This window comes from Triticum urartu, chromosome 7 (genome assembly GCF_003073215.2).
Source record: "Triticum urartu cultivar G1812 chromosome 7, Tu2.1, whole genome shotgun sequence".
NCBI lineage: Eukaryota > Viridiplantae > Streptophyta > Magnoliopsida > Poales > Poaceae > Triticum > Triticum urartu.
In genome coordinates, this window is record NC_053028.1 from 18,158,390 (window position 1) to 18,229,910 (window position 71,521).

Consider the following 71,521-nt stretch of genomic DNA (forward strand, 5'->3'; position numbering starts at 1 on the left):
CTCGGCAAACAAGTGAATTCCAGTAGTGTCTACCGCATACACGTGACAATTTGTCCAAGAAATGTTAGAAAAAAAATGTTGGGAGGATAAGGATGAAAAAAATTCAGCATGTTAGTTGGATAAGCTGTGCGTGCTTTGTGTTAACAGGAGAGGGTTTGAAATACAATCCATGAGAGGAGCTGCGAAAAGAAAACTGTCCGTACACCCCGAGATGAACTACTCGCCCCAAACCGTGCCGGCTTCCACAGCAGCATCTCTACCCCAAGCAGCCGGACCACCTGGGATGGAGGCCATACAACCTTGTGAAGCACCCTGCAGTTCCGCTCTCGAGCCTAGGAGTCTCGCAACACCGCCTTCACCAATGGCCACCAGTCCTCAGTCGCCGTTGGTCATGGGCGTGAAACGATGGAGGCAAAAAAAAAAGGATGAAGGCGATAAGGCAATAAAGCGTCAAACCAGACCTGCTTAGTCAATGAATGTCCTCTCTTGTGTTTCTTGCGCGTCTTTTCTGCTGGATTGTCTATGTGGCTTTTAATGTATCATCGCCAGCTACCATCTCAAATAAGTTTGGGAATTCGTTGGCTGGACTGGATTGTCTATGTTGGCTTTTCTGCTGGATTGTCTATGTTGGCTTTTAATGTCCGCTGCGGTTGAACCACCAACCCCGAATACAGAGAACGGTGCTAGAGTAACTAAAGCTGGTTGTAATAGGGAGTATCATATGTTGGGACAAACCCGGTCCGGCGACGAACGCCGCGTACCCTCCGGCGACACGAACGCCGGACGAACCTCTCTCTCTTTCACCCGCTCGAACAGAGGTAGAAAAAGGAGCACAACACACTGGATTTTTTAGGCGACGAACGCCAATGCCGCACAAACGGCGCCACGCCGAGGAACGGCGCCTCGGCCGCACGCACGACCTGTTCTTTCTTTTACTCAGCTCAAACTGTGGTTCACACCACGTATAAGGAGGGGCTTTTTATGCCCAGGTGCACTCACACGATCTAGTTGCCAAACCGGCCACTTATCATGCACGGATGATCCCTATCTCTCCTAGAATATCTCTAGGATCTGCACTACCGGCTAACAACCCATTCGTGCATGCGTATCTCCGAACGTGCTACATGCACTAGCTGGCTCCGGCCGCTCGCAACGACCCCTGCGCAACACGCCGGACGCACCAACGTGACACACACATAGATGACCATGGTGAACCGTCGATAGCGCCCAGCCTCCTGTCGCTGATGTGTGGTGCTCGCTGAAGAAGGACAAAGCGGGGGAGGCATATCCGATGGCTAGCAATCATTGCATCGCTAGGAATCCTACGGTCCTAGGTGGACCGGCTGAATCGTTCTGCCGGTGCACCGGCGCAGAGTAGCGCCTGAATGGAAACTACAAAGGAATCCTTTAGTAATCCTGCAACTGCCGTCACCACCGCTACTAGTCGCTGGACTCGTAGAAAGGCCATAGCCCAGAAGAGTGCTCTAAGTTGATGAAGAAGCCCGTGGTCGGCAAAGCCTTTGTCGTTGTGGTGGGTCGTCTGGGTATCATGCCCACCCTCACGAGTCACGGAACCACTGCCAGCCATCGACGACGTCAAGGCCGAACGCTAGATCCGTCGCCATCCATCATCAAGCCTAGATCTGGAACTGCCATTCTCGCCCACCGGTGACGCCACCTGGGACGACGACCACTAGACTAAAATCTGAAATTGCTGACCGGAAAGCGTTGACAGGAGACTGAGCCTATTGGCTCCTCGACGCTGCCATGAATGTCGTCGAGATGAGACAGGAGCCGAGGCATGGGTGTGTTGTTGTCGTCACCATCAGAAGCGACGTCGCCCCACACCCGAAGCCTACCCTATCTAAGTCCAGAGCAAAACTACCAAGGTCCCCACCCCCTCCAGTCGTTGGAGCAGACGAAAGAGGTAGGGACCGACAATGTTGCCCAGAGGAAGAAGGCAGGCAGTTGTGTTTGCCTCTCCTGTTGCCTCGCTGAAGTGGTTGATTAGGGGCGAGGTGGTATGTAAACCACTAATCACGACAAGTTGTGTTGGTACATTATTCGAAAAGAAAATTGTGTGGGAACATCACGATCGCGAAAACATGGGCCCATCTGACCAATCTCCAATCGATAACCCTATATATCGTGTCATGGTGCAAAAAGAAAACAACATTATATCTCGTGATGCCGGAGGTATCATCACTAAGCTTCCTCCTTCGTGGAGGAACTTTACTACCTTACTGAAACATAAGAGACAGGAGTTTTCCGTCCCGGATCTCATTGGCACTCTATAACACCCCGATAATCATGGTACAGTAAACTCCTGTTAATGAATGTCAAGTCATCACAATTATTTTGCTAATCATCACCTTGTTCCAAATCAACTTCAAATTCATATTCAATTTGCATGTCAAATTATTTTTCTTCAAAAATAAAACAAAAATGTTGGTTGGGTTGCAAATATTCACCAAGGAGTTATCATGTAGAAACCAACATCATTTGACTCGTAGATAAATTCCTAGGATTTAATAAATGGTCCAACAACATTAAAATAAGCCTTTTTATTTTAAACAATTGGTCTAAATTTTCCAAATTCTGTAAAACTTTTTGTGCAGCCTTAGGATAACACCGTGTATTTATGTGCCAAGCTTCAGCTACCTCTAAGATCATTTGCTGCTAAAAGTAAATGCCAAATAATTAAATAACATCCATAAAAAAGGAAAGAGCTAGGCAGACTGGGCTCTAGTCCACAGTGGACAGCCCAGCCCACCTCACCTCTTCTCCCTTCTCGCTACAGGAGCAGAGGGCAACCGTGGCGTCCATCCGCCGGCGATGGCCGTGCGTGGCGGCCATCCACGCCCACCTGGCCGCCTACAAAACCTCCCTCACGACCCCCTGTCCGAACCTTAGCGCCTCCCCACTTCCCCTCCCCTCGCGCCGCTTTGCTCTCCCCCACACCCACCCGACGCCATCGCCACTGTGCCGTCGTCGCCGTCGCGGCCACCGACCTCCCCGGCGCCCAGGAGTACATCCAGGAGTTGCGTTGTCCTCGTTTGCGTCGATTCCGCGCACCCGTTCGACAGGAGCCGCACCGTATCACCACCCGCTCGTCTTCTTCAACCTCGGAACGCCGGAGGCCTTCGTCAAATCCATCGTCGTCAAGCCCTTCCCGGCCTCTCCGAGCGCACCATCTACCCCGTGGTGAGCATCTCCCTCGATCCCCCTTTTTCCCCTTCGAATCGGCATTGTAGACCCGCGCCCACCTGAGGCCGCCATGGCCGGACCTTGCCGTAGCCGCACCCGGGCTCCTGGGTGCGCCTGCCCCAGCCACCCCGCACGCCCACGGCCCCCTGCAGCCACCCACACGCCGCGCCTACTGGATGCGCGCGCCCGTAGCCGCCCGATGCCCTCTCACCTGCAGCTGCTCTTGCCGTTGCGCTGCTACTGCTGCTTCGCGCCGCTGCTGTCGACTGCCTGCTGTTGCGTTACGCAGCTGCCGCTTGCCCTGCGCCCTACCGCGCCTGTGCCGGCCGCGGCCTCGCCGCGCCGCCTGCGCTGCTGCCCGTCGTCGTCCTGAACCCCCGGCCGCTCCCGTGCGAGCTACTGGCCATGCTGGCCGTACTCGCCGTGCGTTTGTGCGTGTGTGCACAGCCACGGTGAGGCCGGCTGGGCTCTGTCCACTAAGGCCGGCCCGTTCTAATTAGCTAGTACTAATTATGTTAGTTAGGTGTTAATTAGCCTAATAGCCCAATGACAGTGGGCCCCTGTCTAAATAACCTTTTCATTTAACAACGGTCAATGACATATGGGACCCACGGCACTGTTTGCATTTGACCGAGTCAACACTTTGACTGTTGACTGCTGAGTCAGCACCACTCTGGCCCTACATGTAATAGACTTGGCTAGAGTAGTACTAGGTGACATACGTGTTCTGTTTTTTTTCGAATTTAATTTAATTCCAGAAATTTCAGAATATTGTTTAAACTTTGAAAATTTATAGAAAATTAAACTGTAGCTCGGATGAAAAAGTTCTATACATGAAAGTTGCTCAGAAAAATCCAACAAATCCAAATACGCGGTCCGTTCATCTGTCACATGCCCCTAGCATGCTGAACTTGGAACTTTCCCCCTCTTTTCCTTTGTCCAGAATCCACCTAACGTCGGGAATTCATCCTCGGATGTTTATCCCCTCCGTCTGCAACGTGTAGTACTACGTTAGGTCGACCCTAGTTCTGCTTATCGTCATGTCTTGCTTAGCGTTGCATATGTTTGCTTATATTTACTGTTTCTTCCCCCTCTTCTCTCCAGTAGACCCCGAGGCCGATGATGCCCCGGTGATCGACTACGTCGACGACAACCCCTCCTTGCCAGAGCAACCAGGCAAGCCCCCCCCTTTGATCATCCCGATATCGCCCATTCCATTCTCTCATGCTTGCATTAGATTTTGCTATTGTTATTGTTTGCTCCTATTCTGATGCATAGTCTGCTTTTGTATCTGCTGTTGTACCTTACCTGTTTATCCTAAACTGCTTAGTATAGGTTGGTTAGTGATCCATCAGTGACCCCCATCTTGTCCTTGTTGCCCCTGCTTCATCATTGAAGACCCGATCAACGGGATCGAAGACCAGGCCCCGGCACCGCACATCACTTTCCCCTTAGTTGCTCGACACTACTGGGTTACTATCGAGTGCCGAGGGTGAGACCTCTACAACACTTCTGATGTTAACCCTGTAGTGTAGCTATTCGGTCGTGGTCATCGAGGGTGATTCCGCCTTAACCACTTCCGATACGACTCTGTCGTGCAACCCCTCAAGTGTGAACCTCGGGGGAGGTTCCTCTTACATTCACCTTGATGATTACATCGAGTCGAATTCACCGGGGGTGATTCCTCTGGTTTTCCCCTTGATGTTTGGACACACAGTTACTATGGTTACTATGACTTTACACTGAACCATGTTACTAAAGACGGGTCGACCCTGAGGGGTACCCGCGCGAGCTTAATTGTGAGTGATGTGAAGACGGGTTGACCTGGAGGGTGCCCGCGAGATAATTACGAGGCGTGGCCGGGCATTCCTAGCCCTTGCCGCAAGTCCTCGAGACGGGGCAACGGGGTCACATCTTTCGTGAGTCTCTACTTGTTACCGCGCATTCCTAATCCACTACGATTTGGATATTTGATCCGAGGGGCCTCTGGCCTGATAGCACTAACCATCACGTGGGCATAGTATGGGCGTTCTGCGTCGTATACATCAGCCGAAGCTTAATAGACGTCAGCGACTGAGCGGCGCGCGCCGGGTTGGACTGCGTAAGCACCTGCCTTTTTGAAGGAGGTAGCTAGGTCTGCTCACCGGCTGCCCTCGCAACGTGCAGGAGTTCCCGGGGCGATGGCCCATGTCGGTGTCAAAACCGGCGGATCTCGGGTAGGGGGTCCCGAACTGTGCGTCTAGGCCGGATGGTAACAGGAGGCGAGGGACACGAAGTTTTACCCGGGTTCGGGCCCTCTCGATGGAGGTAAAACAATACGTCCTGCTTGATTAATATTGATGATATGGGTAGTACAAGAGTAGGTCTACCACGGGATCAAAGAGGCTAAACCCTAGAAGCTAGCCTATGGTATGATTGTTGATGTGTACGTTGTCCTACGGACTAAAACCCTCCGGTTTATATAGACACCGGATAGGGTTAGATTTACATAGAGTCGGTTACAATGGTAGGAGATCTACATATCCGTATTGTCAAGCTTGCCTTTCACGCCAAGGAAAGTCCCTCCCGGACACGGGACGAAGTCTTCAATCTTGTATCTTCATAGTCCAGGAGTCCGGCTGAAGGTATAGTCCGGCTATCCGAACACCCCCTAATCTAGGACTCCCTCAGTAGCCCCTGAACCAGGCTTCAATGACGACGAGTCCGTCGCGTAGATTGTCTTCGGCATTGCAAGGCGGGTTCCTCCTCCAAGTACTTCGTAGAAGATCTTGAACACAAAGGTAGTGTCCGGCTCTGCAAAATAAGTTTCCACATATTGCCATAGAGAGAATAATATTTACACCAATCTAATCTGCTGACGTATTCCGTAGCGTGACACACCACGGCCAAGCCTTTATCCGAGTCGTTTCATTATCCCACCTCAGCGCGTTATGCGAGGCGGCTTCCTTGGCACGTCTTGTTAAAGTAGAGATCGTGTCCCCTTATCCCGGGATTCTCATCAATACGGGCATGGGTAACCCAACCGCTTCTAGGACTCCTAGATTATAGGCAAGTCCAAGCGGACACGGAGAGGACGCTTGATATTCACCCTCTTTATAAAGGGGACAAGGCTTTTATTTTTCCCTCCCGTGCTCAATCGAATCCTTCCTCCACCTCAAGCTCAAACGCCCGAAGTTCAGGCCAGGTGCTCCGAACCTCCAGTCATGTCCGAATCTAGCCTTCAAGGCCGATGGATGCCTTCCTCCATCACGGAAGAAGACATCAAGAAGTTGAGGGAGGCCAGATATCTGACCGCCGAGATTTCGCATCGGCTGCCTCCCCGAGGGCAGGCCGTGCCCACCCCCGAACCCAACGAGAACGTCGTGTTCGTTTCCCACTTCCTCCGAGGTCTAGGCCTTACCCTGGATCCTTTTGTCAGGGGTTTGATGTTTTACTACGGGCTAGATTTTCATGATCTAGCTCCGGACTCCTTTCTTCATATAACGACATTTATTGTCGTGTGCGAGGCCTTCCTCCGGGTTACCCCTCACTTTGGCCTATGGCTTAAGACCTTTGAAGTGAAGCCGAAGATGGTCGAGGGGCAACATGCATCGTGTGGAGGTGCCTCAATACGCAAGATGACGGGAGCTCCGTGGCCCAAAGGTTCCATCCCAGAGGTGTCTGAATTGTGGCAACAGGAGTGGTTCTACATCATGGCTCCTAGAAGTGCCAAGTGGGCGGCCCCCCTGCTTTCCGCTCGGGCCCTCAACCACAGCTGATGTCATGGATCAGCAGAGGTCTGAGCTGGGGTCCAGTCAAGGACGTGCCTATACTGCAAGGCCGCATTCGAGGTCTCTTCAATGGAGATTTTAGTTTGGTTGCGGTAACATAGGTTATGTTGGTTCGTCAAGTCCATCCTTGCAAACACCGGCCTCTTCGCCTGTGGGAGTTCAATCCCGAGGGACCACGTGCTGTTCAGAATTTTCTCGGCCTGACGCACGAGGAGATGTACAAGTCATTCTTCGGACCTCAGGTGGAGTGTCTGGAAATCACCGAGGACGTGGGTTTGAGTAGTAACCGCATCGCCGAATAGGTAAGGCATCTTCCGGCCGAACATACTCTCTCTACTTCGTTACAAAGTTATTTCTGAGAGTTCGCTTTTTGACCAGGACTGGCTAACAAAGGCGAAGTTGATTCGGTGTTCGGCCCCCCTCCCTGAGGGTTTGGAAAATCCGCTATTGGAAAAGATGCTCCAGACCGCACCTTGCCCGGAGCCCTTGAAGGAAGACACTGTGGAGGATAATGCGGGCGGACGCGGGCCCCCAACGCTGCCCATTCTAGCTGAGGGAGCGAGCGTCTCCATGAGGGAAGGCGACCAGAAGAGGAAAATGACTGCGCCCGGGGATTCGGAAGCCGAAGCTTCCAAACGGGAGAAGAAGTCTCCCACAGAGGGTCCTACCTTGGAGGGCGTTGTTGCCGCACAAAGTCCGCGGGGGGATCAATTCTCCTTCGAGTCGTAAGTGACCCGAAATACTTTTAATAGTACAGATATGCCATCTTTTTCTTCTGAGAAAATAACCACCGCATATAAATTTGCAGTTCGGGCCTTAGCCCCTCTCAAATGAGCTCATCTTCGGGGGATCTTCTTCTAGAGATGATGGAGAGCGAAACGCCTCCTCTGGATTCCTCCACTCCAGAAGCGGGCGACCCTGAAGTATCGTCGCGGAGGGCCTCTCCGAGTCCGGTGAGGCCAGAAGATAATTCCATTGACCCCTGAAGCTCCCAGTGTCCAGCTCCTGAAGAGAGCAGAAAAAAGAGTCCGGCACCGTCTAGTGTGCGATCGGATGTTCTGAGGGAGTTGGTGGGGCGAGCGGCCATCTCAGATGAACACCGTGTGATAATGAATACGGTGATGGAGAGAATATCGTCCGCCGAAAGCGGATTGCATGAAGCTTTTATGAGTCTACTGACAGGCTTTGAGGTACGTAAAAGAATGTATGATAATCCTGCACATGCTAGGTGTGCCCTGTGTAGATAGTAGCCCCTGAGACTCTGGTTGTCGTCGAAAACGACGACGAATAGAGGATCATATTCCCAGGAAATAACCATACTGCCTCTATGTGCAGGTGATGGAAGCTCCGGTGGCTAGCCGGACTAGCGAGTTTGCCCATTTAGAGCGGCAGTTGGGTGCGGCAGACGCCGACATCGAGCTTGTTAACAAAATGCTTGACGAGGCACAGGGTAAGTGTGAATATCTGGTAAATGCCATATAGGAAGAGCAGCATGATGCCAGTATCTTTAATATGTTGTGACTGCAGATGGAGCTGCCACTGTTGAAGCCTTGTGGGCAGAACTTGCCCGAGCCAAGGAACAAGCGAGGTTGGGTAATGCGGCTGCTGTGAAGGCGGCCGAAGAGTTGCAAGCCGAGAAGGCCGCGCATGGCGAGACCCGAGACAAGATGGCCAAGATGGCTATAGAATTAAAAGACGCCGCCGACCGTTGCCGGGTTCTTGAAAAAGAAAACTAAGCGAAGGCATCGGACCTTGAAAAGGCTGCTGCAACGAAAAAGGATCTCCGCTCTGCTATGAGGGCAAAGAAGGAGGAGCCACGGGAAGCCGGGGATATTGTAGCTAGGAAATCCTTTATGTTACGGAGGAAATTCGGAGATCCACGGTATGCCCCTCTGGATCGGCTGTGGAGTTCGGAGGATTTGTATATGGATTTGGCGGCGAGCGCTGCTGATGCGGCCAAGTACTTCCAGGGTCAGACAGACCGTGGAGTAGACCAACTGTTTTGGAGACAATTCCATTCTCCCGAGCGTCCACTTTCATTGACTGACCAATTAGCCGAATGGGCCGAACTAAACAGGTTGTCCGGACTCTCTATGAGGTCTGTTGTGGATCAGCTATGGCCGGGAAGGTCAAAACCGAACAGCTATTTCAGCTTGGTGCAGCAGGTCCTTGATGTGGTGCCGCGCATTAATGCGATGAGGAGGTCGGCGTGCATAGAGGGCGCACGGATGGTCTTTGCCCGTGTTAAGGCATATTGGGCGGAGATGGATGCTACCAATGTTGCAATGCAGGATTCGGCTATAGGTCGAAAGGCTGCCGAGCACTACTTTGAAGAAGTTCTTGAGGGTGCCCGTTTGATAGAGACCCAGTGCTCAAATTTTTTTATGTTTGAGTGATATGTAATCTCATTGTACGAGAAATGCTTTTATAAATTTTTATAAGGCTATTTTTATATTTTTGCCTGAAAGTAATATGATGCCTCCTGGGCGGCCGTTTATGTATACATGTGTATAACCTGAAAGATTGCAGCCGTCGGCTTCAACCCTCGCGCATATAATGCGGAGGTGCTCGCAAAAACACGCATTCACACTTAACCCAACGTCTTGGTCCTATTAAGGAGGTGATAGCGGAGCGAGCGAGGCAACCGGACTATAATGCTTTAGCACTTTCACTTAGCCATAGGAGTTTGACAGTGGGGCTACTAGATAGCCCCTGGTGGCTCCGCACTCTCCCGATCTCGGGGTGCGTACATGCCTAGCTGGGAAACGGCCCTTCGTTAAGACGGAGGAATTCTAACATTCCCATAGGTCATTGAGTGGTTGACCAGTCTCACGCTATATCATGACAGTCAGTTTTCGGCTTTCTCTACTCAGGTGCTCGTCCGGATGAACCAGGGCACAATCGCAGTAGTTCTCCTGGTGCTACCTTAGCCGGCAAGGCGGAACGTAAGGCACCAAAAGACAGGAGCCGGGCAAACCCAACATTTGACCAAAGACAATGATTCGGAGCTGATGCATATAGGGCCAAACTCGCGACGCCGAATACTCCCTAAGGTATTCGGTCTTTGTGGTATAAACCGGGCCTAAATAGTGGCCTTTGTAAGAAGCCCCGTGTGTCCAGGTACGTGCATTGTTCTGGCGTGGCCACATGCCAAGACGTCAGCATCCTTCTCAACGGTGGATATGTATCAACAAGAGACAGTAAAAAAGGTTTACGCAGGGTCTTAATCTAAAAAGAATCCTTGGAGCGGGTCCCTGCTGCACGTCCGCACCTGTGTCTCCATTGTGCCGTATCCTGGACGGGTGTAGCACGATGATCGTCTGTTAAAGAGAGGAAGTTAAGTGAAAAAGTTGTCGTGCAAAAGTATAGTTTTTAAAGAAACCATGTATAATTCAAGATGATAAGAAATTGCCACTTGTCTGCGCGCGTTGAGCCCCGTGTATTGACAAATAGGGGTGTGACCACTTATTTCCGTATAAATAGTGGCGCCGGACTTGATTAGTTGTATCTGAGGTCTTGACGACCTATTGGATGCTTTCGTTTGTCCGGGCGCCTTTAGTGTGCGGCAGCCAAGGCAGCCTCACTCTCTTCGGCGCGCAGAGATCGCTTGATATTCCCATGCACTGTAATGATGCCACGTGGACCGGGCATCTTGAGTGTGAGGGAGGCGTAGTGTGGTATTGCATTAAAGCAAGCAAAAGCTTCGCGTCCGAGCAGTGCTTGATAGCCACTTTGAAACGGAGCGACGTGGAAAGTTAAATGCTCGCGACGGAAGTTATCGGGGGAGCCGAATGTAACTTGTAGTAGTAGGGAGCCCGTACAACGAGCCCCTGGGCCTGGCGTTACTCCTTTAAAGGTAGTATTGCTATGGCGAATTTGTGTTGGTTCTAGCCCCATCCCGCGGATTGTATCCTGATATATTAGGTTTAGGCTACTGCCGCCGTCCATCAAGACCCTTGTGAAGTGATATCCGCCGATTATTGGGTCTAATACCAGGGCAGTCCATCCTGCGTGTCGGATACCTGCTGAGTAATTGCGATGGTCGAAAGTGATCGGTTGAGATGACCAGTGGCAGGACTTCATGGTGATAGGCACTTGGGTATACTTTCCTGGGAGTGCCGCATTGTTTTTTTTCCTTTATTACGTGTAACACGTTTACTGTTTTGACTTCTGGTGGAAATTGCTTTTGTTCCCCCGTGTCTTGCTTGGGGGGCTCGTCCTCGTCTTCACTTGGTGTATCCTCCCCCTTGTGTACGGCGTTGAACTTGCCGGACTGCTTGAAGACCCAACATTCTCTGTGCGTATGATTAGCAGGTTTATCAGGGGTACTATGAATCTGACATACTTGGTCCAGAATTTTATTGAGGCTGGACAGTTCGTCCCTGGTGCCTTTAGGGGGCGGCTTTTGGACTGGCCGAGAGCTTTTGAATCCAGCATTTACTGTCGTGCCCTTCGTGCTGTCTTCTTTATTCCGGCGTTTGTTATTGCTGTTGCGCCGTGATTTCCCGTTTCCATCTCTAACTTCAGATGTACTGCGGTCGCTGGTGCTGCATCTGGCTAGCCAGCTGTCCTCCCCCACGCAAAAGCAGGTCATGAGGTTTGTTAATGCGGCCATCGTTCTCGGCTTATTTTGGCCGAGGTGTATGGCGAGCCATTCATCACGGACGCGATGCTTGAAAGCTGCTAAGGCTTCGGCGTCCGGACAGTCGACAATCTGGTTCTTTTTAGTAAGAAACCTATTCCAAAGCTTTCGGGCTGACTCTCCGGGCTGTTGAGTTATATGACTCAAATCGTCCGCATCCGGAGGTTGGACATATGTCCCTTGAAAATTTGCCCGAAAGGCGTCTTCGAGCTCTTCCCAACTTCCAATGGAGCTTTCGGGGAGGCCTTTGAGCCAGTGACGAGCTGGCCCTTTGAGCTTGAGGTGTAGGTACTTGATGGCGTGGAGATCATCTCCTCGAGCCATATGGATATGAAGGATGTAGTCCTCAATCCAGACCCTAGGGTCTGTTGTTCCGTCGTATGCCTCTATGTTTACGGGCTTGAATCCCTCTGGAAATTCGTGGTCCAGCACCTCATCGGTGAAACATAGGGGGTGTGCGGCACCCCTGTAGCTGGGTGTACCGCGTTGTTCGGATGCTTGTTGTGTTGCATTGTATGCTGGGGCGCGCTTGCGTGGTCCATAGATGGATCTTGTTGCACCGTTCTTTGGGTGCGAGCCCTCGCATTGGTTGTGTGTTGTATGGTGAGCGGCGTTGTATGCCACTCTGTGTTGGTAGAGGGGTCGTCTATCCGACCAGGTGGCTGCTTTGATATTTGGTTGTGGGGGGTCTGAGGCCTCCTCATTGAATTCGGGTAGTAGTTTCCGCTTTGGGTAGCTCTTGTAGGGGCGATTGTCGCCGTACCTTGCTGCTGTGTTGAGTATTTTACTCCATCTGATTTGGAGTGTGTCTTGCGTGGCCTTGAGCCTTTACTTCTGTTTTTTTAGACTCCTCGCGGTGGCAACAAGCCTTTTACGGGCAGTCTGTTGCTCCGGGTACCTGTCCGGCGTTATGTCGTCCGGATCATTATCCTTGATAGGATTTGTTTGTTCGGTTTGATTATCCGGATTGCCGCTGTCCGGCAACGGTTCGCCCTGCTTCAGCGCTGGGTCTTTGTGATTGTTATTTCTGTCGAGGCGGAATTTGGGGCGGCGCTTGCGTCGCCGCTTTGACTGCTTTTCGAGGGAACAAGCCTTCGGTGCGTCCTTCCGCTCCTCGTCGTCATCTTTTGGTGCGTCCACCATGTATACGTCATATGACGAGGTGGCGTTCCAGGGCCCAATAGGCGCTGGTTCTTCATCATCTCCTTCATCGGCGTCCATACCGTCGATGTCTTCGGAGTCGAGGTCGAGCATGTCGGTTAAATTGTCGACCGTGGCTACAAAGTGGGTGGTGGGTGGGCTTTGAATTTCTTCATCGTCCGTACCCCAACCTTGCTGACCGTAGTTCGGCCAGGGCTCTCCTGACAAAGAGAGAGACTTTAGTGTCTTCAGAATATCGCCGAAAGGCGAGTGCTGGAAGATGTTCGTGGCAGTAAACTCCGTGATCGGCGCCCAATCGGATTCGATCGGCAGGGGCGCGGAGGGTTCGGGGTCCGGAGAGGACTCTGGCTCCTTGGAGTCACGAGTCTCGCGGAGTGCGGGGTTGGTGTTCGGCACAATCGCCGTTGGGATCGCAGCCCCCGAGGCGGCGTCCAACCACCCATCCTCGATCGGCGCGGTTGGCTCCAAATTAAGAGTCGAAACCGATGCGGGTGCGGCCTCCAGGGCACTGTTCGGCGGCAGAGCTAGATCGTGCTCGTCGGGACAATGCGGCACGCTCGGCAGTGGCTCGAATCCGTCGAAGATCAAGTCCCCGCGGATGTCAGCCGTGTGGTTTAAATTTCCAAATCTGACCTGACGGCTAGGGGCATAGCTTTCGATCTGCTCCAGATGGCCAAGTGAATTGGCCCGCAGTGCGAAGCCGCCGAAGACGAAGATCTGTCCGGGGAGGAAGGTTTCACCCTGGACTGCATCGTTATTGGTGATCGTAGGAGCCATCGAGCCTGACGGCGACGACACAGAGGAACTCTCAATGAAAGCACCAATGTCGGTGTCAAAACCGGCGGATCTCGGGTAGGAGGTCCTGAACTGTGCGTCTAGGCCGGATGGTAACAGAAGGCGAGGGACACGAAGTTTTACCCAAGTGAGTGGGTAAGCTGAGGTGCCGTGTTGGCATGCTTCTGGGTACCGACTGAAACATGAGGCATCAGCACAATCTCTAACCAGATCGGCAACAAATAGGTCAGGAGCGGGCCGGCGGAGAAGCGAGACGATGGGTTGGGTCAGGAGGAGGTGCGAGGGAAAGAGACCTTGCAGGTGGCGCCTTGAGGTCGGGTGATGGCGACGCTTCCTGGCTACAGCCGCCTCGTCGCCCCCAAATCGATTGACAACCGGGATATGACGGATGTACCAGCGAAGGATCTTCATGTTGACCAAGTATTTCTTCCTTTTCTGCCGTACGGAATGGTAGCGTAAATCAACTTTTTTGTATCTTCATCCATAGATCCTTTACTCATATTTTCAAAATTGAAATACTTAATCCAATGCAAAATTATGCTTCGCGACTCTGTACTCATAATCCTATTTTTATTTTGGATGCAATTTAAATTAGTCTTTGGTGTCACCTTCTTTAAGCCTTTCCTTCCGCTTCCATCGAGAAATATATATATAGATAAGCTTGGAGAAGAGATTAAGGTGTTTCCACTCTTAGGTTGTTCAATATGCGAAGACCGTGTCAATCACTACACCAGTGATACGAAAAGCAAGACACCACGCACCCCACTACCAAAAACTTCTCTTTCAATTCTAAACAAAGAGAAAGCTCAGGCGGTTGCTCAACGAGGAGGTTCATGCTCGTTAACTTACACTTACTTTTAGCACTTCTCTACCAGTTCTCTCTCATCATGGGCCAAGCAGTTCTCTCTTATAGATAAGAATATCCTGCTCTTAACACCGGTTTTCACTTCGTGTAGCAGCTTCTTCTTCTTTTGTCGCGGGCAATAGGTTTATGACTGAGCACTAAAGCCTGGAATAGCAGGAATGAAGGTTGGGAAATATGCCATGCAGAATTCCAATCATTTGGATGGAATACCCACGTGGAGCTGACCTTCACTTTTCAGAGACAGGGGCAAGCCGATAATTTTGCATACTGGCAAGTTTACTTGACTCACCCATTCTTGAGACTGGCCTGGCCACTACTTTGTTTGATTTCCTTGTCGCTGTAGTAAGCAAGCGGCACCTATTAATCTACTTCCCTCTAGCATCACTCATCCTTACGACACTAGTCCATCCATCCCTCGACCGAAGAGAGTCTTCCTCCTCACGGAACTAGGGTTTGGTTTCATAGACAAGACTTTCGAGCGCAATCCATTCTTTCCGGGCAAGCCAGTTCAGTTCCTTTCTGGTAGCAAGAGATCCCATATCAAATTAAGTAAAGGGATTACCTAGCTAGCTCATATCGAAGAGTTGGAGACTTCCTGCCATTATAGAAAAAGCCGTTGATGGATCAATTTCTGTAGGTGGGTCTCAACTCGGATCGAGACATTCGGATTTGCCGATGAAGAGTACTGCAAACACAACCTAGGTGGTTTGACTAACGTTTTGGCACATTAGACTAACCTAAGACAACTCCTGGCTACATTCAGTCCTATCGAGATACAAGCTGTTACCAACCTGATACAACGCAAGTCACAAGCTTGACACAGCGAGAATGGCTGCAACTGACAACTCCTGCATCTGAGATTGACAACTCTAGTAACAAAGAATGACAACTCCTGCAACAGATATTGACAGAGCATGACACTCTCAACTGAGCTCAATCCAGCAACTCGAGAGATACTTTCTTTGAAATCGGGATTTTGGGGGTCTCAATGGAAGGCAAGGTAGCGCTACTGAATCCCCGTCGTACTGAAGCTGCTCCTCTCGCTCTCGATAAAGACAAGGAGGTCATGAAGGAGCTGGAGGGGAAACGTGGGGAGGATGGGCTGGAACCTGAAAACGCTTGCTTGCGCCCCACCCCGGCCCTATCTTGCTCCGGCTTTACGGGGGTGATCGACGACGGCCTGCCAGAAACAGGGGTTGTCCTCTCCCTTACTTAAGTCCTAGTCCATCTTTTCGTGCCCGAAAGGGGAAGTCAAGCAATAATGAGGGAACTTGACCCACACCTGACGAAAGAGTTTGGTAGCTCGAAGGAAGCAGAAGCAAAACCTGCTTTCTTTCTGTCCCAACCTCCAAGGGTTCCTCCCTGTATGACATAGTCCATTGGATTGGGGCAATGGTACGCACCTATGTTTGGTGTCCCCTCTCTCACTTCCTCGTCAGATCCTGGTCCCAAAGGGCAATACATTGAGTCGGAAAGACGGGGGGCTTTCGTAAATTCCATTCTGTAGCCGAACTAGCCCCTGGATCAGCTCTCATAGTGGGAGAATCAGAGTCAAGTTAGGCGCAAAAGAGGGGGAAATCTTGTATAAATAAGAAAGAAGTCTTTCTCAGGAGATGACTCTGCTGATACCGAGTTTCAGTGCTAAAAAACAAGATAGAGTAAGATACAGAAGTGTAAAAGAAAGTGGATTCATCAGATGATACACGAGTCCCTAATTCCGAATCAAGAGATTTGTTGTGGAATTTGTCAATTGAGTAAAGTAATAATATTAAAAACTAGATCATCTAACCCCATTGAATGAAAAAATGAAATTCAATTTTCAGGGAAATTTTTGAATAAGAGATAAATAAACAATTGAATTTGAAAAAAAAACTTCTTTTGCATCTGCTGAGCAGAACCAATTACCAGATCCTACTTCTAAGCTCTATGCTCTACTTCGGCCTTGCTCTCACGGAGGAAATAGTAATAAAAAGAAAAAGGCTTATGCTCCTTTATCTTAAAAGAACGGACTAACAGGGTCAGCTACTTAGCCAACTTTCATAATTAAATACCGTCACTGTATGGATAACTCTTATTGTGAAAAGAGCTATTTACTCTATAATGGATAGGTAGAGCCAAAGAATGTGGAAGAACCATAGCATTTCGCGACTCATTGGTAAATCAACTTTGATTCTCTATAAACCAAGAATGTGAGACCATTAACACGGTTAAAGCGCGGACCGATCACTAAGTGGTTAGTACCTCCAGCATGAGCGAACCTTTTCAGAACTGGTTAGGAATGGGCGCCACTATCCCAGCCCGGATCCAGCCAGGCTTGTATTGTAGTCGTAGTCTTGTAGTCGGCCCTCCATGCCTCTTTAGTCTTTCTAATCTTGAGGCCTCAGAAAAGCAAGTCCTCTAGTTATGGATGCAGTACTCACCTCACTAAACTTAGGAAGAACTAATTCAAGTAGAATTACAAATAGCGAGAGGAAATCGCTCTACTTTTTCCAGCGATGAGTGATTGAGTAAGGTCTAATTCAATCTGTCCCAAGTACTCATCACTTCTTGGGTCGTAATTACTATCTTGCTAGGTTCAGTTGTCATAGCTGTTCGGAATCCACAAACCATCCCGACCGACGGAGGCAGAGTTGATAATTGTATGGTTTCCCACTAAGCGCGAGCATAAAACTTGATCACCCTACTTCAATAAGGGCTTATGCACTCCACTCGTAAACGAGCGTTAGAGCTTTTTGAGCGAGCGAGCGAAGCCTTCCTGGAGCTTCCCCCTTCCCTCACCCGAGAATTGCATTTCCGCTTCAGCTTCCCCGGTTTTGTTGGTTTGGAGGATTAATTGATTGGATACCCAATCCGCATAATCTTTCAAAGTCACTGCTTCTGGGGATCTGCTAAAGAAACATTATAGAATAGCACCCTTTGATGAGAGATATGAGCAAGAGGCTTCAAGAAAACTTGTGTTTTCAGAATTATATGAAGCCAGTAAAGAAACAAAAAATCCATGGGTATTTGAACCCGGAGAGGGATATCTCTAGATCGGATCAAAGGAAGCGAGGCGGCGCACGGAGGGCGTCGAGCGAAGCGACAGGGTCGGCGTTCGGTGTTTTTTCCCTCTGTGATATTTAAATGGGCTTCGTGCGAGAGTTATGGCCCAATTAACCACGACCCCCCAATTTTGTCGCGGGAGCAGCTGCTCACTCCAGTCGTGAGAAGTACCGCAGCTAGTTTGATTGGACGGCCAAAAACGCTGAAAAATATAGATCGAACGGCTGTGGATGCTAATGCCCTGAGATGGCTGGATTAGTGCTCAGTTTTAATATTTCTAAATATGTAGGGGCATAGATCACGAGAAAGACGGCTTTGGATTGATCCATGTAATTATTTTTGTCAGACTTTATTGAATAGTATATATAATAAAAATGGTTGTGTGTATCGCTCGAGTCTCGTTCCATGCTAGTCGGGAAACATTTTATAGTTTGCATTCGTGCTAAGATGGATGGCGTGGACAACAGTCTTTCTGTCTTTAGAGTTTGGTCCTGTTAGTTGCGTTATATATAAACTGGTGCGAAAGTTTATTTCGAGAGTTTGGTCCTGTCATATTGGATATTGCAGTTACAGATTGGAGATTCTAGTTGTCCTTCTTTTCACACTATAAAACAAGTTAGCATGTAGGGCAACTACTCATTTTAGCATTCGAGGATCAGCAAACATGTGCTCTAATGGTTACTGGACATGGCCTGTACAAAGATTGTTGCTCTTTTATGTTCATGCTCTTGTAAACACTAATTATATCTACGATTGGCATACTGAGCACAAAGCTTGAGGGATACATAAATGAGCCTCGCGATTGCCCGGTCTGTATCTCAGTCAGTCTGCTGACTACTCAGTTTAGCCGCCAGGCTCGCAGTCTGTGGAACTTCTGACAGTGTGCAAACATGGTCACTAACAATGAATGGAAAACACTGCTCCTCCCAACAAACAACTTAGGACGTTGGGTACAGTCACGAGGCCTTTTTGCTGGCAATTTGCAAAGCAAAACCGATGAACATCGCAGAGTTAATAACATATATAGCAGGTGTATTATTTCATCCACTCAAATTTCTTACAGAAATGGGACCACAATAGGTACAATCAGCATTTTTCATTTATAAACAAGCTCATACATAATGGCAGGAAGAATTTGAGAGCAACTAATCATCTCTGGAAAAACAGAGTACCAGAAACAGAGTAAGTATGTATTCGGAATTGCCAATCCATGGCGTTCCCCAAGAACCGTATTTTTCATCTGGTTCAACAAGTGAAACTCCTTCAGAGATCTTTAAACAGGATTGCAGCTTGCTACTCGCCTCCCTTACATTGAAGCCCCAAGATCAATGCCTCTTCCATTCACAGCCGAGAAATGACAAGATCCCTCTCAGGTCTCAGCTTCACATTACACCGTATCAGAGGCCACCAGCCAGCAGAGAACTTGGAAGCTGAACGTGATAGCCAATTGCAGCATAACAGTACGTATATGCAGCTTAATTAGTGGCAGCATCTCATGTCGTGTAGTCCATTGCATTTTCCACGTCTTCTCCCTACCAGCTGAAATGCATTTACAGAGCATGCATTAGTTTTATTTCCTCGGAAAATGTATTATGCGTTCGCAACTTGAAAACAACATGAGAAATTGCAAGTATATGAAGAGCGCGTAACATGATAACTACAAATAAATAACTGACCAGTTATCAGCACTATCACTTCACGGTTCACGTTTCAGAGGCACTTTGGCTGTCGAGGCACCGTGAACTAGCTCTCTCGCCTCGCTTGGAAATGGAATACAACGCTTCAGATTCACCCGAGATCTTTCCTTGCGGGCAGAAAAGATGCAAGGATGTCGTTCGCTCCAGGTTGAGGAGGTCCCTGCAACAAAGTGGATTATATGAAATAAACGATTTAACAGAAAATCAAAGCAGAAGACCATGAAATTTTTACAGTATAAGTTAGTCCTTACATGTCCAGATAAGTGGAAATGGATGGCCTTGTCATCACCAGCAACAAGTGCAAACGAGCAACACCTCCTGTCTAGAGAGACAAACATCGTCAAAAACCCAAACTGAATCAACTAATCAAACTATGCAACCATGGTGTTCCAGTTAAGGCTCCTGGCGAGAAGTTCATAAATTTTTTAAAAATCATAAATTAAAACAAAGTTCACACAAAAAATGAAAAACCATGAACTTGAAAATAAATGTTAATTTGAAAAATCATAAATTTGGGAAGATAATCATAAATTTTTAAATATTCACAAATTTAATGAAATATCACGATTTCTTAAAAATTGAAAAATAAAAAGTTTGTGAATATAGAGAAAGTTCATGTTTTTTAGCAAAAAATCATAAATTTGAAAACAGTTCATGAATACAGAAAATGTTTTTGAATTATAAAAAAATAAAAACATAAAAAAGCGAAACTAAAAAGAGAAAAACATAAACCGAGTAAAAAATAAAACCAAAAAAACCATGTGGGAAACTGGAGAGGACCTTCTAGAAGGTCCCAAAACTGGTGCTGGGCGACATGCTTTTGGGCTGGCCCATTTAACTACCGAAGGAAACATGTAGGCGCCAACTACAAAATACATTGTGTGATTCTAAAAATACAAATACACTGTAGACTCAGAAACCAAATACACTGGCGCAACGGCCCCCTAATCATAACCGGGGCTTCCGCCTCCTCGCCGACAAACAGACACAATCGACGACGAGGACAAAGTCGGAGCAAAAGGAATGGTAGACGGAGGAAGCCGATCCATGTCGCCACCCGCGGCATCAGCCGGTCAAGTCACAAGGTCTGCAGTCTGCACCCTCTACCACTTTCCGCTGATGATTTTCATGAGATGGCCAAGCAATTTTCGACTCGACGCTGATGATTTCCCATACAAGTCTGAACCCGTATGGCACTTGGGATAGCATACATTTACAGTGCCATGGTTATTGGTCATGTCCTGTACAAAGGGGGATTTGGAAATTCTAAACCATCGAGTGTTTGCACAAGACACCCAGGAAAATACTAGAGCACATTAGCTGTTGCTCTTTTATGTTCATATATTGTTGAACTCCGTCATTATGCGTACGATTGGCATACTGAGGACAAAGCTTGAGGAGCACATAAATAGGCCCGGTGAGAATCGCCGGTCTATATCTCATCCGTTAGTTTGCTGACTGCTCAGTTCAGCCTGCAGGCTCCCTGCGGTCTAAGAAACTGACGACAATTTGCAAACATGGTCACTGACTACTTACTTACTTACTTACGAAGCCTTTTATCCCAAGCAAGTTGGGGTAGGCTAGATATAAAACCCTTTCACGAGGACTTCCCAGGAGGTCATCCATCCTAGTACTACTTACTCTCGCCCAAATGGGTTTCATACCCAAAAGACTGGCTAGTTTTTACGTTGGCTCGCCAAGCCTATCACAACCCTCCTCCTTTCCCCGGGCTTGGGACCGGCTATGCCTAGAAGACATAGGCGGAGTTGCAAACATGGTCACTGACTATAGATGGAAAATACTACTGCTCATTCCAGAATAAAACTGTGCAAGCCCGATACCACCGCGGACTTTTTGCTGCTAAACTGTAATTTGCAAAGCGAATCCGATGAAATTCGCAGATTTAATGGCATATATAGCAGGCGATTGTTTTGTCAACTCAAATTTGCAGAAAATGGATAACAACAGATTCAATAATCATTCTCTGTTTACAAACATGCACAGACATTTTCTTCATCCAAACAAGCACCAACATAGTGGCAGCAACAAATGGAGACTGATAAATCATCTTCAAGAAAACAGAGTACTATAAACAGAGCAAGTCTGTTTTCTGAATTGCATGTCTTCTCGTCAGGTTAATTAGAGGAGCACTTCTCTTCCATTCCCAGTGGCGAAAGGTTTCGCCTTGCACCATATCAGAGGCCACCATCCAGCGGACAATTTGGAGAGCTGAATGTGATGGCCAATTGCAACCTAACAATATTTGCAGCTTAATTGGTAGTGCTATCTTGTGTTGTACAGTCCATGGCATTTTCCACGTCTTCTCCCCAGCTGAAAGACATATATAAATATATAGCTTGCGTGAGTTCATTTTATCAGCAAATCTATTATGTGTTCAAGCCAAGCAAAAAAAACACATGACAAATCACGCCGTAACATGATATACTCACTACAAATAAAGAAAAGTAGTTGTTGCTTGCTTAACTCACCAGCTAGGACTGTCGAGCATGTGAACTCCCTCCTGGATCAGAAAGAAATCCCATGCCTCCCAACTTCAGTTCATCCAATATGCATCTAAAAGATAATTATGCTCAGTTGAAATTCAGTAGCACGAACATAACCTCTTGCAGGAGTTGAGGCAAACGATTGTTGTGCATGCATGAAAGTTAGTCCGAAGACATGTTCAGAAATCAGATAGAATCAAAAAAAATCGAAGAAGCCAAGGAGGCGGTATCTTGATTGTTTATGAATTATCAGGAAGAAGTGGAAAGGAGCATCAGCTCCTGTTAGAGACAGAGAAACAAACATTGTCAGAAACACAAACGGAATAGAGTGTAAATAACTGAGGGAGATCTAACTGAAGAGGTACATACACGACCTGAGCGAGATCATCTTCAGTGCAGATCATCTTCGCTGTTTTTTTTTTGAAAAGGGGGTTTTCCCCAGCCTCTGCATCAGAAAGATGCATACGGCTCATATTATTAAAAAAAGAATTCAGTAACAAAGTCTCCAAGTATCGAGGTGCGAAAATAAACAAAAAGCTCGAAAGAGCTGAAACCCTAAGCCACAACCGGCTGGCAAACACAATAGGAGCACTACATGCCTAACCTATTACATGACCGCCATCCAAACCGGTTGAAAATATCCCGCGCTACCATCTCCCATCGGGTAGACGCAGTAACCAAACGCTCCCTGGCCTCCGTCGGAGTGAGTAGCGACCACATACGGATGAATGCCGTGGCCCTGAAGATAACCTGCAAAAAGTGAATGTTGTTGATCTGTTAAATACTAAATCATTTCTGCAGTTCCATACTGCCCAAAGTAAAGCACAAACGCCAACACGAATGTGTCTTGCAGTATCGGAATCAACCCCATCAAGCCATGTTCCAAATAACATGTTGATAGAGGTGGGCTGATTAATATTAAACGCAATATGAATTGACCGCCACAGAATCTTAGCCAACGGACAATCGAGAAAGAGGTGTTTGATATTTTCGTTATGATCGCAAAAGCTACACCTAGATGAGCCCATCCAGGTTGTGTTTTGCCAGGTTATCCTTAGTCAAAATGACTTGTTTATGCACAAACCACATAAACACTTTGATGCGTAAGGGGACCTTTACTCTCCAAACGTGAATCGAGGAAGGGACAATGCTAGAGTTAATGACATCCAGATACATAGACTTAACCGAGAACACACCGTTCTTAGTAAGTTTCCAATACAGCTCATCTGGTTGCTGGATCAGCCGAACCTCCATTAAACGTCTAACAAGGTGGAGCCAAGCCTCCCAACGATTTCCAACAAGCGCCTCCGAAAACTAATATTGAGGGGAGTGGATTGTATAACAGATGCAACGTAGGCTTCTCTACGTCGCACAATGTTGTACAAAGTAGGATATTGAAGTGCAAGGGGAGTCTCCCCAAGCCATGTGTCCTCCCAAAACCTCGTAGTGGCTCCATTCCCGACAATAAATCTTGACTTGTTGAAAAAAAGTTGTTTGACTCTCATCAAACCCTTCCAAAAAGGTGAGTCGGAAGGCCTCACATTTACCTGGGCCAAGGTTTTAGCATAAAGATACTTATTACGCAAAATCTATGCCCAAGTAGCTTCCGTCTCAGACGATAGTTTAAATAGCCACTTGCTAAGGAGACAAATGTTTTTGACTTCCAAATTTTCTATGCCTAGACCCCATTGGTCCTTCGGCCTACAGATTATATCCCACTTAGCAAGCCTATACTTTCGTCTGAGGTCATCATTCTGCCAAAAGAATCGAGATCGGTAGAAATCTAACCTTTTCCTGACTCCCACCGGAACCTGGAAAAAGGATAAGAGAAACATAGGCATACTGGTAAGGACCGAATTAATCAGAATCAATCGTCCTCCATATGACATGAGCTTCCCTTTCCAACAGCTCAGTTTCTTTTCAAAGCGATCCTCGATGCATTTCCACCCACTGTTAGTCAGCTTACGATGATGAATGGGTATACCTAAGTACGTAAACGGTAAGGAACCCAATTCACATCCGAACAATTGTTTATACGTGTCCTGGTCCTCCTTTGCTCTTCCAAAGCAAAACAATTCACTCTTGTGGAAGTTAATTTTGAGGCCAGATAATTGTTCAAATAAGCATAACAACAGCTTCATGTTTCTTGCTTTCGCCAAGTCATGCTCCATAAAGATGATAGTATCATCAGCATACTGAAGAATGGAAATCCCTCCGTCAACTAGATGTGGGACCAGGCCACCTACCTGCCCACCTACCTGCCCTGCATCCTTTGCCTGACCTATTAAGATAGTGAGCATATCAGCCACTATGTTGAACAGGATCGGTGACATCGGGTCTCCTTGCCTTAGCCCCTTGTGTGTTTGGAAATAGTGACCTATGTCGTCATTCACTTTAATCCCTACACTCCCTTTTTGCGTAAAGGAATCAATCTGGTTTCTCCAGGCCGGATCAAAACCTTTCATACGCAAAGCTTGTTGAAGGAAAGGCCATTTAACTTTATCATATGCTTTTTCAAAATCCACTTTAAAAACTACGCCATCAAGTTTTTTTGAGTGGATTTCATGGAGCGTTTCATGCAAGACAACAACCCCTTCAAGGATGTTTCGATCAGGCATGAAAGCAGTCTGGGACGGATGAACCACAGAGTGCGCAATCTGCGTAAGTCTGTTTGTCCCGACCTTGGTGAAGATTTTGAAACTCACATTAAGCAGACATATAGGTCTGAACTGCTCAATGCGAACCGCGTTTGTCTTCTTAGGAAGAAGAGTTATCATTCCAAAATTCAGCTTAAACAACTGTAGTTGTCCCTCAAAGAACTCCTGGAACATGGGCATCAAATCACCCTTAATAAAAGGCCAACACTTTTTGTAGAACTCCGCCGGAAACCCATCCGGTCCTGGAGCCTTATTATTCTCCATCTGTGCAATGGCTTCAAACACCTCTCTCTCAGAGAAAGGAGCAGCCAGGAGCTCATTCTCGGCAGTCTCCAGTTGAGGAACATCCTCAACCCTAGACTCATCTAAGGACACAAAATTCTCTTCCGGGGGACCAAACAACTGCTTATAATAATTGGTAATGTAGACTTTCAGATTGTCTTGACTAACTATCGCCCCTTCGTCTTGTTCTAGCTGGAAAATTCTCTTTTTACGATGCTTCCCATTAGCAATCATATGAAAGAATTGAGTATTGTCCTCTCCTTGTACTATCTTGCGAACCTTAGCTCGCAACGCCCACTTCAATTCCTCCTCGCGAAGAAGCTATTTAAGTCGCATCTCCGCCTCTATCTTTGTTTCCAACTCACTGGAATCCAAGATAGAAGTTTCAGCTTTAACTTCAAGGTTTTGAATAAGTAGAAGAAGTCTCTCCTCCGCCTTATAAATACCATGCGTGTGCTTAGCCCATCCTCGAAGGAACCTTCGGAGATGACGAATCTTACATTGCCATCGCTCGATAGGCGTCCTTCCTCCCGAGTCTGTAGCCCACTCCCGAGCTATCAACTCAAGGAATCCTTCTCTTTCAAACCAGGCAAGTTCAAACGAGAAAATGTTCTTGTTGCCCACAAAAGTTTGAACTCCTGAATCAACTAGTAACGGTGTATGATCAGAGACACCCCTTGTCAATGCCTGCACGGTTACCAGAGGAAACTTCTGTTCCCATTCGACACTTGCTAGGACACGGTCAAGTTTCTCAAACGTCGGTACCGGTAACGAATTAGCCCAAGTGAATTTCCTACCCGAAAGCTCTATCTCTCTGAGATCCAAACTTTCGATAATAGTGTTGAACATAAACGACCATCGGCCGTCAAAATTGTCATTATTCTTCTCCTCCTTCCTACGGATGATGTTGAAATCCCCCCCCCCCTAACAGGGGGAGCTGTTCGTTACCACAAATACGAACCAGATCCGCCAAAAAATCTGGCTTGAGCTCTGGTTGCGTAGCTCCATACACCGCCACCAAAGCCCAATCAAACCCATCTGCCTTAGTTCGAACTCGAAACTTGACGGCAAAATCCCCCAAAACTACACTCCGAACTTCCAACGTCTCGCACTTAACCCCAAGTAAAACCCCACCAGATCTTCCTCGAGGAGGGAGGCAATGCCAATCAAAATCTACCCCCCCCCCCCCCCCCCCCCCCCCCCCCCGCGGACAAAGTGGCAAGAAATTGAGAAGTGAAGTTGCTTCTTCCAGTCTCAGACAATGCAATAAAATGTAACTGATGTTCAAGAGAAACCTCTCTTATAAATACGAAGGTCGCTGAATAAGTTTGTGTTCCAGCACACTTATCATGAGGTAAACATAGAAGGTTCTTATAAACCGAAAAGAGCAATTTCAATGAAATTGATTAATAAGTCACCTTATGGCTCAAGGATCTGAGCACGTTCAAATCTGAAAGATAGAAAGAGAAAGGGGAAATAAAAGCGGAATGTAGCCAAACTGATAAAATAAAATCGACATGATCCGAATTCAGTATGCAATTTCGAAACTAAAGAGTGTGGTTTCCTACTGTACCTTGGTTTAATAGAACCAAAGTAATCAGTTTGAGGCCAAAGGCCTAACATTACAGTGCATAGGTTAATTATAAATCCTTTGTATTCCTCTATTGTTATCTTAGCTCTGGACACACAATTTTTTTTGTGTGGCTAAGTGGATGTTGGAGTTCGTTACTTGGACGCTGCAAAACTTGTCTTGTTTTGACTCAAGAGTTAGCATCCTCTCCTCTCCTATCCTTTGAAGAGAAGAGAAGAACCCGAGAAGTATAAGTGGATGTATGATGTAGCAAAGAAAAAAAATCGGCTTCTGACTAGAGGATGTGACCACCACGTTTATAAATCAGAAAGAGAGGAATCAAGAAAGGGGGAAAATGATGTATTAGCATGCTGACACAAGCACATTGACAAGAGAAAGAACACATCATCTGTATCAACAACATACAGATGTACGTACAGAGTAAGCGTCATACTGGGAGTGATTTGCAGAGAAAGCATCCTGTGTCTGTTGTATCAACAACAGAAGATGATGGATTTGGTGGGGATATGGGATGAAGAGAAGAGGGTACCTTTGCTTGCTTGATGGCTGGCTGGGTTGTTCGCAAGAGGATCGTATCCAGAAGTCTGCAAATAAAGGGAAATGGATAGGATTACTACTTGATAAATTTTCAATATCTATGCTCACTGCTTGCTTGATTTGGTGGGGATTGGGGATGAAGAAGGTACCTTTGCTTGCTTGGTTTGCTTGATGGGTTGCTGGGTCGTCCTTGGTGTTGAGGAAGACAAGAGAAGAGGTCGCGAGGGTCGACCGACCATCAAGCAAGGGTGCTTTTCCAACTCCTCCTCCTCATTCGTCCTGCAACCCAATAGAGAAGAGAAGCATAACATCAGGGAAGGGACTGGCAGAGAATGGGATGGAAGAAGAGGAACTCGAGAGGGGGGGGGGGGGGGGGGGGGGGGGGGGGGGGGGGGGTTGGGCGCACCTTGATGCTGCTGCTATGCTGCTTGTCCTCGAGAGAAGGGGACTGGAGGAAGAAACGAGGTTGAGGAGCACAAGATCCATGGCGTCCCGGGCGGGCAGAGGAAGCTCCGCTCCATGTCGCCTACCTACACAGACGAGACGAGGTGAGGGTCAGGTAGGGGCTGTATGCACCTTGCGCTCCCAGGTTAACAACTAAGCAGAGTACTACTCCAGGTTTTAGAAACTAATGGTACATCCTAATTTCAAAGGAGATGTATGCACCTCGCACTCCCAGAGAAGAGAAGAGGTCCTCCTCGGACGAACCCATCAGCAGACCGGCAGGAGAAACTTTCTCGTCCTCCTCTGTCACGTCATACGATGAACCAATCAGCGGAGCAGAGCCGCGCCATTGGGCGAGCAGGCAACCTTCCACTCCCGGCGCAGCACCTTCAGGTTGAAGAAGCCCTTCATGGCGCCGATGGCATGCTCGAACTGCAGCAGCATATTGCACTACAGAGGGAAGAAGAACAAGTCAGCATCATACTACTAGCACATGACACGACAAAGAAAGCATCGCTGTATCTGATATAACAGATGTTCTGTCCTAAATTGGGATGCACATGACAAGAAATAATTTCTGCATATCCTACATGCTCCTGAGATCTGAGTGTTTTGGTCAGTATAACCCAATGATTGGACTTTGAAAATCAACCAAACTTCAGTTTCGGCACATTGCGTTTGCCATCAATGCAATATTTTTTGTTTTGTTTCAGGTGATGCCGTCAATACCTAGGCATCTTCCATGAGTTCCTCAATCAATCTCAAAAGTGCAGCGACCCCAACCTTGAGTAGGCATTTTATATGGAAAAATGAGAGTACACATCGAAATCTGATGAGAGGTACATGCATGTCCGTGCAGATTTCTGCTGCACCAACAACCTAACAGTATTATTATATTAACAAAACGAAAATCATCCGGCTAGAATCCAATATAAAGCACCAAATCTTGATCAACAATTAATGGATGTACCTTGATGGTGATCCTAAATTGGAACGCTGCAGCTCTGGCTCTGAGGATTTGGTGGGGATTGGGGATGGAGATTGAAGATGGTACCTTTGCTTGCTTGCTTGCTTGATGGGTCGTCCTTGGCGTTGATGAATGAAGACAAGGGAAGAGATGGAGGTCCATCGTGGGGGCTGGACATCAAGGGGGTCCTCGTCCTCCTCCTCCGTCGGGTCCGTCCTGCAACCAAGCCAAGCCAACCCATCCCATCCATCAGAGAAATGCATCATGGAAGGGAAGAGGAGGGGAGGGAAGAAGAGGAAATCGATAGAGGGGGCGGACCTTGGATGCTGCTGCTGCTGCTTGTCCTTGTGGTGGAGGAAGAAGGAGCACAAAGAAAGATCCATGGCGTCGCGGGCGGGCAGAGGAAGCTCTGCTCCATGGGGCCTGCCTACCTACACAGAGGAGACGAGACGGGGCGAGGGTCAGAGAGGGGGAGAAGAAGGAGGAGGAGGAGGAGGAGGAGGGACCATACCATAGCAAGCACCGCCGTCGAGGCCCTGTGGCTGCGGTCGGCCGGTCGCCATTGCCGGCGGCTAGGGTTTCCGGCGCGAGGACGGAAGGCGAATCTGATCGCGGGATGAGCAGCTGGAGCGGATCCGCGTCCACCGTCCAGGGCGAGAGGGGGAGGGGCCGCCGGCGGCGGCGGGGTTGGGAGCGACGGCGGAGTTGGGCGGCGGCATCGAGAGGGAGAGGAGTTGGAGTTGGGTGGGGAGAAGACACAAGCTGCGGGCCTCCTCTCTCTCTCTTTCTCGTCCCGTCCGCGCCGGAATTTATTGTTTTTCTCCTCCTCCGCCGAAAAATGACAGCCGTGCATTGAGCCGATCGGCAACGCCAAACTCTCGGCTTCCTCCGGCTCCGATGCACATCCTGTTTTCGCCATCATGCATGGAGCACCCGGTGGCACGGCGAACTGATGGGCGTTGCATGTGTGACATTGGATTGCCGCATCTTCCGCAACCCAGGTAAACCAAGATGGGGGTTTGGGTTTTCGTGACCTACACTCTTTCAACTTGGCGCTCCTTGCAAAACAGTGTTGGAGATTGTTTATAAATCCGGAGTCTTTTTGTGCTCGAATTTTGAAGGCGAAATATTACCCCAATACAGATTTGCTGCATGCTGGGCCAAAAACTGGGTCTTCATTCACATGGCAGAGCCTGGTAGCAGGTCTAACTACTTTTAAAAGAGGGTATATTTGGCGAATCGGATCGGGTGAGAATGTAAGTATATGGAATGATCCATGGATTCCCTCCAGCCCGGACAGGAGAGTTATAACTCCTCGGGGACAGATCCTAATCTCACGAGTGGTAGAGCTAATTGATCCAGTTACATTGCAGTGGGATGAACAATTGATACAGGATATTTTTTATCCTGTGGACGCTACTAGAATTCTGCAAATACCACTCAATTTCCAAGCTTTTGAGGACTTCATTGCATGGCATCTAACAAAGCATGGGAGATTTACAGTTAAGAGTGCATACCATGAACAATGGTCGCATAAGTATAGAGGTCAATATCTCCCAAGCTCATCGTCTAGTAGTACCATGCAAGCTGCGATCTGGAAGAAGCTATGGGAGCTTCAAGTGCCACGGAAAATTCAAATCTTCTGTTGGCGGGCATTGAGAGGAATTGTTCCAGTTAAATCCATTCTCGCTAATAGACATATACCCGTTGATGGTGCATGCCTAGTGTGTCATCAGGGGGCGGAAGATCTGCGTCACATGCTGTTCCAATGCGATTTAGCAAAAAGCCTATGGGCCGGGCTGGGTCTATCAGAGCATATTGACTTCGCTTTACAAGTAGATAGGTCGGGGTCGGCGATCCTGGAGTTTCTGCTGTTGGAGTCAGACCAACCTCTGATAATGATGTCAAATGTGAAGAAAACGGAGGTGATAGCGACCGGATGCTGGTACCTCTGGTGGCTGCGTCGTCGACACACTCATCATGACTCTGTTCCTCCTATCTTCAGGTGGCACATGTCTATTCTCGCAATAGTGAAAAACTATACAAACTCTGTGATGCAGAAAGGGACTTTAATGGAGCATAGGTGGAAGAGACCAGAGCCAAGGTTCATAAAACTTAATGTTGATGCTTCATTCCATGCGGATGAGGGAGCAGGCTCTGTTGCAGGTGTGCTACGAGATGATAGAGGGAATTTCATTGCAGGGTTTTGTAAATATATATCACTGGCAGCAGATGTTGTGACTATTGAAGCAATGGCATTACGGGATGGATTAATTCTGGCGAACTTCTTGGGTTTCAACAGAGTAGAAGCGGAGTCAGACTCGTTGAACGTCATCAAATGTTGTCGAGGACAAGATCAATGGTGGGATGCAGCTGCAGCGATCTTCGCCGAGTGCATAGACTTATCAACATCAATAGGAAAGGTCATCTTCTCTCATTGTTTTCGTGAAGCAAATTCAGTTGCGCATGAGCTAGCAAAGTTTAGTTTTTATAATAAATGTGATGACAATTGGACTAACGAACCTCCTGAGTTATTAGTTAGCCAATTGGTGAACGATGTAACTATTGTTTAAGTTCAATAAAGCTAGCCATGATAGCCTTTCCCCAAAAAAAAAGACGTCTTTAGTTGCGTGGTTAACAGGCCAAGATCTCTCTCTCCCTCTCATTGGCCACGCTCCACCTCTCGATCACGACAACGACGACGACCTGGCGTGCATGAGGTACTAGATAGCTCGCGACGACGACGACAAGGGCTGAAACATATATATGCGGACCAACCCGTTGTTTGGTTGGATGGTCAAGAGGGATGGGGGGATGCATCCCCGGCCCGGCAGGGTTCAAACCCTAGTGCTCTTATTTATATAGTGAATTTGATTATTTAAGGATTTCCGTTAAGTTCGGTGGGAGGAGACGTTGCGGTCGTCGGCGACGAAGGCGAATGTGTCGACTTGATCAATCTGAAGATGATGTGTCGGCTCGGTTTCTCGGAGGGGCTCATAGGGGTGGGGTGTGAGTGTATGAGCGTTTTGCGTCCGCTCTGTGTTGTGTTAAAAAGAAAAAAGGGAAGGAAGAAAAAAAAAGGCAAGGATTGAAATATGATCGTCATTACGGTGGTCGGCCCTACTTATATATATACACTGAGTAAATAAAGAAAAGAAAAGAAAAGAAGCCATTGAAATCCTTTTTTGGGTTTGGCGTTCAAAACGTACGTACGCGTCATGTGTCCAGGAACGAATGAATTCGGTGGCTGCGTTCAGTTCAATTAATTCTTAGCCGGAAAAGAAAAGAGAGAGAGAAGTTGGGGCGCATGACGATCGACGGTCCGATCGATCGTGCACGTGCACAGCAACACAAAGAAAAGAAGAGGTGTACTCCATCCAAAAGAAAAGGGAAGATGGGAGCAAGTTCGCTCGCGTCGCGTCTTCGTCAGTTTGGAGTTCCAGTCCGGCTCGCCATATCTCGGAGCCGGGAGATGGCCTGCGCCTCGAGGTTGTACAAGCGATGGACGGAGCTCCACGCCACAGAGAAGCCGCCCAGCTGCACCGACAGCGGGACGTCGCCGCCGTACGGCAGCGGGATCTTACTTACCGACAAGTCCATGCTGCTGAAGTCCAGGTCCGCCAGAGCGACGTCGGCCACGCCGACGATGAGCTCCGCGCCTTGGTTGTTGCAAAGGATCTCGGGGAGGCCAGTGCGGGGATTAGCCACGATGCGCCCAGCATGGGGAAAATAGTGGTTGAGCAAGGACGGCAACCCGGACTCGAAGGCCGCAACGACGGCATGGAAGCCGCCGGCTGGAGGTCTCGGGTATATGCACACCAGTGACACCGGGAACGCGCCATGGAGAAGGTCGATGTTGGACACGCCAAGGACGTGCTCCTTGATGGAAGGGTCAGAGGCCGAAACGAGGCGCCGGCTCATGACTCGGACATTGAGATCATTGCCCTTGTTGACGAAGCTGGCCATTACCACTCCAATATGCGTGTGCTTAGGCTGGTTACAATGGGCAGGAACATAAGCTAGTAGCCTACACACTTTTCTAGACTATGTTACTATCTTCATAGTGAGTAGGAACATGTATGTAGTGTCATGCAACGATGTATTTATTAGGTCATAGACTCATTGTTTCTGGAGTGTGTGATGTTCCGGTAACTTAGCTAGTTACCACAAGCAGCTCTCTCTTCATTAAATATGTGCCACATAAGCAAAGTTGTATTGGAGTGTGTGATGTTACTCCTAAGTTCTTGCCCATTGTAACCAGCCTTACTGCTACTAGCTCGATTTACGGGCCTAATGACTCAGGGTTGTACCTAATTAAGGCTTGGCAAACTACATATTAGCAAGAGGGATGGAGTACCAAGTTGTTGGTACAGTCCATTAGTAATTCTTCAGATTTCAACAACCTTAACTATGAGTGTTAAAAAACACATTCTTAACTATGAAAGTCAGCTCTCTCGGATCACTAATTGGATGTTTTTTAATTTTGCGAAGGAGATTCAGATCTATTGAAAAAGTTCATCAGAAGTACAAAACACCCCGCTCTCACCGCTCCCCTTCATAAATCAGAATCTTAACTATGAAAGTCAGCTCTCTCGGATCACAAATCGGGATCAAGAAAGTTGTTGGTACAGTGATGTATAATTCTTCAGATTTCAACAACCTTAACTATGAGTGTTAAAAAAAATCTTAACTATAAAATTCAGCTCTCTCGAATCACTAATTCCATTTTTTTGCGAAGGAGATTCAGATCTATTAAAAAAGTTCATCAGAAGTACAAAACACCTGAAACATAATAAAAATTGCATCACGATCTCCGGACCATGAAGCGACTAGTAACCCACACGCCACACTCACCGCTCCCCTTCATAAATCAGAATCTTAACTATGAAAGTCAGCTCTCACGGATCACAAGTTGGGATGAAGAAAAGTATCAACTTGACTAAATTAAAACTTCTCTTAAGTCTTAGTGTAATATTTATTAAGAAAAAATAATCTCTAACTAGTTCTGGAATTGCTCGCCGCATCTTCACTCGGTATATAAAATATTCCCTTCATAAATCAGAATCTTAACTATGGAAGTCAGCTCTCTCGGGTCACAAATCGGGATCAAGAAAAGTTGGTATCAACTTGACTAAATCATAACTTCTCTCAAGTCTTTTTATAATATTTACTAAGACAAAACAATCTCTTAACTAGATATGGGATTGCTCGCCGCAACTCCACCGGGCATATAAAATGTTCCTTTCATAAATCAGAATCTTAACTATGAAAGTCAGCTCTCTCGGATCACAAATGTGGATCAAGAAAAAGGATCGACTTGACTAAATTAAAACTTTTGTCAAGTCTTTGTGTGATACTCCCTCCATTCCTTTATATAACGTGTATTTGTTTTTCGATAAAATTTATAATGTAAGGTGCATTTCTTCTAATATCTCTTAATTTTGTTTTTAGCCCTCCAAGTAAAAAGAAATTATCTCTCTCCGGATTGCATGTATTTCTCCATGTGCAAAATAAGAAAAGTATCTCTCTCTCTCTCTCTCTCTCTCTCTCTCTCTCGATTGCGTGTATCCTTTTTTTCTGGACAAATCGATTTACTTGCCGCTAACCAATGAATTTGTCAAGGGTAATTTCGTTCTAAATTGTCTATATTTCCGTGCCTAGGTTGTCATGCCAAAAATTATATACCTTACATCAAGGAATAGAGGAAGTATTTATTAAGACAAAACAATCTCTAAATAGATCTGGGATTGCTTACCGCAGGCATACAAAATATTGCCTTCATAAATCATAATCTTAACAATGAAAATCGGCTCTCTCGGATCACAAATCTTGATCAAGAAAATTAGGTATTGACTTCACTAAATTAAAACTCCTCTTAAGTTTTCGTATAATATTTACTGAGACAAAACAATCTCTTAACTAGATCTGGGATTGCTCGCCGCATCTCCACCGGGCATATAAATTATCCCCTTCATAAATCAGAATCTTAACTATGAAAGTCAGCTCTCTCCGATCACAAATCGGGATCAAGAAAAGGATCGAATGGGCTAAATTAAAACTTCTCGCAAGTCATTGTATGATACTCCCTCTGTTCCTTTATATGACGTGTATTTGTTTTTCTATAAAATTTTGTAATGTAAGATGCATTTCTTCTAATTTCTCTTAATTTTGTTTTTAGCCCTCCAAGTAAAAAAGAAAGTATCTCTCTCTTGATTGCATGTATTTCTCCATGTGCAAAAGAAGAAAAGTATCTCTCTCACGATTGCATGTATCCTTTTTTTGCCTGGACTAATCGATTTACTTGCCACTAACCAATAAATTTGCAAGGGTAATTTCATTCTAAATTGTCTATAATTCCGTGCCTAGCTCGTCATGCCAAAAAATATATATCTTACATAAAGGAATAGAGGGAGTATTTATTAAGACAAAACATTCTCTAACTTGATCTGGGATTGCTCACTGTAGGCATATAAAGTATTCCCTTCACAAATGATAATCTTAACTATGAAATTCAGCTCTCTCGGATCACAAATCGGGACCGAGAAAAGTATCGACTTGACTAAATTAAAACTTCTCTCAAGTCTTTGTATAATACTCCCGCCGTCTCAAAATAAGTGACTCAACTTTGTACTAATTTTGTACTAAAGCTAGTACAAAGTTGAGTCACTTATTTTGGGACAGATGGAGTATTTATTAAGAAAATATAATCTCTAACTAGATCTGGAATTGCTTGCCGCATGTTCACTCTGCATATAAAATATTCCCTTTATAAATCGAAATCTTAAGTATGGAAGTCAGCTCTCTCGATCACAATTCGGGATTAAGAAAAGTAGGTATCTACTTGACTAAATTAAAACTTCTCTCAAGTATTTGTATAATATTTACTAAGACAAAATAATATCTTAACTGATCTGGGATTGCTCGCCGCATCTCCACCGGGCATATAAAATATTCCCTTCATAAATAGGAATCTTAACTATGAAAGTCAGCTCTCTCGTATCACAAATCAGGATCAAGAAAAGGATCGACTTGACTAAATTAAAAGTTCTCTCAAGTCTTTGTATAATACAACCTTCGTTTCATTATATAACGTGTATTTATTTTTCAATAAATTTCATAATGTACGGTGTATTTCTTCTAATTTCTCTTAATTCTATTTTTAGCCCTCTAAGTTAAAAAGAAAGTACATCTCTCTGATTGCATGTATTTCTCCATGTGCGAAAGAAGAAAAGTATCTCTCTCTCGATGGCATGTATTGTTTTTTTCTGGACTAATCGATTTACTACCAATGAATTTGACAATGGTAATTTCGTTCTAAATTGTCTATAATTCCGTGACTAGATCACCATGACAAAAATTATATACCTTACATAAAGGAACAAAGGGAGTATTTATTAAGAAAAAACAATCTATAACAAGATCTGGGATTGCTCACCGTAGGCATATAAAATATTTCCTTCATAAATTGAAATCTTAACTATGAAAGTCAGCTCTCTCGGATCACAAATCGGGATCGAAGAAGTATCGACTTGACTAAATTAAATCTTCTCTCAAGTCTTGTATAATATTTATGAAGACAAAACAATCTCTAACTAGATCTGGGATTACTCGTTGCATCTCCATCGGACATATAAAATATTCCCTCCATTTTCATTTACTTCACATAGTAGATTTTCTTGACGAAAAGCCTCAAAGTGTATATTAAATATCATAGGTACTTACAAACATACCTATATAACTCTTTGAATTATTGAGCTTTAGCCCATTATTATATTTAATAATTCCTAGGGAAATTCATAGAGGCCCATATGACACATTCATGCATGACAAAGGGTGTGGAAAGTTTAGTCCCACCTTGCTAGTGGATGGTGTGGGAGACCAACATATAAGGTTGTTCCATACACCACAAGCAGGAACAGAGGGAGTATTAATTAAGACAAAACAATCTCTAACTAGATCTGGGATTGCTCACCGTAGGCATATTAAGTATTCCCTTCATAAATCGTAATCTTAACTATGAAAGTCAGCTCTCTCGGAACACAAATCTGGATCGAGAAAAGTATCGACTTGACTAAATTAAATCTTCTCTCAAGTCTACGTATAATATTTATGAAGACAAAACAATCTCTAACTAGATCTAGGATTGCCCGCTGCATCTCCACCAGGCATATTAAATATTCCCTAAATTTTCATTTACATCACATAGTAGATTTTCTTGAGGAAAAGCCTAAGCCCATATATTAAGTATCATAGGCCCTTACAAACATACCTATATAACTGTTGGACTTACTGAGCTTTAGCCCATTATTATATTTACTTCAGATGTTCAATGTATATCAAAGAAATGTTTAAGATATGTTAAAAAATATAATCAATTTGTACTTCAAAATGTTCAATGAGTAACCAAAAATATTAAACATGTGCTTGAAAAATATTCAACATGTATTTGAGTAATATTGGACGTGTTTCTGAGAAATGTTTAACACGTGTTCAAAAGAAGTTCAACATGTATCTACAAAATGTCAAGATGGGTTTTGAAAAATGGTAAAAATTAATAAGGCCAAAATTAGTAGGAAAAAATACAATCAAAAAAATAGAGAAGGTTAAAGTAGAAAACAACAGTAAAGGAAAGAAACAAAGAAAAGTAAACAGAACAGGAAAGGAGAAAACAAAAGGAGAAAAACAGAAAAGGAAAAAATAGAAAAATAGAAATAACAATAAAACAAATAAAAATAAAAATAAAAAATAAATGAAAAAATGAAAATAAAAACTGAAAGTGAAAAAGAAAAAAAAAGAAAACTGAAAACATAAAAAAATGGACCAGTCAAGGCCAGTAGACATCAAGAAGAAGAAAAATCAACCTACGAGACACGAGCGACTAAGGCGAGCTTGCATACAACCACAACCCTGAGAGTGAAACCCGTTGGATGGCCCAGCCCACTTGCGGCACTGCTAAAGGCGAGAGCTAGCGTATATCTGCCTTGTAGGCGAGATATAGCTCTGGTGCTCTCCTACAGAGACCCGACTTCGTATCTCGACCTGACTCACCCCTTCAGCCCGGTGGCTGACACATTGATTATGGCGACCAATATGGCGGCCTGAAACAAGGTCGAGCATGATTGGTTTTATGCCAAAAGTTGGCAATGCCAATATTTGGCAAATGCCAAATGTTGGCTAGTGATTGGTTGGCTACCAACTTTTCTCTCAACCTCACAAAAAGTTGCCAACATTTGGCAAATTTTGATTTTGCCAAATGTTGGCTTGCCAAATATTGGCAATGCCAATTGTTGGCATCAAGCCAATTATGCTCATAGTCCCCATCCGTGAGGTGAAAATGGTGGCAATCTCGGGGTTGAGGAGTCAGCTGAGAGGCAAAAACTAATCCAGTTTTTAGAATGTGAAATTCCTCTTCTCCCCTTTCCAATTTCTCTAGCTACATAGCCACTTTGTAGTAGCGCTACTGTCAGCTGACATGTACCCACCCCTCCCATGCAACAGTAAATATCTCAATGTATCCGCTACCTTTCCTCCTCCGAAACAGGTTAACTGCACTTATCCGTAGGTCCCTTATAATTTTTCAAGATGATGTGTTTACAAATGCCTCCCATTCATATTTCTCAATTGACTTCATCGATCCAAGATATTGTTTTTTCACTGCTCTCTCATTTTGGATCCTTGACTCCATATTTGTTCGTTCGGCTGCTAGTACTATCCTGATAACGTGAAGGCTACACAAAGACTACAAAGAGTAGTATGTATTTTATAGACTGGTGAAGGTTGATGAGTACATTAGCTATATATTAAATTCACTCATTTTCGGAATTTACATCATACCTGAGCCTTAATTGCCCTTTCTCGAAAGAGTGCTGGCTACACATGTGCTCTGCCACCAATTCTAAGTCTCACCCTGGCCTCTACACTTCTAGCCACTCATGTTTGCTTTGGCAGAGAGAGGAAGCACATCCATACGGTCCATGACACAGTATGGTTGATGAAAATGGCTCTGGATATATTTTTTTCCCTTCCAAAGAGTATCGAAAAAGGATTATAGATTGGATAGCATCATTCTAGTTTAGGTAGCGGCACAAAAATTCTTTGACAATAGATTTGATGTTTTTGGGGGTATATAGACGGAGGGCCAAATATGCGTTCGAAGGGTACCAGTAGGCCCCACATGCCCTAGTAGCATTCCCTAGACCTTGGCGCTGGGCATTGGTGACTTGTTAGCCCGGATGGCCCGTCTTGGCCGGTGACTTGTTCTCCTTATTCTAAAAATCTCAGTCAGGATATTTTATGATTTTTATCGCCTCGTAAAATACCTTTTTCTATAAAGCAGAAAACAACATTTCCAGTCTAGAAATAATATGTTGGTCCAAAAAACTGAAAAACGTTGTATAGAAGTGTGTATAAGTGCAACAAATATGCCATGAACATGACAAAAAAATTATAGTTACCTTTGAGACGTATCAATGACTTACAATTCAAATTGTTTTTGTGAACAAGACTTAAAATTTAGCCATCAATTATTATTGCACCTTCAATTGGAGAGGAAAATATTGAGCCACTTTTTGTGAAGTGGTATTTCTCTTCTTCCCTTTTTAATTTAGCCACCCTGTAGTAGTTTGTCCCTGATTTGTACAAGAATATTCATGCCTTCTGTCATTTCCTTAGCGTTATCGCTACATGCCCTCCTCAGAAATACGTGGCATAAACCTCTTTCTACATCTTACTTCCTCCATCTGCGATTAAAGGGCCCATGAGCCACGTTACACCATTTGAATTTACATGGCCACAACAATAACATCGAAAGTATTTCACCTCGATTCTGCTCCAGTTTGCCGTGTTAATTACAACTGGGAGCATGCATCCAGTAAAGTCACTCCCGTCAATACGCACGACCAGGCATGCAAGCTATTATAGCTAAGAGCATGCATGCAGCAAATTAAATTGCTGCAATCAATTAAGCTGGATGGACGGGGTATATGATTTTTTGAGAAGATGTGTTTCTGTATGCCTCCCATCCATATTGTTTGAGAGGCTACAAGAAGTAGCGACTCCGCATTTTATAAGTGTAGCTCATGCTTATAGCGACAAATGTTGTTGAGCACATTAGCTATGCATCAATTAGTTTTATTTTTTGAAAAGGAGGAAAACCCTCGGCCTCTCCATCCAGCTTAAATCTTGGATATCTCCAAAATCCTGCCTCTAGCCCCATCGCATTGGCCTTCAAGATTGCAAGTGAGGTGGCTCCCCTGATTCTTGCAGGAGAGTAGTGTAGTGCTATCTTTCTTCTGGAAAGAATTTTCCATTTTTGATCCTTGTTAGGTTGTAAAACATCTCCCTTTTATAATGAATGGCAGAGCATCGACTTGTTTGGCAAAGTTATGTCCTGCGAAAAAGCTAGAGTCTTGTTCCATGCTAGCCGGGGAATATTTGTAGTTTGCATTCCTGGTAAAATTGAGGGTGTGGGAAACACGAATATCCATTTCTGCACTCGAACCTATCTAATTTCGGTAAACAGTAAAATTTAAAAAATACTAGAAAAATTCAAAAAACTCTTAATTTCTTTTGCATGTAAGATATTCTAGTGTGTGAGGTCGATGCCAATTTTCTGCGCACTCGGACATCTGAGTACCTCTAAAAAAAATTGGTCTGAACATCTGTAAACTGTTTCACAGACCCCATTTTGTCTTTTTTCTAAAAGCTACTCAGAGGTCCGAGTGTGCTGATAATTGGAACGGACAACATGCACTCAAAACATCTTAAACAAAATTTAGATCTTTTTGAATTTATGGCAGTGCAAAAATATATATATTAAACATAATTTGTTAAAAAGCACTGAAGAAAATAAAAAAAACTCTAGAACATAAAATGGCCCATGGAAGCCCATCCATGGCGGCGCGGTTGCTGTGTTCGGCGGAGCAGTGTGCAACGGACCAAGTCAAGCGCGCACACATGGCGTCCGGGGATGATGTTGGTGAGGCTCCTAGTCTTTGTCTTAGTTAGTCTGCTGATTTCTCAGTTTAGCATGCAGGTTTGTGGAACTATCGACAGTTGAAATGGGGAAACATGGTCACAAATTACAGATGGAACATGCTGCTCGCAAAATAAACCTATGGGTTTCCTTATGGCGTCGTGTGGCCTTTTGCTGGCAAACTGTAATTGGCAACGCGAAACTGATGAGGCACATTTTTTCACCAACTCAAATTTTGCGGAAATGGGATGACAGCAGATGCAATCAGCATTCTTCGCTTACAAACAAGAACAGGCGTAGTGGCAGCAAGAATTTGAGAGCAATTAATCATCTTCAAGAAAACTGAGTGCTAGAAAGAGATTAAGTTTGTATTCTCATAAGGCTGATTTTGTACTACGTACGGGACTGGTCCACTCCGCACTACCGACCACATGGAGTTAGAGCGTTCGCTGCCGCTCCGAAGTGGAAAGAATTTGAACAGATTCTTTAATTTTACGGAACTTGGATAACAACACATGCCCTCATTCTTTGATTACAAACATGGTGGCAGCAACAGACAGAGAGAAACTAAACTTCGTTAGAAAAACAGAGTACTACTCCCTCCGTTCCTAAATATAAGTCATTTTAGAGATTAACTAAACATCTTTGGAAAAACAGAGTAGTACGGGAAAACAGAGTAGCAGGTCTGATTCAAAATTGCAGGCGTTCTCATCAGGTTGATCAGCCATTCCATTCCATGGTGTTCCTCAAGAATCGTTTGTTCATCTAGGCCAACAGTTTCAACTTGTAAACTCCTTCTGAGTAGCAGTGCGGCTTTCTACTACCCTCCATTACACTGAAGCCCCAAGATAAATGCATTGCTCTTCCATTCGCAGCGGAGAAATGTCGAGATCACTCTCAGCTTCACCTTGCACCATATCAGAGGCCACCAGCCAGCAGAGAACTTGGAGCTGAACGCATTACCACGTCTTCTCCTCAGCTGACATAAAAAAACAGGGCATTACTTAGGAGTACATTTCATCAGCAGTTCGGAAGCTGAAAACTGTGGCTGGAATGGAAATTAGTACATACTCATATGCAAAATCTAACATGATAACAACAAAAAGGAGTTGTAGATGAATTGACCACTTACCGGTGTGATCAAAGTCCGCACTTCAGAACATTCAGTGTTCTTTTCAAGCACCGGATTTCTGGAATGTTCTTTTTTACTTCAGCTGCAGAGGCACTGCTCAATTCTCATCTGGCAGAGTTGCTCCAGGTCCTCCTTAATATCAAGATTCCTTACATTTGGAAATGGTACCACATTCTAAGCACTAATTCCTCCCTAGCATATACGCCGAGATAGAGAAGGAATATGAGCTTAACTGGGGCCCACCTCAAATAAGTTGCATTAATTGCATCATGGAGTTTGCCTTCCTCCAGTTGGCTCCTTGCTATTATCCTTCAGCAGAAAATCAGGTAGTGTCCTTGTCCCGTGTTTGTCAACTTCTAACTTCCTGTGAAGTGTGGCAATGAAGCAATGCTTCATCAAATTATAAAAATAATAATAAGAGGAGCTCAATTGGTAAAGGTGAAACTCTAAGAGATCGAACTGGTATGAAAAAGAAATACCTATATGTGGACTGTGAAGGAATTCAGGTATATGTTTTGAAAACCGAGTGTTTCTCTTTCTTCTGTACACTTCAGAGGAAATAAAAGCTGAGAGGACAATCTAAGCAGAACAGCATGGATAAAAAGAGAAGTCACGTGCAGGCTGCAGCCATGGAAATTTATACTATAAGATACTCTTTTCATGTCAAGCAGGTAAGCAGGAATGTGACACAACATGGAACCAGTTAAAATCCAAAGGCAGTAGCGTGAAGCCACGAACATTACCTCTTACAGGCTGAACATTGCATGCTTTCAGAAGGTGGTGGCAATCAAGTTGAATAAGCGAATTAGGGGGCTCGACAGCAGGAAAAAACTGGAGGAGATATATGCAGCCGATCTGGGTGGAGAAGCGAATGAAACGGAGATGAGATAATCTGGGTAGAAATCTTTGCTGTAAGACAAAAAAGAAATAGATAAATCAAAACTTTTACATAATATAACGTACGTACATCTCAGCTGGTAGCTGCATACTGTCTGAACAACTGACCTGTCGAACATTAGCCGGTGCCCAACTCTAGTAAGTATTTCCATGAGTTCTGCCTTCGTCCAGTTGGCTCCTTGCTATTATACAGCCTTCAGCAAAAAATCAGGTAATGTGCCGCCATAAGTAACATCAATCCGATTATGTGTTTGATTGTGCCATGCTCCACCTTGTCCCAGGTTTGCCAAATTTCAACTTCCTGTAAATTGCGGCAACAAGGGTGCTTCAAATCAAATTATTTAAAGGAAATAAGTGGAGCCCAACTGGTAATGGTGAGAGTCTAAGAGACCAACTGATAAGTGTGATCTCTTTTGTTTTGTATAATATCAGAGCAAATAAAATCTGAAAGGAGAATCGAAGCAGAAGTCATGGACAAAAAAAACGCAACCACTTGAAGATTGCAGCCTTGGAAACTTGATACTGTAAGACACTGTACATGTGAAGCAGGTAAACAGGAATGTGACACAACATTGATTACAGATTTAAGGCAGTAGCGCAAACATAACCCCTTGCAGACAAACAGTTGGTGTGCACAAAAAAAAAGGATAAACCAGCAGGGGTGGTGCAGTCAGTCACCAAGTAGAAACAGAGAGAGATTCGATCTACAGGTACTTACATGAAAGCAAGGTGTTGCAGCCGATTTGAGCAGACAAGGGACTGAAGCGGAGATTATCAGCGCAGGTCATCTTCGCTGTAAAGAGACAAGAAAAAGAGAGATGAATCAAAACATGTGTATAACGTACAGTACATCTCAGCTGTTCTAGTTTTTACCTACTGTTTGAACAAAAGAGGAATTAGCAGCTGACCTGTCGCTCGTCGTCGGCATGGCCGCCTCTTGTTGTGAGCCCTCTCCCTCTGCAGGCCCCGGAACGGATGGCTCCCCCGTTGCTTCCACTTGTACACCTGATACTTCGACGGTGTGCTGATCCAGGTCATGGTCGCTTCGGTCCCAGGAAAGTCGCAGCATTGCATGGTTGGGGTGTGCGTTGACTTCACCTTCCAGCACACAAAGCCTGGCAACTCTAGTACCTCGCAGATCGATCTCCTTGAGTCTTGGAAGGTGTTTGATACCAGTAATCCCTGATTCCAACCTGCACCCTGTGAGTTCTATCTTTTTCAATAGGGGCGAGGTGCCCTCCTCAAATATCAACTCGTTCAGTTGCTTCAGGTGGAGAATATCAAGTCTCCTGAGACTCGGGAATGTTTCTGCCCTGAAAACTAGTTTCTCCCCAACATCAGACCTCCAAGAGAGACGAAAAAGCATGAGCTTGGGCAGTGCGCCTAGTAGTTTCATGCTTTTATCTCCATCCTTCAGATTGCTCGACTCTAACTGAAACTTCACCAAATTTACCAGACCCCCAAACCACTCAGGCATCTCCCCAAGATCTCCATCCAAAGTCAGCTTCCTCAGGAGAGGAGGAGGGGAGGAAATAGACTGCAGCCACTTAAGTGATGCACCGCTTCTCCGAGAAGTAAAGTCCACACGAAGGCAAAGAGAGCGCAGAGAAGTGAGCTTCTCAAGGGATGTGCAGAGTATCTTGCTTTTTTGCTTGCTTGACCCTACTGCGACACTCAACTTTCTTAGCTTTATAAGCTCCCCGAGCTCTTTAACTGCTTTACTACTTGTCCGTTCAATATCCACAATCTCTAGTATCTCTAACTCCTTTAGGTTGCTGATCCCTTTGGGCACCCTCACACCTTCAGAGTTGGTCAAACAACCAGTCCAGGCCATGTGAATGTGCATCATAAGGCCTGGACGGTTATCTGGACTAACTAAAGGAGTGAACATAATAGGAATACAGAATGTGTACAGGAACCAGGTCATAGGGTAAGCCCAGTATAAGTTATCATCTTCGCTAACTTTGCTGAAACGGAGGCTACGGAGGCTTTGTAGTTTAGTGATCTCTGTTGGTAGCGATGCGACATGACTATTTCTCATGTCCAAAGTCTGCAGGCCTTGTAGTTTCCCTATGGTTCTTGGGATCTTGTAAATATACTTGTTATTTTCATATGTAGGCCCAACATGGACATATTTCAACTGACGTAATGACCCTATGGTGCTGATATCTTTTTGTCTGACTACAAAATGGGCATCAAGCAGATCCAAGACTCTAAGCATCCTAAAGTCGGGCGAACAAATTGAAGGTGCCCGCTTCATGGTTCTCTGACCAAACACGGTCAATGATCGGACATGGTTCCAATCCAAGCCTTTATTTGGGCCCCAGCTGCCTTGATATGCTACATGACGGAAGTTATCCCCTGCTATGCCGGTTACATTATCCCATGTAGACCATGCAAATTTTTCATGTCTAGAAATTGAGACCATGACATCACGAACAATATCATGAACTCGACAACTCTTCACCGTTCCTTCTATGTTCACTCTTGATGGCTGGATCAAGCTCCGGTTGATTAGGTCATTAAAGTAACTATTCCCAATATCTTCAACACTCACCCCAACTCTACTGATGACAAAGCCTTCCGCTATCCATCTTTCTACCAGACGCCTCCTAGTGATTTCAAAATCCTCTGGAAATATGCTTAAATACAGAAAGCATGACTTAAGATGGGAGGGCAAATGGTTGTAACTCATGGTGACCATCCTCCTCACTGCCTCAAGGCTTCGGTTGCTCTCTAGCTCTAAGGGGATCTGGTTATAAATACTTTGCCACTCAATAACCTCTCTAGTGGCAAGCATGCCTCCTATTGTGAGTATAGCTAGAGGTAACCGTCCAGACTTTTTTACTATCTTAGTAACTATGTTTCTCACGTTCTCGTATTTTTCCATGTCTTCCTCGCTTTTCCTCACCTTCCTTAATAGCAATTTTATGGCATCATTTGTTTCCAAGGGTTGATGGTGGTAGATAAATGATCCAGAAGATTCCAAGGTACACTGCTCAGCTAAGCCAACATCTCTTGTTGTTACCATTATCCGACTACCTTTATTGTTATTACTTGGAAAAGCAATAGTTTTAATCCACTCCCAATCATCTTTGTTCCATAAGTCATCAAGAACAACAAAGTACCTCTTCTCAAGTAGCTCTTTTCTGAGGTAGCTCGCAAGATACTCTTCTCGCACCACCTTCCCGTCAAGTTGCTCCTTGAGTGCTTCCTCACCAAAGAGTTCTTTGATCATAACTTTGAGAAGCTCCATCCTGACAAATGACTGCGAGATAGTGATCCAAGCATAACATGTAAAGTTTTTCATACTTTCATAAACCTTCCTTGCAATAGTAGTCTTACCCAGACCACCCATGCCAACCACGCATACTACCCGAGTAGGGCCATTGTTGGCATTGACATCTACAAGCCTTATTAACTCTTGTTTGGGATTGGAGAAGCCCACAAGTTCAGCTTCATCGATGTTGCTCGCTGACTGGTTGCGAATGTCTTCCATGCAAGAATCCCTCTCATCGATGGCTCTAGTGATTTGGTTCTTCTCAATCAGGTTGTAGCGTGTGTTCCTGCTGCTCACTTCTTCAACTCTTGATTTGAGGTCACGGATCTGCATGGCGATACGGTGGCGGTCTTTGAGCTTCATCAGCTTCCGCGACAAGCTTTGACTTGCCACATGCACCATGAATTCAGCAAGGCTATCTTCAATATTGTAGGAGAGGTCCCTTATTTGATTCGCCCACACCTTTAGTAGCATGTCTTTCTCCTTCATTCCTTCAGCGGCCACCAGAAATGCCTGCATCGTCTCTAGCTCATCTTTGATATACCTGCCAAACAATGGTCAATGGTTCAAAGGAAACATAATTAAGAACATGAGTACTGCCATTCCCGTGGCTTGTAACACACAACAATACAAGGAAAAAAATGTACTTCTATGAAGAGATTCCCGTGGCTTGTACCATGACTTTCTGGTGTCATTCTTATGTGAGTAGAGTAAACCTTGTTTCTGTTTCAGGCATTAACATAACCAACTAGTGTTCATCAGACAAGAGAGATTTTCCGTGTATAACAAAAAAAAAGGATGTCGGATGTCATTTTTCTGATATCCATTTAAGAGAGGCTGTGGGAAGTCTATGACCAGAACAAAATAAGGTGCATTCAAACATACCAGATATCCTTCCTCACACCCATGAGGAGGCTCATTTCGTCGGCCGCTGCAGAGGCGGCCTTGCTGATGGCGCCGTCCAGCATGGACCGCGCCATGCTCAGCACCGTCTCCGCCATATCCCGCCGGTTCTTCTCTCAACTGTGAAGTGGGATTTGGTTATTGGGGGCTAGATCACAAGGTTGTGCCGGTGTAGTTTGCAGGTTGCCCTCAATCGTGTATATATAGCTATTTTGTGCCTCGTTAAATATTCTTTGGAAAACCAGCTTAGCTATAGTGGTACTGGGCCTACACAGGCACGCGACGAAAAGAAAAGATGCTTGAGCTCCACACACACAGAATGAGTACATGTTCGGCCCAGAGTAGAGAGCAATCCTCCACCGACAAGATGGAAGGCAAAGGCATCATCTTTAAGCCTTTAACAAAGCTGGATGCTCGTCAGGGGTTGCCATTTGCATCGCTGAAAATGCGTCTCCAAAGCTAAAGTAGAGCAGAGGATATAAAGCAAAGCAAATAAGCTTCAACGAATATGCTTCAGGCAAGATTGACTCCCTTCTTCTTAATTACGAGCTGGAATTGATTTGCCACCCTACACTGTGCCATGTGTTTAGTCAACAAAAAAAAAACAGAAGAAGAAGAAGTACAAAAACAAACTGCAGGCTTCACACGTTGCTAAAGCCTGAAGGTTGATCGTTTTGGTGCATGCTTGAACTGACTCCACAAAAGACATCCCAAACGAAACCTGCAAAAGCGCTACGTTGATTGCAGTTCAAAGAGCAGACCTATAATGCCAAAGGAAATGAGGGCAGGATGTGAAAAATTTCAGGATGTGAGGTGTATATGTGTAAAATTTCATGATGAAATACATTAAAATGCGACCTGTACAAAAAAGACAAATTCACGGTCTGAGATGATGAATAGTATCATGTGTTAAAAAGCCTTTGGTTTTTTTTTGCACAACCCTCATTTTAATAAATTTCGTCTTGAAAATTTACACACTTGTGCTTTATGCCTCACGTATGTCTGTATTTTTTTCATATTTTTGTGAGATGTAAAAATATGAATTTTTATGAATTTTGAATTTCCAATTTGAAGGCCTTCATGTAGCTCGGCATCCAAAAGCAATTTCCATTCTCTTTCCCCTTTTTTTTGGGAAGGTCTTTCCCCTTTTCTTATTGCATGCTCAAATGGTAGCCGTTGCTTTGTCTCGTCAGACAAGTAGTACTATTGTTCTTTGGAAAGCGAAATTATGTGCTGCAGAGCAAAAAAGCAGCATATAGCCTAGTGGGAATCTTACTGTTTTACTCGTGATCCGTGTGGCTCAGCTCAGCGTAGTGGCTAGCTTTCAACTTCACTTCACTTCACATCAACTTTACTTGAGTGTCCTTCGGTTCACACGGTCTGCCACCGTTCACAACATGGGACTACCGAACGCATGATTGATGTGCTTGTTAAACTTTGATCGATTCCGTTTAGCCAAGGAAAATATCTGTTGGAGAAGCCACCGCATATTATAGTTGAGTTCAAATGATCCAGCTTGCTTGATTCCTTCTTTTTTTTTTTGCGGGTAGCTTCCTTGATTCTTATGAACTATGAATATGAATATATGAGTGAGTAAGTTATTTTGGTTTCCATGTATACTCCAAATTTTGGTACTAATTTGTACTCTGTACTAGCTGTGACGGCAACGGTGACCACACCGAATTGGAGCGGCGAACCCTTTGCTGATTACAGTGGCCACCGAAAGATCTTCGTAAAAGTTCCCCCCTCCAAATGCGGTGGTTGTGTTCAATGGTGTGATGCAATCTGTAGATGATGGCTTGACGCAGAGGATACAATTGTGCAACACTGGTGGTCGGTTTTCTAGCCAACGAATGTAGTTGTTGGCATTGCGCAAAAGTGATGGTGACAACACATGATTGACTTCGATGAGCTCCGGGGTGAAAACCTAGGTCTCACCCAAATTGGTTATAACTGGCAATTGTGATGTTTTTTGCACTATGTCGACATGCATCTGGGCCTTGGTGGATGAAGAACTGGCAGAGCAATTCGTGACCACTATGGAGCGTGCCAAGCAATGGTTATTTACTCTCATGAACACGTCATCGCATGCAGCTTTTGTGAAGGTGGCGGTGACCCTGCAGGCAACATGGTCAGTAAGGAGAAGAGCAATCCATGAATGGATTTTTCAAAGTCCTCACTCCACCCATGCGTTCATTGGCAGGTTCATCTCTGAGCTAGAGATAATACAACAAACAGCACCGGCCAAGCACACAGGTGGCCGATGATCTAGGACTCCAATTCCAAATCTCTATCATAGTGTCAAATGCAAAACAGGTGGTGAATGATTTGGCGAACACCAGCCGAGGCCGTCAGGGTGCTATCATTGCTGAGATTCTCTCTAGAGCAGCAAGTTTTAGCTGAAAATTTACTTTCGAAAGTCGGTCAGTTAATTTAGATGCTCATAAGCTATCTAGATTTACCCTTTCCTTAGATCAGGGGCGCCACGTGTGTCTCGTTCAATCTCGTTCAACCCCATGACTCAAATTGTTTCCCACAAACAGTGGTATTAGATGAATAAAGCGTTGTTTTACCCCTAAAATAAAAATCTCCCCTCTGTTCAAACAGACCCGCTCCCCAATCCCCCACCAAGCCCTGGCCAGGCCGATGCTCACTCCACCAGGTGACGACCCCAACAGGGTGTTCATGTTGAATGTTAGTACAAGCTGGCGAAGAAATTACAAACAGAAGAGAAGGCGTTTAGCACAAGATGTCACGAGCCAGCTTAAATTAGCACGGCATTTTTTTAAGCAGCACAAGCAACAACATCGTAATTCTAATATCCTATCTAAACGACACAACATCATGCAAGAAAAATAGTCCTGGTTTCACGCAGAAGGTGAAGGATGAGAAATAACTGAGCGCACATGGCGGACATCTCTTCCGCTGATGAGCAAGGATTATTAACCAAACCATAAAGGCAAATGTCTGCTGACATGGTTCCTCGACGGCTTCTAGCTCTGGAGCAGCGACTCCGATGGTATGATTGATATTGCAATGTTACTCACGTCGGTGTGGAGTCACAGTGGCCAGTTACGTGCCGAGACATGGGCATCCACCTGACGGCCATGACAGTGATCTAAGGTGGGAAGACATCACACCAATCTGCTAGTATCTTTAGGGCCTATTGTGGAGTACTGATGGAGGCGATTATCGAACGATCAGTCTTCAAGATGTTTCGAACTTTCTTGGTTGGGCACAGCGGTGACAAAAATTGTGTTGTTACTTTGTTGAAGGCGTTATCTTTTTGTTGTTGTATTGGTCTTCACTAGTCGTCAACCCGTGCGAATGCACGGGCTAGCCTACAAAAGTGAGTGTTAATTTGAATTTCATATCCTTATCAATTTAAGTTCATTGTGTGGCCTGCTTGGACTCACTACTAGGGAAAAGGCTAGCAACAGCGCGGGTTTTGTGCTCACTAGTAGTGCGGGCAGGCGCGCTACTAATAAGGCGCTACAACTATTGCTTAGCAGTAACGCGTGCCCGCACGCGCTACTGCTAGGGCAAATAGCTGCAGCGTTTGTTCACTCCCGCGCTACTGCTAATGTAACTACAGGCAGCGTGTTTTCTCGCCATCGCTACTAGTATTTTTTTAGTGTATTTATGCGTCATAGGACAAATATTGATATAATACCAGTTATGAGGTTTACATCATTATGTCCATAGCAGTGTGTCAAATGAAGGTGGATTAGGTTCAAGTGGAGGCAATATATGGTGCATGTCAAAAGTATACTACTAATCCAAACTTGATCTAGTTTGGACTAGTAGTACTTTCGATGTGCATCACATGTTGCCTCCACTTGAATCTAATCTGCCAGCACAAGCTATTTAATCATCATCATAGTCATTACCACCAACAGTATTTATTTAATCACCACTAACACTAGCTAATAATAATCATCATAGTCATTACCACCAACACTAGCTATTTTATCATCATAGTAATAGTGTAGCACATCTGTAAGTGCATCTAGTGCCATCCCTAGTTGGTTTTGGAGTATTGACGACAAACCTAGTTGAGGGACTAATGTGTTTGTGAGAATTGCAGGAAAACACAGGTAGAAGTCCCTCATTGATTCGGTTTTACTACCAGAGATGACCCCTAAAAATGTACGAAGACATTGAAGACAATGGTGGTTTATGAAGATATTCATATTGAAGACAATGACATGAGAAGACTCCCTATGAAGCTTTTGGAACTCGAAGACCTAGATCCTTCGTAGTTTTATTTCATTCATGTTGTGTCATAGGAACCACCGTACTGTTAAGTGGGGTCGAAGAGAACCAGTCAGAATGACTGAAGTGATGCCTAATTCAAATCCTATGTCTTCGAGCGAAGCCTATGAGAGAAAATCTTGTCCAGAGTCAGACAAGTCAGCTTTACTTGTAGACCAAGTAAAGTTGCCGTGTGAGTTCGAAATCCGACCATTGGTACACGTGTCAGTTCCTTAGTGACCCAGGGTCATTTCGGACAGATCAGGTCGGGTTGCCAAGTGGCTATAAATAGTCCACCCCCCACAACCTTAAACGGTTGGCTGCTCAGATTTCAGTGCACGGCTTTTGTCATTTGAGAGCAACCCACCTCGAAGCCTTTGAAAGAAAAATTCCCAGTGAGGAGAAAAGCCCTAACCACCCAGAGCCAGAGTAAATTGGGCATCACTTAAGTCTTCGTGTCTGTGTGATTTGAAGACTTATTACACTTGAGGATTGTGCATCCTCCAGACGGTTAGGCGTCGCGTTCAGAGCATCCAAGAGAAATTGTGGATTGCCAGTGAACGAAGTCTGTGAAGGTTTGGGAGTCTACCTTGAAGACTTACCAGAGTGATTGGGCAAGGTCTGTGTGACCTTAGCTCAAGGAGAAAACGGTGAGGACTGGGTGTCTTGGACTAAGTGTCCTTGACTGGGTGTCCGGGACTGTGTGTCCTTTGGTTTAAATACCTAGCCGCTCCAACCAGACGTACAGTTGTCACAGCAACTGGAACTGGTCCAACAAATCATTGTCTTCAAGGTGTCACTGGTTTCATCTTCACTTCCTTTTACTTACAGTTATTCATTGTGAAGCCATCACATGCCTGCTTTACCTTTTGTCTTCACAACATGAATGTATGATCTGTTTGGCTTCATAACTTCTTCCTACCTGATCCTTATTACACTGAAGCTGTTTGTCACTGCGCTTTCACTCTATTGAATACATGACCATGGCTGGCCTAGTGTAATCTAACTTCCGCTGCATAGTAATAGGCATAATCTTCACTGTTTGTCTTCATAACTCTCACGTTTTGAAGACTTTCATAAAAATCGCCTATTCACCCCCCCTCTAGTCGATATAACGCACTTTCAACATCATCATCTTCAAACTCATTTCTAGCTAGCTAATCACTCCTGCTGCTCTCTCTTAGGTAAAATAACATAAAACACGTGTAGCTCTCCTCCTTGATCAAGTTGGAGCATGCAGATGAACCTGTCTCCTAATCGTGGCTAGCGCATCTGTTTGTTGCCCCATAGTACTTCTCTGCGCTCCCCCATCACATATTTGGTTCAGTCTTGCACTATTAAGCATTCGTTGCTAATCTTGAATGCACTAAAGTAATCTGTAGGATATCTTGGCCGTAAGCTAATAATACTCATGGTACCTTTAGTCTCGATCCCATAAGGCACAACATTCATCGGGAGTCCCTGTTGAAGAACATCATATGGTAACATACTTAGCAATGAAGTTTAGCTTCAAAAATAATGTATGGAAAAGATGCACTGAGGACAAATAGTAAAAATCTTACCATCCTTCCTAAATAGATGTGACCGTAGTTCATTACGAACACTATTGGTCGCACGTTTTCAGTACTAACATTTCTAAATGCAGGAAGAAAATTTGTCTTGACAGTATCAAGATCCTCAAGCCATGAAACATAATGACTTAGCTCCTCGCAGTTGAGTTCAGCCTCGGGACAGTAGTAGGTCCTGTCTACCAAGCCCTGGACATGTTTGCTTGCACCGAAATAAGCTGACAATACAAATTAGTTGTCAACTATTTTTGAATAAACAATATCAAAGACATAAATATGGTTGAGAAACTTACATAATGGTATAATTGGAGGCGTCTGCACATCGACCCACATGTCGGTATTACCTTCGATATCATCTTCCGGACGAATATCAAAGGTGATAACCATATCAGGCTCAAATGCATAAGTCTTGCATAGTGCTCGCCATGTTTTGCATCCAAAATATGTGTAGTCGTCTGAATTGTATAATTTTGCGTGGAAAATATAACCATGCTCGGTCTTCAAGTAAACTTTCTTTACCTCCATAGTATGACTGAAACCTATCTTATCCAATACAAAAACTCTTGCATGGCAGGGGATACGCTAGTACAATAGTAAAAAGAATATAAGTTGAAGCAAATGAAGCAGATGTCATGCTTAATTACGAAAAAAGACTTGTCGTTGTGACTTACTGTATCCACTTCGAAGTTCTCGTCCAGCTTGATGCTGAAGCGCCTATCATCATCTAGGAAGATTCCGTCGCACAGGCCGCGCTCGTCTTCGCAGTATTTGCAAATACCGAAATCCTTTTCATTGTCAGACATTTCCTATGTTCATAGTTAAAACATTAATTGAAAATCGATCAAAGACAACTACCAGGATACTCAACACACAAATCCGGGGCATTCGATATTTCCTACATATTCTGGCACAAGTCATGCCAAAATTCAGGGAAAAATCCGGCATGACCTTTGCTAAAATAGGACATATCGAGCGCCTGAAATTTGCCGGAACGGAAATGAATCAACACTCCGGCAAAACATATGCCACTCGGAGGTGTAACCTGCAAACATGACCGGCCACTTGGATATTGAGCAACACAAGATATACATTTCAAAATATCTTATAGGACTCAAATTAGCATGCATTCAATAAGCAAAAGTAAATCATCTCATGCGTTCGTACATCGTCGAATATTATCACTAATACATCCTGAATAGTGTCATACATATAACATCACTAATACAACTAAAACCCTAGCACACGACGGGTATCGGTGCGGGCGGTGGACCCCCACAGAGAAGGAACCATCACGGGATCATAGCTCCAGTGAGATCCTTGGAGAACCTGCCAGGTATTGGAGAACCTGTGCTCCAATGCAAACAAGTAGCGACAGACATGCACGTCCTCCTCACTGACACGGTAAGGCACCACCTCCGCGGAGTCCTCGTGCCTCTGGACCATCACTGGCCCACGCGACCGCCACCAAAGAAGGTTCGGGTCAACGACAGGCTGGCTCCTCACCAACCTGCGCCCCCCGATAGGTAGCGCCTCCCAGTACCACCCCGGCGGAGCCCAGTCCCGGACATGGCCCATCTGGTCAAGCAGGTGTCATCCTCCGCCGACTCGACGACGAGGATGCGGGATAGGCATCGTCCACGTCGATGCGAGAAAAATTGCTTTAACTAAAAAAATAGCAACAAGTTCTTACTAACTAGTTCTATTAATTCAACTAGTTCTTACTAAAAATAAACTTACTATAAACAAAAATAGCAACAAGTTCTTGCTAACTAATTAGTACCTAGGAACTACTACCCTAATTACCATCTAATTTGATAAACCTAGGGGTGGAAAGTGGTAGCAGATATTCCAATTATCCAACTATAAAGTGAAATAAGTGGTCAAATTTTACTCGTTTTATGATTCATCTTAAAAATTTGATTCGTTTCCACCTTTACATGAACCCCAACTCATTTGAGCTGCATCCGGATCCGATTCGTTTCAACCCTTACATGAACCCTAACTAATTTGATGCAACTAAAAAATAAAGAAACCCTAGGCAGAGGTATAGGGGAGAGGGAGGAGCAGGCGTGCTCACCTCGGGTGCCTGCGACGAGCGAGGGGCAGGCGGCGTCGAGGTCGGGGTCGGGGCTCGGACGCGCGGCGGACGGCGGCGTCGAGGTCGGGGTCGGGGGCGGCGTCCGGGGCGGCGTTGAAGGTCAGGGGCGGGGGTGGCGTTGAATCTGGGGTCAGGGGCGGCGTAGAGGGTGTGCGGAGAGCGCGCGGCGGCCGACGGGCTACGGCGGCGGCGAGAGTGGAGAGTTGGATTTGGGGGAAGTGGCCGTGGGGAAGGACGAACCCCGTGGTTAGGTCAGAAGTAGCAGTAGCGCGTTCCAGAAAAGGCGCTACTGCTAGGTTAGCTACAGCGCGTTCTGGGATACACGCTACTGGTTTTCTTTCTCTTTTTCCCCCTTTTCATTTAGTTTTCTTCACATTTTATTTTTTTCCTTTCACCTTATTCTATTTCTTTCATTTTCAATTACCTTTCTATTTGCTTCCATTTAATTTTATATCCTTTAGCAGTAGCAAGTTTATATTAAAACGTGCTGCTACAAATAAAGTAGCGGTAGCGCGGTTCGATTAAGTCGCTACTACTATGTGTAGCCTATCGGCTAAGCCGTGGGCATTGTAGTAGTAACGTGTTTAGGGCGAGACGCGCTACTGCTAGAACTTTATCTGCACCGCGGTTTGCAGAGGAGCGCTACTGCTACTTAGAACCAGCGTGCTTTTTTGACCCTCGCTACTGCTAAAGTTCTGTGTATAAGGTTTTCCCTAGTAGTGACTGTCTAGTTCTTATACTTGCTCTGTTTCAATATACTTTGCATGTTATATTTCCCTCCGATTAAAAATATATATGTATAGATGATGTGAATTATATTCTGTAACCGTTTCCATTCCACAGCTGTAAAAATTCTTCAACTAATGGCCTTAGGTACACATCAATGTCGTTGCCGGGTTGCTTAGGGCCTTGGATGAGAACTGACATCATAATGAACTTCCGCTTCATGCACATCCAAGGAGGAAGGTTATACATACATAGAGTCACGGGCCAGGTGTTGTGATTGTTGCTCTGCTCCCCGAAAGGATTAATGCCATCCGGGCTTAAACCAAACAATACGATTCTTGGGTCACCTGCAAACCCAACCCAGTACTTTCTCTCGATTTTTCTCCACTACGACCCGTCAGCGGGTGCTCTCAACATCCCGCCTTTCTTACGGTCCTCTCTGTGCCATCGCATCAACTTGGCATGCTCTTCGTTTCTGAACAGACGTTTCAACTGTGGTATTATAGGAGCATACCACATCACCTTCGCAGGAACCCTCTTCCTGGGGGGCTCGCTGTCAACATCACTAGGGTCATCTCGTCTGATCTTATACCGTAATGCACCGGATACCGGGCATGCGTTCAAATCCTCGTACGCACCACGGTAGAGGATGCAGTCATTAGGGCATGCATGTATCTTCTGCATCTTCAATCCTAGAGGGCATACGACCTTCTTTGTTGCGTACGTACTGTCGGGCAATTCGTTATCCTTTGGAAGCTTTTTCTTCAATATTTTCAGTAGCTTCTCAAATCCTTTGTCAGGCACAACATTCTCTGCCTTCCACTGCAGCAATTCCAGTACGGTACCGAGCTTTGTGTTGCCATCTTCGCAATTGGGGTACAACCTTTTTTGTGATCCTCTAACATGCGATCGAACTTCAGCTTCTCCTTTTCACTTTCGCACTGTCTCCTTGCATCAACAACGACCCGGCGGAGATCATCATCGGGAACAATATCGTCTGGTTCCTCTTGATCTTCAGCAGCTTCTCTCATTGCAGCATCACCATATTCCGGGGGCACATAGTTGTCATCGTCCTCTTCTTCTTTGCTGTCTTCCATCATAACCCCTATTTCTCCGTGCCTGGTCCAAACATTATAGTGTGGCATGAAACCCTTATAAAGCAGGTGGGTGTGAAGGATTTTTCGGTTAGAGTAAGACTTCGTATTCCCACATACAGGGCATGGATAGCACATAAAACCATTTTGCTTGTTTGCCTCAGCCACTTCGTGAAAATTATGCACGCCCTTAACGTACTCGGAGGTGTGCCTGTCACCGTACATCCATTGCCGGTTCATCTGCGTGCATTATATATAATTAAGTGTGTCAAAAATCATTACAGAACATTGTGGATAGATAAGTGACCAAATTAATAGAAGTTCATCATCACATCAAAACCAAAGTACATACATAGTTCTCATTGAACAACATATAGCTCTCCAGAGCATCTAATTAAACCATACATTGAAACTATGTAAAACATTTCAATGCAACAACAGATACGATCATAATCGCAACCAAAGTAACAATTGATCCAACGGCATAATGATACCAAGCCTCGGTATGAATGGCATATTTTCTAATCTTTCTAATCTTCAAACACATTGTGTCCATCTTGATCTTGTGATCATCGACGACATCCGCAACATGCAACTCCAATAACATCTTCTCCTCCTCAATTTTTTTTATTTTTTCCTTCAAGTAATTGTTTTGTTCTTCAAGTAAATTTAACCTCTCGACAATAGGGTCGGTTGGAATTTCCGGTTCACACACCTCCTAGATAAATAAAATCTATGTCACGTTGGTCGAAATAATTGTCATAAACAATAAATTAACCAAATAATTATAAAAGATAATATATACCACATCCGAATCATAGACAGGACAAGGGCCGACACGGGCAGATACCAAAACCATCGCACTATATAATAACAAGCAATAATAAAAGTAAGAAAATTAGACAAGTATCTATCTAAAGTAAGAATTTTTTTCAGAAAGAAGATAAGAACAAGAGGCTCATCACGGTACGGTGGTGCCGGCGACGAGATCGGCGCGGGCGATCGACGGCGGTGAAGACGGGGATGGGACGTGACGGACCGCTAAACCTAGACAAATCTCGGGGAAAATGGAGTTTGGAGGTCGAGCTTCAAGAGGAGAAAGCTTAACTAGTGTGGCTCGGGCATTTCATCGAACACCTCATGTGCATAGGAGGTGAGCTAGAGCACCACAAAGCTCTCCCCTCGCCTGCCAGGAAAAACAGAGTAGTGTGTAGTGCTCTGCTGCGGCGATGGGGTATATATATAGGCAACTCATTGGTCCCGATTCGTGGCTGGAACCGGGACTAAAGGCCACCCTTCTGTCCCGGTTCCAGCCACAAACCGGGACCAATGGCTGTGGGCCAGGAGCGAGGACCATTAGTCCCGGTTCGTGCCTGGAACCGGGAAAAATGGGTCCAGACGAACCGGGACAAATGCCCTACGAGGCTTGGCCAGCCCCCTGGGCGCACGAACCGGGACGTATGCCCCCCATGGGTTCCGGTTCGTGACTGAACCGGGACTAATGGGCTGGCCAGGCCCCAACCAAAGCCTTGTTTTCTACTAGTGTCAACATATTTATATGGTATTGTAGATGCTAATAAATTATTTCGCTGAACACAGTCAAAGATTAAAAAGCTTGAGTTAAGACAATATTAACATTCGAAATAAAGTCAAATGAGTGATTAATTTTTAAAAATTTGAAATTAATTAATTAGTATCTCTATAGTATAATAGCTGACACACTTAACAATTGGTTATAGTAATGTTTCGTCTTAAGATCTTCATGTATTACCTTGTTATTTAGAGAAATGCTTTATAATAATCATTCTTTTACACCTTTTTTATAAACTATGCTAACAATGGTACTGAAAGATAATTTGCCAGTAATATTAAAAACTATGCAAATAAATGGGAATTCAAAAAATGAATATAAAATGACATACTTGTTAAATATGCAACACTATGCAATTTAGCTTTCCTGAATTTTTTCATTTAGAAAACAACTGTTTTTCTTCTCTAGCACTATGCACATTGTCGTTCACATCACTTCTCTCTGGTTTGTATGTATACAAATACTTATATATGCAAAAGAATAAGAAATGTTGCCCTATTATTTCCATGATTTTACCTTCTTCCTTTATTACGATGCCCCATTAGTAAAGCTTGACCAAATGCATCAGACTCACAACCCAGCCAGGAATCTCTCCAAGGCCTCCATGCAACTTCAGACTCCTCAACAGGGGAGAAGGAGCGGAAACAGCATGCACCCACTTGATTGAACCATCCACTTCAAGGGAGCAGACGCAAGTGAGCTTTTCAATGGCATCACAGACTACATGGCATTTTTTGCTTGGTGGCCCCTTTTGTGGCCGCGCTCAGTTTTCTCAGTTGCACAAGCCCCCATAGCTCTTTAATTGCTTTGCAACCAGTTCGTCTGATGTCCACAACCTCTAGTATTTCAGCTCTTTCAATTTGCCGATTCCTTTTGGCACCCTCACACCATGTGACTCTGACCAATGGCTAGACCATGCCATGTGTAGGTCAGCAATTCACTACTAGGAAAAGGGCTACTAATGGCGCACCAGTTTTGCCTACTAATGACGCATCACTGGTGCGCCATTAGTATCACGCCACTAGTATTTTTTACTAATGGTGCACCACTGGTGCGCCATTAGTATCTGGTATACTAATGGCGCACCACTGGTGCGCCATTAGTATAGGCCACGGTGCGCCATTAGTATAGGCCACTGGTGCGCCATTAGTATAGGCCACTGGTGCGTCATTAGTATTTTTGAATTTTGAAGGCGGGAAAATAGTAGTGGCTCACCGTCTAACCCCCACCGTGCGCCATTGCTATTTTTGAATTTTGAATTTGGATCTGGATCGTGATTTTTTGCCCATTTTTTGCTCATTTTTTTGCTCGTTTTTTGGCACGATATTATTTCAAATTTTGTTCCTGTTTTTGGATCTTGTACGTTCTTTTGCCGTGTTCTTTTGCCGGAGAGGAGTTCACCGGAGAGGAGGAGGAGGAGGTCACCGGAGAGGCGCTCGCCTACATCGCGGGAGAGGAGGAGGAGGTCGCCGGAGAAGAGTTCACCGGAGCATCGGAGAGGAGGAAGGAGAAACCATGAGGGGATGGGAGGAGAGGAGGGAGGAGGAGCTCACCGGAGAGGAGGGAGGAGGAGCTCACCGGAGATGAGGGAGGAGGAGCTCACCGGAGTGGAGGGAGGAGAAACCGTGAGGGGAGGGGAGGGGAGGAGAGGAGGGAGGAGGAGGTCGCCGGAGAGGAGGAGGAGGTCGCCGGAGAGGAGGAGGGTAGTATGGTGGAGGAGAGAAGGGAAGATGGAGTGGAAGAGAGGAGGAGATGGAGTGGAGGAGAGGTGGAGTGGAGGAGAAGAATGAAGAGGTAAGGAGGAGAGGACCACGCCCAGCCATATATATGGCATAGTAATGGCGCACTGCGGGCAGGTGCGCCATTACTAACCTTTTTTTTGATTTATTTTGAATTTTGAAGGCGGGAAGATACTAATGGCGCACCATGGGCAGGTGCGCCATTAGTAACTTTTTTTTATTTTTCTGACTTATTTTGAATTTTGAAGGCGGGAAGATAGTAATGGCGCACCATGGGCAGGTGCGCCATTCGTAAGTTTGAATTTTTTTGCCTCTCCAGATCTTAAAAGCCCCGTATCTTTTTTTCGGTTAGGTTTTTGAGGATTTTGAAAATGTTTAATGGGGTTACCCCGTTAAATTCGGATGTAACTTTTCGAGTAGATGATTTTTCATATAAAAAACTTTTTCATCCGAGTTCGTACGTAAAAGTTATGCCCATTTTACAAATTCTAGAGAGATTTCGCAAATAAAGTCGAAATTCATATTTGTAAATTTTCACAACAACTAGACCACATATCACATGGGAAACTTATTTTCTTTTATTTTTTTGACATTTCCATCATTTTTTTATTTTTTTAAACTGAAAAGGCGGTCCAGGGGGGTTGCATTCGGTGGAAGTGGTGGCCAAGTTACTAATGGCGCACCGTGGCATGGTGCGCCATTACTAGTTCAACTAGTAATGGCGCACCATGCCACGATGCGCCATTAGTAGTTTTGAAAAAATTAAAAAAAATTACTAATGGCGCACCGTGGATGTGGTGCGCCATTAGTATTTTCACACTAATGGCGCACCAACACATGATGCGCCATTAGTATTTAGTAATGGCGCACCACTTCTCTGGTGCGCCATTAGTGTCAATTTCATCTTTAGCCCTTTTCCTAGTAGTGATTGCCTTGGTGCGGTCACTAGGATTAACATCTTGGTGTGAACATTCTTGATCTTCAGCAGCTTCCCCCGTTGCAGCATCACCGTATTCCGGGGGCACATAGTTTTCATCGTCCTCTTCTTCTTTGCTGTCTTCCATCATAACCCCTATTTCTCCGTGCCTGGTCCAAACATTATAGTGTGGCATGAAACCCTTATAAAGCAGGTGGGTGTGAAGGATTTTTCGGTTAGAGTAAGACTTCGTATTCCCACATACAGGGCATGGACAGCACATAAAACCATTTTGCTTGTTTGCCTCAGCCACTTCGAGAAAATTATGCACGCTCTTAACGTACTCGGAGGTGTGCCTGTCACCGTACATCCATTGCCGGTTCATCTGCGTGCATTATATATAATTAAGTGTGTCAAAAATCATTACAGAACATTGTGGATAGATAAGTGACCAAATTAATAGAAGTTCATCATCACATTAAAACCAAAGTACATACATAGTTCTTTTTGAACAACATATAGCTCTCCAGAGCATCTAATTAAACCATACATTGAAACTATGTAAAACATTTCAATGCAACAACAAATACGATCATAATCGTAACCAAAGTAACAATTGATCCAACGGCATAATGATACCAAGCCTCGGTATGAATGGCATATTTTCTAATCTTTCTAATCTTCAAACGCATTGTGTCCATCTTGATCTTGTGATCATCGACGACATCCGCAACATGCAACTCCAATAACATCTTCTCCTCCTCAATTTTTTTTATTTTTTCCTTCAAGTAATTGTTTTGTTCTTCAAGTAAATTTAACCTCTCGACAATAGGGTCGGTTGGAATTTCCGGTTCACACACCTCCTAGATAAATAAAATCTATGTCACGTTGGTCGAAATAATTGTCATAAACAATAAATTAACCAAATAATTATAAAAGATAATATATACCACATCCGAATCATAGACAGGACAAGGGCCGACAGGGGCAGATACCAAAACCATCGCACTATATAATAACAAGCAATAATAAAAGTAAGAAAATTAGACGAGTATCTATCTAAAGTAAGAATTTTTTTTTAGAAAGAAGATAAGAACAAGAGGCTCATCACGGTACGGTGGTGCCGGCGACGAGATCGGCGCGGGCGATCGACGGCGGTGAAGACGGGGATGGGACGTGACGGACCGCTAAACCTAGACAAATCTCGAGGAAAATGGAGTTTGGAGGTCGAGCTTCGAGAGGAGAAAGCTTAACTAGTGTGGCTCGGGCATTTCATCGAACACCTCATGTGCATAGGAGGTGAGCTAGAGCACCATAAAGCTCTCCCCTCGCCGGCCAGGAAAAACAGAGTAGTGTGGAGTGCTCTGCTGCGGCGATGGGGTATATATATAGGCAACTCATTGGTCCCGGTTCGTGGCTGGAACCGGGACTAAAGGGCGGTTCGTGGCTGGAACCGGGACTAAAGGCCACCCTTCTGTCCCAGTTCCAGCCACGAACCGGGACCAATGGCTGTGGGCCAAGAGCGAGGACCATTAGTCCCGGTTTGTGCCTGGAACCGGGAAAAATGGGTCCAGACGAACCGGGACAAATGCCCTACGAGGCTTGGCCGGCCCCCTGGGCGCACGAACCGGGACGTATGCCCCCCATGGGTTCCGGTTCGTGACTGAACCGGGACTAATGGGCTGGCCAGGCCCCAACCAAAGCCTTGTTTTCTACTAGTGTCAACATATTTATATGGTACTGTAGATGCTAATAAATTATTTCGCTGAACACAGTCAAAGATTAAAAAGTTTGAGTTAAGACAATATTAACATGCGAAATAAAGTCAAATGAGTGATTAATTTTTAAAAATTTGAAATTAATTAATTAGTATCTCTATAGTATAATAGCTGACACACTTAACAATTGGTTATAGTAATGTTTCATCTTAAGATCTTCATGAAGATGGCTCCAGATATAATCCCCCCTCCCTCAAAGTGTCTCTCAAGGTGCAAAACGTCACCCCCGACGATACCTCTCAAGGTGCAAAACATCGCCCGTGACGATACCTCTCTAGGTGGAAAATGTCAACGCCAACGATACCTCTCCATGTGAAATGGCTACACGATTGCAGCTAGAGAAACTTTCCTTGGTGGCCTAGGCATAATTGGTACGCTAGCTATATATGGGTACTGCTGGCGTGGCTATTTTGCGCGACGTCACTACTATATGGGCCTAGCTGACCAGTTTGAAGATATTGCTGGCGTAGGCTTTACACACACGCCATAGATAAGTAATGTAGTCCTGTCGTGCCCTACATGGGAATGCCAGTACTAAGTTTTTCTATATATATAGAAGTGTTGACAACCCTTGTTTCTCAGATATATTCACTTTCATTCTCCACAAAATTCTACCCCCTCTTAGCTAGCTGCTTTGCTGACAATGAACCCACTAGAGCTTGTCGAATCGGCACGATCTTCACGTGCGAGCCCACATCAGTGGGGTGTGTTGAAAGTTTGGGACTCTGCTGCCGTTGCAGAGCTCTCTCTGCCCTGTTGGCTACGGCATGAGCTTGCCATGGCCAATGCGGCCGACCCTGTCCTGCGAATCATCTCGCTGCAGCGCGACATCCGTTCGATCCAGCAGCTATGCCACCGGTGTCGAAGGTGCCGGGAATCGAGCAAGGGCACATATGTTGCTTTGCGGTTGTCGATGCCCTGCTGATAAGTATATGTCGCACACAGAATGACATCCAGAGCGAGAGTTCTACATCTGTGCTAACCGTAGAAATGTAATATCACAGAAAATACATCTCAGTCTATTTCTGCTAATTTGCAAAATTCAACTCTATTGTCTAGCAAGTTTCACTCACATGAATATGTGTGTGTATATTGTTATACACGGACACCAGGGACAAAATATTGCTTGGCATGGATATGGGTTGATCTCGTGCAGAAATACGGAAGCGAGTTGTTCGAGTACTCCGTTGGACCACTAAGACAACATATATATGAGATGCAACTTAAGATTGATGTGATGCGTGGCCAAATCCAAAAATTCAAGATGCTTTGATGTGCACTTTTAGCTGGTGTTATGCTTGGCCTTGTTCTCCCAGCTGGATTGGTGGCAGCATTTTTTCTCGTAAGCTAGATCAAGTAGTAGAAGAGTTATATATATTAGTTATTGTTTTCATCCTTCAAATATTATGTATCTAGGTCAGAATAATGAGATCAATGTTGTTATAATTATTGGTCTTGAACTATATGTTAGTATGTTTATATATTTACATAATAAAATAAAATAAAATACAAAAATTAACAAAATAATGAATAATATGATAATAAAATAATAAACTAAACAGCCATATGAATATAAAATAATGTTTCTAAGAAATAAAAGTGAAAAAAGATAAAACTAATAAAATTAAAAACAATAGATGGCCATTACCGCCGCCACTGCCGACAGTGCCCCCGGCCGCCGTGTCCGTCGCCGCCATCAAGTACCCATCGCCGCCGCAGCCGAGAACGCCCCGGGCCGCCGTCGTCGTCTCCGCCTCCACCACCTCCGCCCCCTTCACCGTCGTCCTCACCTCCGCCTCCGTCGCGTCCGTATCTGATGTCGATTTCACATTGTTGGGTATATACTCGAGAAAAAAAAGAGTATTAGTCCCCTGGATATAATAAGTAGATGTTGGCTATATCATTTGTAGTTATGCCACACACTCTAATTTAAACTAAGGTAATTTTTTGCTATATCATTTCTGTGACGCGTGCCAATTGGTTGTTTTACGTATATTGTATTTATTTTAGGTCACCTAGGTATATACCTAGATTTCGAATTACTAGTTTTATAAGATAGCTGCATATAAACTTCAGGCCCAGAATAGTACGTAGGCCATACATCATGTCGTTTGGGTATATGATACCTAAAAATCTAACGACGAAAAAACAATGTTACAACAAGAAGTAAGAAAGGTCAAGTTAGTGTACTAAAGGCATTTTACACCGTATAGTTGAATAGGTAGTATAGTGCGTACGTATATGAAAAGGTGATTATAGAAATATATTTGGAAAGGAATTCATTAATAGGAGGAAACAACATGCAATTCTCTTTTGGAAAGCAATCTGACTGTGTTATGCACACTATGCATTAGCGGGTATAGCTCACACTAATGGGTTAGAGGAAGCTAGGTGCCCCAGTTAATTTACCTATATATATATATATATATATAACAAAAACACTCTTCAAAACACATTGGAAAATGTACTAAAAAATGTTGAACAAAATTTTGAAAAATATTAAACATGTATTTGAAAAATGTTGAATAAGTATTAAAAAACATTGAAGGGGTATATGAAAAATGTTGAACAAGTATTTAAAACTGTTGAACAAGAATTATAAAAAATATTAAATAAGTATTAAAAATGCTGAACAAGTATTTGAAAAAGGTTGAATAGGTATTAAAAAACATTGAAGGAGTATATCAAAAATGTTGAACAAGTATTTAAAACTGTTGAACAAGAATTATAAAAAATATTAAATAAGTATTAAAAATGCTGAACATGTATTTGTAAAATGTTGAATAGGTATTAAAAATGCTGAATGATTATATGAAAAATGTTGAACAAGTATATGAAAATATTAAATAAGTACTAAAAATGTGAAATAACCATTTGAAAAAAATGTTGAATAACAATTAAAGTGTGGAACAAGTATTTGAAAAATGTTAAAATTGAGTTCGGACAATGTTGAACGTGTATACGAAAATGTTGATCACTTGTTACAAAAAATGTTTTTGATATGTACAAAAATGTAGAGTGTAAATGAAAACAAACATAAGAAAACAAAAAATAAAACAAAAAATGGAGAAGAAAAAAGAAAACCAAACAAAAAATGAAAAAAAAATGAGAAAAATGTAGACAAAATAAAAAACTGAAAACTAAACTAAACCGGAGAATAAGAAAAATAAAGAAATAGAATAAACAAGAAAATAAATCGAAGAAACAAATCAAAAAAATGAAAAAATGGAGAAGAAAAAAAAATAAAAAAGTGAAAAAGGAAGAAACCCGAATAATGTAGAAGAAAATGGAGAATTAAAAAGGAAATAGGGCGCGCCCAACTACTTTAACATGAGGTTATTTGTAGACTAGTGGATAGGAGCGTTGCACGACCCGCTAGAGACCAGGGATCGAAGGGTTACCACTAGTCTCACTTAATGCGAGAAATAGATGCAGATCGAGTCCTGCTTCTCCCATTTTTTCTGTCCTTTTTTAAACACTGCATTCTGATGTTCCTTTTTAAACACTGCGTGTGTAATGGATGGACGCAATATCCTATCACAGAGGGTCATTAGAAGAATTGGGGACGGAAAAACCACGGAGATCTGGTCGCAAAATTGGATTCCAAGGGCTAGTGTCAAGAGGCCCATCGCTTCTTTACAGCAGAACCCGCCGACGAAGGTGGCACAGCTGATTGATGCTACTTCTGCTTCGTGGAAGGAGGACTTGGTTAGGTCGACGTTCACTCATTTTGATGCTGAGGAGATTTTGCGAATCCCACTGTGTACACGTAATGTGGACGACTTCTGAGCCTGGCATGAGGAGAGCGGGGGGGTTTTCAGTGTGCGATCGGCATACAGAATGATTATAAGAACAAAATTGCACTGGGAAGCATGGCTAAATGAAGAGGAGGGAGCGTCCAATGACCAGCAAGAGCAGAATAAATGGAGCAGCATTTGGCATATACAGGTACCTTCTAAACTACGCATGTTTGTGTGGCGTTTGGCCCGTCAATCCATGCCAACCGGAACACTTTTGAAGCATCGTAACATGGCGACAGAGGAGACTTGCCTTATCTGTGGTGCTGTTGATACTTGGAGACATGCTCTACTAACTTGCCCCATGGCGAGCAGCATATGGGCCTTGGCGCCGGAAGACTTGGTGCAACAGTTGGTGGAGAGGCAGGAAATCAATCCAAAAGAGTGGTTGTTTGCTTTACATGAAATATTAGACAGCAACAATTTTGTGAGGTTAATTGTTACCATATGGGCCATCTAGGGAGCACGAAGAAATGCGATTCATGAGGACATTTTCAAATCACCTAGTGCTACAGATGGTTTCATTACTAGTTACCTCGCAGATCTTCAGGTTGTCAATGGCATAACAAAAAGACCGGCAACGGTGGTGCAAGCAAGACCGACACAATGGCAGGCTCCAATTGAGGGGTGTGTCAAGGTGAATGTAGATGCAGCGGTTTTTGGTCAAGCAAGATTCAGAGCTGTGGTGGCAGTATGCAGAAGCTCGGACGGAACGTTCCAAGGAGCATCTATGATGTTTTTCAGGTATATTGCTGATCCCCAGACACTCGAGGCCCTGGCCATCAGGGAGGCTTTAGCTTTGTCAGATGATTTATATCAGAGGAGGATACATGTTGCATCTGACTGCAAGGTGGTGGTTGACGATCTGAAGGAGGAAAACTCATCGGGTTATGGTGCCATTATACATGAGATAGTTCACCGATCGAATGATTTTGAGATATGTAAATTTAGTCATGAATTTAGGAGCTCGAATTTTGAAGCTCACAACTTAGCGAAGCATGCTTTATCCCTCGGGGTTGGCCGCCATGTTTGGTTAGGGCACCCCGCAGAACTTCCGTTCGTCCCTGTAAACATTGTGACGTCTTAATAAAACCTTCGCGAGGTTGTCTCAAAAAAAAACTAGTTTGGCTTAATGTGAGAAATAGACGCCGCGACCAGGGATCGAATCCCGGTTCCCCCATTTTCTTCTGTCCTTTTTTAAACACCGTGCGCGTAACAGGCCGGCCAGATAATGTACCGCTCGACGCGAGAATTACCACTAATCTCGTTTAATGCTAGAAATAGACCCCGCGCACCAACCGTATATGTAACTAACTCAACCAGATTAGCGATCACAGGGTGGCCAACCCAAAAATGCTAGATCGACGGACTTAGGGCATCTCCAGCCGTTGGAGGCCCCAAAAGCATCACCGAATCAAAAAAGTTGGTGTCTTAGGCATCCGTCTGAAATAAGGGTGCATGGGAGGGCATCTTCCCGGTCACACCCCACCCCAACTAAAAGTTTTGTGAGGAAAATGATTAAGTGGGCTCAAAAAAAACATGTGGGACGACACGATTCGCCGAAACTTCTACCGGTGCCTCCAAGAGTCCCCTAATGCACTAGGTTTGCCGGCACGATTTCGACGTCCTAGGGGTCAGGTCTGACCAGGTGGAGCTCCCTCAAACCCATGCCCGAATAACTCTAATGGGCATAGGACAGACCCACGACCCTACCCATGGGTCTCAAGTCACACCCATGCCCGAACCCGTCAGGCAACCCAACCCATTAGGGCACCCATCGGGTTAGAGACATACATTTATTTTTTACTTTAAGAATAGCATGCACCGTGGATCCTGCCAAGGTCGCAATTCTTTTTAGCTCACTAGCTACTGGGCGCAACATTGAGTAGTCACATCCAGTTGACGCAATAGCTGCTGCCTCCACTAGTCAGGTCTCGAGTCTCTTATATAGGCAAAACTGCACCTCCCACCAGCGCGACTAGGCGAGGTGGTACTAAACAATGTGGCAACCTGCGTCGTTGTCTCGTTGCATGCAAAGTAGGATACGAGTTGGGCTTGTTTTGGAGGCCTAAATGGCCGACACGTTACTCTATTGAGGCCCAAATGGACGACATGGTAGCCAGCAATAATGTTGGGCTGCTGCTTACCTAACATTTGATTCATTCATGGGCCTTACCAGGAGCGATCAAAAAGAAATAAAATGTAGAGCAAAGATGCATACATGCATCGCTACTGACAGCTTGGGTTGTTCTAAAAATAATAGTTTCTAGCAAGTATCTTCACCAAAACATCCACACATAATATAAAATAATAATATATTTTAATCACTTATATTAACCGGATGACCCATCGGGCAACCCATGGGTAAAACATTATGCCCATACCTTACCCATGACTAATCGGGTTACCCATGGGTGAATATGGTGACCCATACCCTGCCCATTCGGATCGGGTGCCCATGGGTGCGGCCGCCCATGGGTCGAATTGCCGGGTTGACCTGGGGGGGGGGGGGGGGGGGTGGGGGGGGGGGGGGGGGGGATGAAGATGCAGTTATACGGGGAATCAACGGACCCCGTGAAGGTGATCTCGATCACCATTCTATGATATTTTCTGGATGCTTTTGAGAAGCTTTTCCTTTTACCTAATGCCGGCTACCGCCTCCCAACCAACTAAACTTGCCCCCCCCCCCCTCTCATTTTCAGGGTGAGGTGGGGCTTCTCCTTCCTTGATCCAATTACAGATTGCCAACTAATCCTCACCCGTAAGACGCCCGTAATTGTCCGTTGATGTAGCATTGCGGGAGCCCGGAGGCTAACCCACGGCATGCGACAGAGCCCTGCAATGCTACATCTACGGGGGTTTTACAGGAGTTTTACAGGCTAGGCTGAGGTGGGGTGTGCTGATTGGTGTTAAGATGAAGCGGGCCCCATCCTAAAAATCAGGGGGAGAGATTAGTGAGGGGAAAAGGTTAGTCCGTTGATTCTTGTAAAAGTTTCCCGTACGTCTAGCATTTTTGCGACAGAGCCGAGCATCCCGTCTGACTCGCTAGAAGCGAGATATAGATGCCTCGCCAAGTCGCCAGGGAGTTCGCCGGCGCTCAGTTCCGCCTCGTTGGCTTCGCTTGCGACGCCGAGGATCAGGTGAGCCCGTTCCCCCATCCACTTTCACTTCCCCTTCTCCTGCTGCTGGGATTCCAACGTGAAATCGGTACCAGAGTGGGTGGGCTGAGCTGCGATCCGGGGTAGGGATTGGCGACAGCAGCAACCGATTTAGCGCATATCACTAGGCTGCCGTGCGGAGGCCGCCGAGGAGCCGATCACCTCGCCGGCTAGCGCTGCGCCGTTGCGTAAGTGAATGGTAGTAGTGCCAATTGGTTGCTCCCTGTCTACAACATGGCCATACAGCAGAAATGGTGAATTTGCAAAATATAGGGGTACTACTAATACGACCATGTGCTTGCATAGTACTAGTACAACCATCGGGAAATTCAAATCGCAAAGTTAATACCAACTATGCGTAGCCACGTAGGATGTTACATGTGGAAGAAGATAGATCAGTCATATAGCAGGCAGATGAAATTCAGTTTGCCTGAACAGGGGAGGAGGAGAGGAAACATCATGCAGCCACTCGAGTGAACCATCCACTTCAAGGGAGCGGAGGCAAGTGAGCTTCTGAATGGCATCACAGAGTACCTTGCATTTTTGCTTGGTGGCCCCTTTTGTTACCACAATCAGTTTTCTCAGCTGCATAAGCTCACCAAGCTCTTTAATTACTTTGCGACTAGTTCGGCTGACGTCCACGACCTCTAGTATGTGCAGATCTTTCAGTTTGCCGATTCCTTTTGGCACCCTCACACCATTTGACTGTGACCAACGGCTAGACCATGCCATGTGTAGCTCAGCAACTAACTTGGCGCGGTCACTAGGATCTGCCAAAGGTGTGAAAAATATGGGTAGACAAGATGTGGCCAGCAAGCAAATCTTGGGGTCATCCAAGTCAAAGGAGTCATAGGAATTATTTCTGGTACAACGGAGACTGTGTAGACTCTTGAGTTTACTAATCTCAATTGGTAGTTCTGTGATATAACTGTTTCTTATGTCCAACGTACGCAAGCCTTGTAATTTTCCTATGGATCTTGGAAGTTTATAAATATATGAATATTCTTCAGGATCAAAGAAATTAACATACTACAAGTGGCGTAGCAATCCTATGTTACTGATATCCTTTTGTGTTACTCGAAATTGTGCATTCCCTAGATCCACCGTTCTGAGCATTCTTGACTCAGGTGTACAAATTGAAAATTCCAGTGGTCTCTCACTAAATATGGTTAATGACCGGACATGGCTCCAATCCATGCCTACATTTTGGCACTCGCTACCATGGTATGCTACATGGTGAAAGGCCTCCTCTGTGACACTAGTCACATTATCTTGTGCCAAGTACACGAAATTTTCATCTCTAGAAATCGAGATCATGATATCACGCACAATATCATGGACTCGACATCTCTTGATAATTCCTTCTATGTTCACTCTTGATGGCTGAATCATGCTTCGATTGACCAGCTCACTAAAGTAACCTTTGCCCACATCCTGAATGCTTACCCCAGCCGTGGCTCTAACAAACCCCTCTGCTATCCATCTCTCTATCAGACGTCTCCTTTTGATTTCAAAATCCTCAGGAAAGATGCTTGGATACAAAAAGCATGACTTCAGATGAGATGGCAAGTGATTGTAGCTTAGAGTAACTATCATCCTCATTGCTTCAAGGCTAGGGTTGACCTCGAGCTCAGAGGGGATTTGATTATAGATACTTTCCCACTCTGTTATCTTTTTGGCGGAAAGCATGCCTCCTATAGTGAGTATAGCCAACGGTAGACCCCCACACTTCTTTACTATTCTCTTGACCATGGTCATCATTTCCTTATCATTTTTCATGTCTTCATGTGTTTTCCTACTCTTTCTTAGTAGCAAATTTGTGGCATCCTCTGCTTGCAAGTGCTTAAGGTGGTAGATAAGCGATTCAGAAGTGCATTGCTCAGCCAAGCCAGCATCTCGTGTTGTTACTATTATTCGGCTGCCTTCGTTGTTTCTACTAGGAAAAGCAATATCTTTGATCCACTTGCACGAATCTATGGTCCACAAGTCATCAAGAACAACAAAATACCTCTTATTCGCTAACTCCTTTGTGAGATACTTGGAGAGGTCTTGTACTTCCACTACCTTCCCTTCAAGATCTTTCAAGCATTTCCTCAGCGAGTCGGTACCCAAAAGTTGCCTAATCATGTCCTTTAGCATCTCTATCTTGGAAAAGGACTGTGAGACGGTGACCCAAGCACAACAAGAAAAATTATTCGCAATGTCTTCCTTACTTTCATAAGCCTTCCTTGCAAGAGTAGTCTTGCCTAAACCGCCCATGCCAACGACACATATCACCTTGCAAAGACCATCTCTGGAGTTGGCATCCACCATCTCAATCAACTCTTGTTTAGCCTTAGCAAAGCCCACAAGCTCTGCCTCATCAATGTTGCTAGCTGAGTGGCTGCGAATATCTTCCGTGTAGGAATTCACCTCATCAATGCCACTGGAGGCATCAGCGGTGATCAAGTTATAG

The 71,521-nt window shown here is 44.9% G+C and overlaps 2 protein-coding genes, 1 long non-coding RNA gene and 1 pseudogene across 23 annotated transcripts; all 4 read right to left on the minus strand.

Annotated features, from left to right (window-relative positions):
• Positions 1-18,148: 18,148 nt before the first annotated feature.
• On the minus strand, positions 18,149-19,717 carry LOC125525420. The gene is made up of 3 exons (XR_007291288.1): positions 19,431-19,717; positions 19,159-19,339; positions 18,149-19,021 (listed from the first exon to the last, which is right to left on the minus strand). It is a non-coding gene; the product is annotated as an uncharacterized LOC125525420 (long non-coding RNA).
• A 4-nt stretch (positions 19,718-19,721) lies between these two features.
• On the minus strand, positions 19,722-28,969 carry LOC125525419. Of its 3 annotated transcripts, XM_048690439.1 has the most exons (10): positions 28,673-28,969; positions 28,480-28,592; positions 28,249-28,377; positions 27,417-27,644; positions 27,157-27,280; positions 26,900-27,029; positions 26,743-26,797; positions 22,053-22,433; positions 21,669-21,753; positions 19,722-21,510 (listed from the first exon to the last, which is right to left on the minus strand). In XM_048690439.1, the coding sequence occupies exons 2-8, from the start codon at positions 28,577-28,579 to the stop codon at positions 22,291-22,293; spliced, it is 909 nt and encodes a 302-aa protein (XP_048546396.1). In that variant the 5' UTR covers positions 28,580-28,592; positions 28,673-28,969; the 3' UTR covers positions 19,722-21,510; positions 21,669-21,753; positions 22,053-22,290. The 3 variants fall into 3 exon arrangements, with proteins under 3 accessions (XP_048546396.1, XP_048546395.1, XP_048546397.1); XM_048690438.1 differs by having other exon boundaries at positions 21,669-22,433; XM_048690440.1 differs by lacking the exon at positions 22,053-22,433 and having other exon boundaries at positions 19,725-21,510; positions 28,673-28,967.
• Positions 28,970-40,620: 11,651 nt separating this feature from the next.
• On the minus strand, positions 40,621-46,679 carry LOC125525417 (disease resistance protein RPM1-like). Of its 19 annotated transcripts, none has more exons than XM_048690437.1 (9): positions 46,330-46,679; positions 46,092-46,167; positions 43,073-45,988; positions 42,883-42,957; positions 42,273-42,465; positions 42,011-42,176; positions 41,747-41,888; positions 41,268-41,631; positions 40,621-41,114 (listed from the first exon to the last, which is right to left on the minus strand). In XM_048690437.1, the coding sequence occupies exons 3-4, from the start codon at positions 45,961-45,963 to the stop codon at positions 42,939-42,941; spliced, it is 2,910 nt and encodes a 969-aa protein (XP_048546394.1). In that variant the 5' UTR covers positions 45,964-45,988; positions 46,092-46,167; positions 46,330-46,679; the 3' UTR covers positions 40,621-41,114; positions 41,268-41,631; positions 41,747-41,888; positions 42,011-42,176; positions 42,273-42,465; positions 42,883-42,938. The 19 variants fall into 19 exon arrangements, with proteins under 19 accessions (XP_048546394.1, XP_048546377.1, XP_048546382.1 ...); XM_048690420.1 differs by lacking the exon at positions 46,092-46,167 and having other exon boundaries at positions 41,268-41,415; positions 41,511-41,631; positions 46,330-46,674; XM_048690425.1 differs by lacking the exon at positions 46,092-46,167 and having other exon boundaries at positions 41,268-41,415; positions 41,511-41,657; positions 46,330-46,674.
• A 20,117-nt stretch (positions 46,680-66,796) lies between these two features.
• LOC125525484 overlaps positions 66,797-71,521 on the minus strand; it is a 5,538-nt pseudogene continuing 813 nt past the window's right edge.

What these genes read in the sequence shown, in the direction of transcription:
- LOC125525417 (XM_048690433.1), bottom strand. Translation starts at nt 46,445, where the DNA reads ATGGCGGAGACGGTGCTGAGCATGGCGCGGTCCATGCTGGACGGCGCC. An exon ending in GGTGTGAGGAAGGATATCTG is followed by an intron (nt 45,989 to 46,329) that starts GTATGTTTGAAT and finishes ATTGTTTGGCAG; the next exon opens with GTATATCAAAGATGAGCTAG.
- LOC125525419 (XM_048690439.1), bottom strand. Translation starts at nt 28,579, where the DNA reads ATGGAGCAGAGCTTCCTCTGCCCGCCCGCGACGCCATGGATCTTTCTT. An exon ending in AGCAAACCAAGCAAGCAAAG is followed by an intron (nt 26,798 to 26,899) that starts GTACCTTCTTCA and finishes CTTTATTTGCAG; the next exon opens with ACTTCTGGATACGATCCTCT. An exon ending in CAGCCATCAAGCAAGCAAAG is followed by an intron (nt 22,434 to 26,742) that starts GTACCCTCTTCT and finishes CACTTTTTGCAG; the next exon opens with GTTATCTTCAGGGCCACGGC.